Source organism: Phoenix dactylifera, chromosome 17, assembly GCF_051530095.1.
Source record: "Phoenix dactylifera cultivar Ajwa chromosome 17, Ajwa_hap1_PhDact_Kaust_v1.1, whole genome shotgun sequence".
NCBI classification, from domain to species: Eukaryota; Viridiplantae; Streptophyta; class Magnoliopsida; order Arecales; family Arecaceae; genus Phoenix; species Phoenix dactylifera.
Window position 1 is genome coordinate 14,886,132 of NC_143206.1, and position 60,948 is coordinate 14,947,079.

The 60,948-nt window shown below is 38.1% G+C and overlaps 4 protein-coding genes, 1 long non-coding RNA gene and 1 other non-coding gene across 11 annotated transcripts; 3 read left to right on the plus strand and 3 right to left on the minus strand.

The window, feature by feature from the left end:
- Positions 1–11,999: 11,999 nt before the first annotated feature.
- On the plus strand, positions 12,000–16,299 carry LOC103709714 (putative glycerol-3-phosphate acyltransferase 3). The gene is made up of 2 exons (XM_039132902.3): positions 12,000–12,773; positions 15,317–16,299. Exons 1-2 carry the CDS (start codon positions 12,078–12,080, stop codon positions 16,223–16,225), a joined length of 1,605 nt encoding a protein of 534 aa, XP_038988830.3. The 5' UTR covers positions 12,000–12,077; the 3' UTR covers positions 16,226–16,299.
- Positions 16,300–16,474: 175 nt separating this feature from the next.
- Positions 16,475–33,688, minus strand: PAPS3 (poly(A) polymerase 3). 2 transcript variants are annotated; one of them, XR_016398826.1, is made up of 10 exons: positions 33,149–33,679; positions 32,926–33,003; positions 26,253–26,360; positions 24,408–24,470; positions 24,156–24,317; positions 23,214–23,324; positions 20,498–20,560; positions 20,092–20,391; positions 17,733–18,293; positions 16,475–17,137 (listed from the first exon to the last, which is right to left on the minus strand). XR_016398826.1 is itself a non-coding variant. In XM_008795127.6 (10 exons), exons 1-10 carry the CDS (start codon positions 33,662–33,664, stop codon positions 16,730–16,732), a joined length of 1,974 nt encoding a protein of 657 aa, XP_008793349.5. In that variant the 5' UTR covers positions 33,665–33,688; the 3' UTR covers positions 16,475–16,729. The 2 variants fall into 2 exon arrangements, 1 of the variants encoding a protein (XP_008793349.5); XM_008795127.6 differs by having other exon boundaries at positions 17,733–17,897; positions 33,149–33,688.
- Positions 33,689–39,023: 5,335 nt separating this feature from the next.
- TRNAG-UCC (transfer RNA glycine (anticodon UCC)) lies at positions 39,024–39,095 on the minus strand. Its single transcript has one exon. It is a non-coding gene; the product is annotated as a tRNA-Gly (tRNA).
- A 38-nt stretch (positions 39,096–39,133) lies between these two features.
- On the plus strand, positions 39,134–43,243 carry LOC103709670 (uncharacterized). 3 transcript variants are annotated; one of them, XR_015974279.2, is made up of 4 exons: positions 39,134–39,457; positions 41,872–41,948; positions 42,457–42,688; positions 42,812–43,243. It is a non-coding gene; the product is annotated as an uncharacterized LOC103709670 (long non-coding RNA). The 3 variants fall into 3 exon arrangements; XR_005514530.3 differs by having other exon boundaries at positions 42,574–42,688; XR_604482.6 differs by having other exon boundaries at positions 39,136–39,457; positions 42,504–42,688.
- A 1,048-nt stretch (positions 43,244–44,291) lies between these two features.
- LOC103709671 (protein REDUCED WALL ACETYLATION 1-like) lies at positions 44,292–53,877 on the minus strand. 2 transcript variants are annotated; one of them, XM_008795130.6, is made up of 16 exons: positions 53,595–53,877; positions 52,942–53,033; positions 52,490–52,630; positions 52,326–52,382; positions 52,165–52,237; positions 49,637–49,795; positions 47,786–47,935; positions 47,405–47,660; positions 47,184–47,305; positions 45,852–45,938; positions 45,662–45,750; positions 45,506–45,568; positions 45,309–45,365; positions 45,074–45,170; positions 44,826–44,984; positions 44,292–44,701 (listed from the first exon to the last, which is right to left on the minus strand). In XM_008795130.6, exons 1-16 carry the CDS (start codon positions 53,625–53,627, stop codon positions 44,696–44,698), a joined length of 1,641 nt encoding a protein of 546 aa, XP_008793352.3. In that variant the 5' UTR covers positions 53,628–53,877; the 3' UTR covers positions 44,292–44,695. The 2 variants fall into 2 exon arrangements, with proteins under 2 accessions (XP_008793352.3, XP_088569295.2); XM_088713169.2 differs by lacking the exon at positions 44,292–44,701 and having other exon boundaries at positions 44,785–44,984; positions 53,595–53,823.
- Positions 53,878–57,318: 3,441 nt separating this feature from the next.
- On the plus strand, positions 57,319–60,703 carry LOC103709672 (Pentatricopeptide repeat (PPR) superfamily protein). 2 transcript variants are annotated; one of them, XR_604484.4, is made up of 3 exons: positions 57,319–57,397; positions 57,512–60,170; positions 60,336–60,703. XR_604484.4 is itself a non-coding variant. In XM_008795134.4 (2 exons), the coding sequence occupies exon 2, from the start codon at positions 58,077–58,079 to the stop codon at positions 60,084–60,086; it is 2,010 nt and encodes a 669-aa protein (XP_008793356.1). In that variant the 5' UTR covers positions 57,319–57,397; positions 57,512–58,076; the 3' UTR covers positions 60,087–60,703. The 2 variants fall into 2 exon arrangements, 1 of the variants encoding a protein (XP_008793356.1); XM_008795134.4 differs by having other exon boundaries at positions 57,512–60,703.
- The last annotated feature ends 245 nt before the right edge of the window (positions 60,704–60,948 follow it).

Below are 60,948 nucleotides of genomic sequence, written 5' to 3' on the forward strand. Positions count from 1 at the left end.
CACTCCAAGTAGGACTCATGATCAAGTCCAATTAATTAAATCCAATTAATTAAATTAAATTGCAATCCGATTGCAATTATTCCTTCTTCTAGCCACTAACTCTTAACGGGTTTTCATTTATCAATCTAATTGATTATTTGTGATTCCTAATCACATTCAACCATTAGATCGGTCAATACCTCTAATGTGTGTGACCCCATAGGTTCCATTCTGACTGGTAGTGAGATATATTGCGATCTCTATCACAATATCATTGAAAACTCCTTTCAATGGGTTGAAACAATTCCAACTCAACTCACCAGGGATTATCGACCATCGAGATGATCCCTGTGAGTCTCACCATCCACCAGTGACACCTAGCAGTATGTAGTGGCCACCCAGCAGAATAGAATGATGAACCTCTAGGTGCAGTTATCGTATGATACAGTCCTTCTATCGTGGATCCCTACAGATCGGAGGTCATGGAAAACTCGTCAAACTCCGTCGTCTGTCATATGTCTAGATTTATTTGACTTGAGTTCGATAGTGAAAAACTCTTTCTCCACTTTATATTTCTGCCATGGCCAAGGTCTTAGAACTCAGTCTAACAAATCACATAGGATCACTCCTCTTCTATCAAGGTCGATAGATTCCATGTAAGTGCATACCCTACTCCTACAGTGAACTTACTGCAGCCAATCTACACTACAAGGACCCATATGGCTAGAGACCATGTATACGTGTAGTCAAACTACAATAACCTCACTGTGAGTAGCCGAAGCACCGCAGGTCAAAGGACCAGTCATACTACTGCAACATCAAGCAAGTCACTGACGAGTGGATAGACATCCAAGTGACTTCTTGTCTTGGTCACGCTGAGTACCCTTGTTCTCTAACAAGCACCTGCACTATCACTTCAGTGTCCCTACACTGTGGACTCGAGTCTCGTCCATCCAGAAGAAAAGTGATCTGTGCACTGATCGGATCGATCACCGTCCTCGTGATGATCCATTGATCAGGAGCATTTAGAAATTAATCACCAATGATACATGGCTCAAATTCTCAACTCTTGAGAATATGTATCATCATCTTATTAATTTCTTGGACGATTCATAGACACATAAAAAATATGAATAAAAAAGATGCCCATTTATTATTCCATAATAATAAAGTCAAGTACAAATTTATGTCCTAGAAGTAATAATGTGTCCGCCAGATTGGCTTCTAGGGCATACATCTAACAATCTCCCACGTGCACTAAAGCCAATTAGACATATATCTAAGTCCCATCTTCTCAAGGTGGGCTTCTGTCTTCTGCTGATTTAACTGCTTAGTGAGCGGGTCTGCCACGTTGTCCGTGGAGTCTACTCTCTACACCTCGACATATTTCTTCTCGAGGTATTCGCGTATGAGGTGAAAGCGCCGCTCTATGTGCTTGGACTTCTGATGAGACCTTGGCTCCTTAGCAAGAGCTATGGCGCCATTATTATCGCTAGAGTGTGATGGCATTACATCTAGCTCTGCAATGAATTTGTTGAACCAGAAGGCTTCCTTTGCAGCTTCAGAGGCGGCGATATACTCAGCTTCCATGGTAGAATCAGCAATGATCGGTTGTTTGGAACTCTTCCAATTTACCGTACCACCATTGCACAAGAACACATATCCAGATGTAGACTTTCTATCATCAATATCAGTCATAAAGTCTGAATCTGTGTATCCTTCTACCTTTAACTCCGATGCTCCTCCAAAGACCAAGAACAAATCTTTAGTTCTTCTTAAGTACTTAAGAATGTTCTTCACAGCTGTCCAGTGCTCTTCACCTGGATTCGACTGATATCTGCTAGTGACACTCACAGCAAGGGCTATATCAGGTCGTGTACACAGCATGGCATACATGAGGCTTCTTATTGCAGAAGCATAAGAAATCCTGCTCATGCGTTGAATCTCTTCAGATGTGTTGGGGCACATCTTTTTGGAGAGATGAATCCCATGCCTAAGGGGTAATAGACCCCTCTTGGAGTTTTCCATACTGAACCTCTTCAGTACCTCCTCTATGTACATCTTTTGTGATAGGCCAAGCATCCTTTTAGATCTATCCCTATAGACCTTTATCCCCAAAATGTAGGATGCTTCCCCAAGGTCTTTCATGGAGAACTCTTTTGATAACCAGACCTTGACCGAGGTTAGCATAGGAATATCATTTCCTATCAGGAGGATGTCATCCACGTACAGTACGAGGAACACGACAGCACTCCCACTAACCTTCTTGTAAACATACGGTTCCTCTTCGTTCTTGATGAACTCAAACGATTTGATCGCATCATTAAAACGAGTGTTCCAACTCCGAGATGCTTGCTTTAGTCCATAGATGGACCTTTGTAGCTTGCAGACCTTGTGATCACCATCACTGGAAGTGAAACCCAAAGGCTGCTCCATATAGATATCTTCATCAAGATATCCATTCAGGAAAGCAGTTTTCACATCCATCTGCCATATTTCATAATCATGAAATGCTGCAATAGCAAGCAATGTTCGAATGAATTTCAGCATGGCTACAGGTGAAAAGGTCTCCTGATAGTCAATGCCTTCGCGCTGACTATACCCTTTCGCTACTAGCCTTGCCTTATAGGTCTCTACCTTTCCATCCGAACCTATCTTCCTTTTATAGATCCATTTACATCCAATAGGTACTATACCTTCTGGTGGATCTACTAAGGTCCAGACTTGGTTGGAATACATGGAGTCTATCTCTGACTTCATGGCTTCCAGCCATTTCTCGGAATCGATATCAGATATCGCCTCGTCGTAGGTATTGGGATCCTGTACATGTTCCCTATCTTCCATGAGGAACATTTCCTCGGTGTCCTCTACTAGTATACCTAAGTATCTATCGGGAGGATGGGAGACCCTACTAGATCTACGAGGTGGAAGAGGTACTACGTGTACTGGCTCTGTATGAATAGGTTCTATAGGATCCATGACTCGTTGCTTTTCAGAGACTCTCTCTTCAAGCTCAATTTTTCTCCCACTGCCTCTATCAAGGATAAACTGTTTTTCCAGAAAGACGGCATGTCGGCTCACAAACACATTGTGATCCTCTGAGATGTAAAAATTGTATCCTAATGACTCTTTAGGATATCCAATGAAACGAGCACTTATGGTCCTAGGCTCTAACTTGTCCGCCTGTAGTCGCTTGACGTGGGCCGGACATCCCCAAATCTTGAGATGACCAAGACTCGGCTTCTTACCATGCCATATCTCATACGGTGTGGTAGGAACGGATTTAGAGGAAACTCTATTCAATAAATAATTTGCGGATAATAAGGCATCTTCCCAAAGAAACATAGGTAGATCAGTGAAGCTCATCATGGATCGGACCATATCCAATAGAGTCCGATTCCTCCTTTCTGACACCCCGTTGAGTTGAGGTGTACCCGGAGGTGTCCATTGTGAGACTATGCCATTTTTCTTGAGATAATCCCGGAATTCCCCACTAAGGTATTCTCCTCCTCGATCTGATCGAAGAACCTTAAGGGTTTTTCCAGTCTGTTTTTCTACTTCATTTCTGAACTCTTTGAACTTTTCAAAAGACTCAGATTTGTATCTCATAAAATACACATACCCATATCGTGAATAGTCATCGGTAAAGGTAATGAAGTATGAATAACGACCCCTGGCTAGCACATCGAATGGGCCACACACATCAGTGTGTACCAGGGTAAGTATTTCAGTGGTCCTCTCCCCATGTCCTACAAAGGGTAATCTAGCCATTTTTCCTTGAAGACAGGACTTACAAACTGGATATGACTCGGAAGTCAATGGGCCAAGAAGCCCATCTTTCTCCATTTTGTTCATTCTGTCCTCTCCAATATGGCCAAGCCTGAGGTGCCACAAATACTTCTGGTTTATCTCATCTCTGGATCTTTTAGATCTTATGGCATTCACCACTTGCTCAGACATATTCACAGACACATCAATATGCAAGTGATAGAGACTGTCAATCATGAAACCACGTGCAACTAATTTATTTCTAAAATAAATAGAATAACAGTCTTTATCAAATGTCATAACATGACCATCCTGTGCTAAACATGAAACAGAAATCAAATTTCTGCTAGCAGCAGGGACATAATAACAGTCTCTAAGTAATAAACTAAATCCAGATGGTAATCGCAGAGGAGGTGTCCACAGCTACAGCAGCAACTTTTGCCCCGTTGCCAACCCGAAGGGTCACTGCACCTTCCGCCAGCCTCCTACTTTCCTTTAGACCCTGCATAGTAGTGCACAAATGAGCACTAGAACCAGAATCTATAACCCAACTAGAAGTAGAAGAAACCGTAAGGTTAGTTTCAATCACGAGCAAGTCTAGCATACCTTCAGAAGGTGTGTCCCTTTTGTTCTTCAGGCTCTCGAGGTATGAAGGGCAGTTCTTTTTCCAGTGGCCGTCGACATTGCAGTGGAAACATTTTCCCTTGTCATTAGCCTTTTTCTTCTGAACTTCCTTTTTAGGCTTTTTGTCTTTCTTGTGCTTCTTTGCAGACTTCTTTTTCTTCCAAGTAGACTTTCTCTTGGAACCAGAAGTCAGCTCAGCAGCCAGAACAGAGCCCCTTGAACCTTTCAAGGCCCCTTCAACAGTTACCAACATATTCAACAATTCGGTCTTTGTGCATTCAATTTTATTCATATGGTAGTTTACTATAAACTGACCAAATGAATCAGGAAGGGATTGCAGGATCAGATCTATCTGCAGTTCCTTATGCATGGACATACCGAGCTTCTCAAGTTCCTCGAGGTCCTTGATCATAGTCAAACAGTGATCGTGGACAGACTGCCCCTCACGCATCTTTGCCTTGAAGAGCCTCTTGGACACTTCAAAGCGTGCAGTGCGGCTCTGCTCACCATACAACTCTTGCAGATGAGCCAGTATTTCCCTAGCAGTCTTTATGTTCTCATGCTGGCATTGAAGTTCGTTAGTCATGGATGCCATGATGTAGCACTTGACCCTAATGTCGTCATCAGTCCACTTCTGATGCGTCTCACGCTGATCATCAGTAGGACGTGCTGGTAACCTAGGGATATCATTCTCGAGCACATACCCTATTTTCTCACAATTCAGAACAATTTTCAGGTTCCTAAGCCAGTCTTTATAGTTGGTTCCGGTCAGTCTGTTGGTCTCAAGGATTCGGGTCAAAGGGTTTGAAGCTGACATTGTGATCTGTAGAGAGTAAAGATTCTAGTTAGACTTTGTACTTGAACTTAATTTGTTCTAGGGACTTTTAAAACAAATATGCTCCCACTATTTTCTCGAATCCCTCATACTCCCCTGATAGAGAAACAAAAACCCTACGCGACTAGGATTTTTAGTGGGTACTGCGGTCTCACCGATTTACATGCCGCCTCACCTAACAGTTATTGGTGACATATAAATGGATGAGTGTACAACTCTTGTACAATGCTTCTCAAGCAAATTGCAGTGGTACTTGGTCTCTAAGTGATGAAGACCTCACCTAACAGTTATTGGTCCCATTACTTAGTTAAGTCAGACCCACCGTATAACCGCAGAAATAAAGTCGTCATTGGGTCCTCACCTAACAGTTATTGGTGCCCAACCCCACCTTTACCCCGCAACATCTCATGTCTAATAGAGAGGTCCAGTCCTCCGATGCAACTTGCCCACTGTGTCCAGCCGAGACAAATCAACACCGAAAAGACCTTAGCAGCTCTACTACGGTGGAAGACCTATGGACTTAATATTGCATAATCAAGTGTTAGTGTTTGCAACTTGAGTTCTTCATAAGAGGTAATCGAACAATTGGCCAGGTAAGCAGGTGGGAGGCTCCCCTTACTCAGAGAGTAAGGTCCTAATTAAGTAACCACCTTATAGGCTTGCCTAGACACCAATTAGATCAATTAATCTAATATGACTAACTTATGTTGGTTCACCCTCGACTGATTAGGGAGGTTTCGATTTAGGTCTCACTCGATCGCGTATTCACATCTCATGCAAATATAAATCTACCCGCATAAACATAAGCATTAAACATCCAGGCATTTATCAAAAATAAAATTAAATGGTGATGATCATGGATCCAGGATGGGGTCATTTTACAAGCACATGCACGTCAATTGGTTTGATCGTCTTCAACTCTGGACTCGATCTTGATCCTCTAGGTCCAATTGTGATCAACTTCTTGATCCATCTTCAATCAACCCTTGATCTTGATCCGCGCATGTTGAGCTTGTTGATGTACATATCGATCAACCATCGACGTGCAACACACATCACAGATTACATCCCAGATTGCTTTAAAAATTAAATAAAAATAAAAATAAAATTACAACCCTTTTCATTGAGACACGCAGGTCTCTAATACATGAATTTAAGATGCACGCAGGCATCTGAAAATTAAAATTACATGCATCACAGAACATCGCAGAACATTTCAACACATTCAAAGGGTCCATCCATGATCATCACCATACGCATCACATGCATAAAAAATTATTTTCAGATCTGTAATTTAACTGATTATATCATCTCATGACTTGCTGATCATGCATGATTTGATTCTAAACATTTGTAATCACATTATTAATGCTTTAGAATCATTAATCTAAGCATCTAATAATTAGTATGCAGAAAAATCAGCAAGCTGAAAATTCTGCATACATAAATTTCAGCAGGCATAATCCATTAAATTTCAGATCTAAAATACCTTGAAAAATTTAATTCTAATCTTAATCTACATAACCTGGCTCTGATACCACTGTTAGCATCCCTCATATGTCATGAAAATTTCGAAATAATTTTCAGATTGCAGCGGAAAAACATATGCGGGATCCGTTCATCGCATGAACGTATTTTAAAACCATTCGTTTGTAGATAGATTAGAATTAAATTATTTTAAACCATTTTAAAATCATTAAGAAGATCAGATCTTCACCTTGTGCAGGTAGATGGTCTCCGCAAATCTGATTTACGTGGTATTTGATCAAGGCTCAGTGGAAGCCGCACACGCGTCCGGCCTCTACAGATATCCACACGAAGTACTGACTCGATCGAAGCCTTTGGATCTCACCGGGGTGCTACCTCCCTTGCAGAGATGGCTATGGATGGTTGAAGTCCTCTCCTTTGAATCAACCTTTGATTGGCTTGAGAGGAGGAAGAAGAAGGAAGTGCCAAGGAAGAAGAAATGAAGGCTCTCTGCAGCCTTTTTCTTTTCCTTGCGCTAGAACCAAAAGAAGAAAGGGAAGGAGATCACATCACCCTTGATTTCTTCCCTTGTTGCTTGCAGATGGAAGGAGGAATGGGAGAGGAGGTTTGCTGCCGTGAAAGCCAAGGAAAAACATTAAGAATGCTGGCCGAAATCCCCTTCCCTTTTAATTCCTTAAGAGATAAGGATGAGTTCCTATTTTCTAGGAACTCATCTTTATCTCTTCTTTTGGCTAGTTAGGAGGGGCGTACGCCCCTCCTTTTCTCTCCACATTCGGCAGCAAGGAGGGGCATACGCCCCTCCCTCTTATCCCTTTTAATTAGCCACTTAATCATATTAAGTGGCTATTTGGTTTGGGTCCAATGCACGGGTTCAATTCTATTCAAAATAGAATTAGGTGCACTCATTTCCTTTCATTCCAAATCCTAATCCAGTTAGGATTTAATTGAACCATGACTCTATTGAACTCTTCAATCTTAATCCAATTAGGAGTCATGAGATTAATTAGATTAAAATTAAAATTAATTAGGACTTAAGAAAATCCTAATCTAATTAGGACTTGTTCAAATTTCAGCCCTAAGACAATTAGGACTCTAGAAATCCTATTCCAAATAGGATTCTAATTTAGTTTGAAATCCTAATCCAATTAGAACTCCATGATTCCCACTCCAAGTAGGACTCATGATCAAGTCCAATTAATTAAATCCAATTAATTAAATTAAATTGCAATCCGATTGCAATTATTCCTTCTTCTAGCCACTAACTCTTAGCGGGTTTTCATTTATCAATCTAATTGATTATTTGTGATTCCTAATCACATTCAACCATTGGATCGGTCAATACCTCTAATGTGTGTGACCCCATAGGTTCCATTCTGACTGGTAGTGAGATATATTGCGATCTCTATCACAATATCATTGAAAACTCCTTTCAATGGGTTGAAACAATTCCAACTCAACTCACCAGTGATTATCGACCATCGAGATGATCCCTGTGAGTCTCACCATCCACCAGTGACACCTAGCAGTATGTAGTGGCCACCCAGCAGAATAGAATGATGAACCTCTAGGTGCAATTATCGTATGATACAGTCCTTCTATCGTGGATCCCTACAGATCGGAGGTCATGGAAAACTCGTCAAACCCCGTCGTCTGTCATATGTCTAGATTTATTTGACTTGAGTTCGATAGTGAAAAACTCTTTCTCCACTTTATATTTCTGCCCTGGCCAAGGTCTTAGAACTCAGTCTAACAAATCACATAGGATCACTCCTCTTCTATCAAGATCGATAGATTCCATGTAAGTGCATACCCTACTCCTACAGTAAACTTACTGCAGCCAATCTACACTACAAGGACCCATATGGCTAGAGACCATGTATACGTGTAGTCAAACTACAATAACCTCACTGTGAGTAGCCGAAGCACCGCAGGTCAAAGGACCAGTCATACTACTGCAACATCAAGCAAGTCACTGACGAGTGGATAGACATCCAAGTGATTTCTTGTCTTGGTCACGCTCAGTACCCTTGTTCTCTAACAAGCACCTGCACTATCACTTCAGTGTCCCTACACTGTGGACTCGAGTCTCGTCCATCCAGAAGAAAAGTGATCTGTGCACTGATCGGATCGATCACCGTCCTCGTGATGATCCATTGATCAGGAGCATTTAGAAATTAATCACCAATGATACATGGCTCAAATTCTCAACTCTTGAGAATATGTATCATCATCTTATTAATTTCTTGGACGATTCATAGACACATAAAAAATATGAATAAAAAAGATGCCCATTTATTATTCAATAATAATAAAGTCAAGTACAAATTTATGTCCTAGAAGTAATAATGTGTCCGCTAGATTGGCTTCTAGGGCATACATCTAACACCAACATCTTGAAATTCCAGCTGATATGATAAATTAAAGATCAAAAACTATATTTAAGCATTGGGTTTGATATTTATTAGTTAAAATTTCTTCAAAAGTAAAAATGATTGAAAATTTTGGTTGTTGTGGATGCTTCGTATCGGTATATTTTTATAGAGAAGAGCATGAGATCAAATCATTATTGCACTTTGCTAGCAGATTTGGCTTGAGATAAACTTAGGAATTTTCTAAAAAAGAAAGCTTTTGCTAGAGAGACACAGCGCATCCTAGCTCTCTTATTATAAAGGTCCCATAGGGAGATGTGATGTAACCTCTTGCATGCATGCTCTTCTTCTCTCCTCCTTATTCTTGTAAATACCTCTACTAAATTTCAATAAAAAAGGGGGAGGGGGGTATTGTCTCACTTTCTCCATATTTACATTAAAGATAAAAAAAGAATGAGATTTTTACATATATCATACTAGGTTTATATCGATACGTATCAAGTTCTCAATCAAGATGAAAACCTTATTTTTGATTTAGGATGTCTTAAGCATGTAGAACTAGTGGAGAATGCGACCAAATATATAAGTTAAAAGTAGTTACCATCATAATCCTTTTCTTCGTGTATAGATTCTTTTAGACAACTAAAAGGAATTATGAGTTATCTAAAACCTAAATATTTGATTTTGGTTAAACTATGACAACAACATCTTTCATGTTTATTTATCATCATTTTTTTTATTGGAAACATTTTAATTATTTCTACTACTGCTGACCTAGTGTTTGCTAGTTGATTTTTTCTGCTGCTTGCTTGTAATTCCTGAGAACCCTTTCCTTTAGGGTTATGCCAACAAGCTTTTTTTTTTTTTTTTTTTTGATAAAAAGGGGGGAAGGACCAATCCTAAATTTTATTAAGATAAGAAAAAGTACAAAAGAGAACAGAGATAAAAAAAAGAGCGAAAATCCTCCTACCTCCATCCAAAATGAAACTCAAAATTAAAAATTTAAAACTCTCTCTATACAAACATTAAATGTCATTCGAATTTTGAAATGTAAATTTTAAAATTCAGATAATAATATGCCTTGCCGTATGATCACAGCAAAGCACAATTGACTACAGAGAATTCGGTTGCTTCACTTTCCAGATTTTCAGAAGCAATAGATTGTTCGAAATAATTTCAATTGTTTCCATACAATTACGAGTACTGCTATATCTCACAACATAGTGACAAAACTTAGATATATAATTTAATTTGGTGGCTATGGATAAACCACATGCATATCTTGTTTTATGACTTTGACGCTTATTTTAGAGGACAAGTATCTTATAGTAAACTTCCATTAAAAAAATGATCAAAATGCTTTGTTCAAGGTACTTACTTGGACCTTTTTCCATCCCCCAACCCTCAAGGTACTTCGTGCAAGAGTAGCTTTACCAAAACGACATGAGGTGCCCGTTTACCCAATAGCTGTAACAATCTTCAAGAGGGGCTTTGCATGTTTTTTTTTTCAAAATGGCTTATAATTTCATAAAACTCTAACATGAGTATAGTTTGCCAGATCAAATGAAAGTAAATAGGACAATGGGTATGGAATACATATTAAGCTTGTCTGAATAACCTCTTCAGAATGCCGAGCAACATAAGAGGTAACCCAATCTGCTGTACTGTTTGCCTTCCGATACACATGTGCTATCTGGCACGAGGTCAACTCTCTTACCAATCTGCAGGTGCCCCGTATCAACGGATGGGTATCCCCGTACCTGTTCGCTCTTCAAATTCAATCAATCACCATGGAGGAATCATCCTCTAGAAATAGTCTGTCGGCCCTCAGCACCTGTCTCACATACAGAATACTCTCTCAAGCTGCCTGTAGTTCCGCTCCCGCTGCGGTTAGACCTGATGTGCTCCAACCTCTGGCTGCAATAAATATGCCACCATGGTCAGACCTTAGCTTTGTATGTTTTCACATACGTCTTGTGCCAACCCATTGGACTTGACCTCTTCCTTAATTTTGCCCACCAACCTATGGCCTAATATACACCTAACTTCATGTTGAGTGGACCCATGGGGGATGGGCTTTCAAGCTGTTGATTCGTGCACGGCATGCGATATTTTCCCTTTAATTAAACACGTATCACCCACCAACGCAACCATTCTTTAGCCGTGGTCGTCCCATCCAAAACAGTGGAAGGATGGTCCACCATTAATGGTGGACTTCAGTGCATCCACGTTAGGTTGGTGTCATTTTGGGCTCTAAATTCGGTGTCTTTTACTTATAGTAATCTGTTGGACTTTTTTAGTCATGAGGGGGTCGGATGACCGCCCGCGTATGGAGGAGCATTTCGTGCCCATAAGTTAGCCAACGCGGTGGGATTGGCCTCCATCATCTCACCCGTTCCAAATCCGACCGAGATCTTGAGGTGGATTAATCTAATACCCCTACTTCCTCAATTATTTACAAATGCGCCATCGTAATCTCGCGCCGCGTATTATATCCCGCTTGCGCCATCCGTTTGACCTTGTAAGCCGGCCCACAAAGTTCACATATCCGAGATCACTCTTGGGTTTCGTGGGCCCACAATATCTACATGACTCATGCAACCCAATACGAGGATGGCTTGTGGGGCGCACAAAGGATCCATGGCCATAAAATAAGGAGGTCAAGTGATGCCTGCAACCAATCACAGCCGCTCATTTCTATAAATCTCACTCATCAAACGTTTATCTAAGTGCATCGCTGCATAAGCAAATGGCTGTGATTGGTGGTATGGAGGGCAACTTGGATGTAATTTCACGCAGACATCAGCTTGGAATAGCTCAACGTAATACTTTGACCACAGGCCCAGGAGGCCTAGTCAAACCAGGCATGCCATTTTGGTTATTTAAACAAAAACAAAGGGCAACATATGTCGTAACCATTTATATATCCACAACGGCAGCCTTTGGCTCCTCTCCATAAACTAACTCGAGTCGAGAGGGAGAGAGAGTGAGAAAGAGAGAGGGAGAGAGTGAGAATGGCATCAAAGGCTTTCTCCAAGTCCTTGCTTTCCTTCTACTGCTTCCTACGCCGAAGGCTCTACAACCCACTCTTCCTCCACCGAAGAACTCCCCATGGATCCCACCTAAATAAGTTTCGGAAGAGCCTCCCCAACAGGGAGCAGCTCTTGGACCGAACGCTAGTGTTTGATGTGGAGGGAGGCCTCTTGAGGTCCTCCTCCACCTTCCCTTACTTCATGCTTGTGGCCTTGGAGGCTGGAGGCTTCTTGAGGGGCCTTCTCCTCTTGGTTTTATACCCTTTACTTTGTTGTTTGAGCCATGGGGTGGGGCTCAGGGTGATGGTAATGGTGTGCTTCTTTGGGATAAGGAAGGAGGGGTTGAGGGTTGGAAGAGCAGTGCTGCCCAAGTTCTTCTTGGAGGATTTGGGCTTGGAGGGTTTTGAAGTCTTGAGGAGGGCTAGAAGGAGGGTTTGTTATACAAGAATGCCAAGGGTCATGGTGGAAGGGTTTCTGAAAGACTACTTGGGGGTGGAAGTGGTGGTTGGAAGGGAGCTGAAGGAGTTTGGTGGGTATTGCACCGGACTAATGGAGGAAGAGGGCGAGATGGAGATGGAAACGAAGGTATTGTTTGGTGAAGAAGATACGGGTGGAGGTTCCTTCGGGATTGGAAGTTGCACCAACTCTTCTCGGCACTGCCTTTTCTCTCATTGCAAGGTGAGTCGAAATGTCTCCTACTTTTTCATACAAAAACCTATGTTCATGTTGCATATATTTATTTTCTCTATGGTTATAACTTACGGTACAAAAGTTTAGGCTATTCTAGCATGCAGCCATTCACATAGGGTGTGAATATAAGTAAGAAAACCATGACATTGATCGTCACTATAGCGATATAAAAGGACAATTTCTTTTTTATCAAGTGGTCATAGAGAGGAGTGTAGGTCGAGGGACCAGTAAAGCCATGTGGCTCTTTTATTTGTGATACTTTTTTCATTTCAAGACACTATGGCAATACGTCCAGATTTTCTACCATCCATAACCATGAAATAATATCAAGCCCAAACGCGTGCTTGGCGCGCGATACCATCTATTTTTCAAGCTCTAGGATAAATACATAGGAAGCATCTCGATCGAAATCCTTTTTTTTTCCCTTCTGAAAACCAAAAGAAGCAAATCTATGTAATTTAAAGAATAAAAATTTTAAATTTTCAGATTTCATTATGCATGCAACGTATTTTTTAGCACAAAGAACATGATTCTTATATGCACGATTGCAAATTTGCAATCCATTCAATAAGTAATTTGTAGTAAGAAAAAGCAACAAGGCCCGGCCTTGGTTTTTTTTTTTTTTTTTTGGAGAATATAACCAAGGCCCGACCTTATTATTCGTTTGGAGAAAAAAGCCCACCCAATCATCAGCCACCTCTCCTGCACCGCTGGCATGCCAGCTGCACAAAGCAGGGGCAAAGCTCGCGCGAATCTCGCGACCCCGTGAGTGGCACGAACCAATTCCCTCATGCCACGTGGAAAACCCACCAAAAAACATCACTGTCATCAGTCGTTACGGGAAACAAGTTCTCCACTTTTCAGTACCACCTGCGTCTCATGTCCTCGATCTCATGCAAGGTTTCTGACACGATTTTTGTCTATAAGCACAACGCGATGAGGATACGTACGATGCATTAGTTGGCACCCAAACGCATCCATGCATGCTCATGAAATGTGCGCCAATATGCACTTACACATATATCACAGGCTACATGTAAAAAAAAAAAAAAATTATTGATTGAGTCAGATCCACCGACTCAATAATATATCAGTCCAACGACAAACCAGCATACACAAAAATAAACAAAAAAAAAATAGCAGTACAATTATATTTATGCATCTTAGTTTGTGATTGGGATGGATCTGATCCAACTACAAATTTCACCGCATGCAAACACTAGACTCTGCCAACGAGTATAAGCACTAGGTTGGACTCATCCTTAGAAATGGGTCCATTAGTCATCAAATCTCAAGGTTCATGTTGATGGATTTTGAGTGTCTTTCGCCTGAAATATAAATGAAGCCATACGAAATTATCCTTATTGTCTTATTCAAACACCAACGACAGCCAATTCCAACTACAAATTTCACCGCATGCAAACGCTAGACTCTGCCAATGAGTACAAGCACTAGGTTGGACTCATCCTTAGAAATGGGTCCATTAGTCATCAAATCTGAAGGTTCATGATGATGGATTCTGAGTGTCTTTTGTCTGAAATATAAATGAAGCCATAGGAAATTATCCTTATTGCCTTATTCAAACACCAACGACAAACAATTCCAACTCTACTTGCACTGATTAATTAGACGTTAGACATTTTTAATTGAAGATATAGAGAGATAGAAAGAGTTATAGAACATGTAAGCAGTCCCGGTGGGTAAAAGAAAAGGTTTCCCCAAGGAGACTGCGAGTGCAAGTACCAATCAAGGTATCTATGGCTGCAATACTTTGAACTGCTAGATTATGACGGATGTTAGGATAGACACAATAGGGTAAGTTTGTTGGGACTTGGGAGGGAATTTCAGATGGATGAAAGGCACCACGGCCATGAAATGGTGTTCTTTCATACTGTATGCTTTGTTACAAGAGAGAGAGAGATGATGATGATGATGATGGTGTTCTTTGCAAGGGGCATGGTTGTCGTTCACGCTGCAGAATACATGCTTTTGATGTATATCACGTCTAAGTTAAATTCCTCAAGGGAAAACTAGAGGTGATCAGGTCTTGTCGAGGTCAATAATCTTAGTCATAATTTCCTCACCGTAATTTTTTTTTCTTTTAGTGAAAATAATATTTCATATAGCTCTTACGTAAGTACAGCTAGCCACATCAACAGAAGAAAAATAAAACAAAGCATAAAGGACATCAGTATTCCTAGTCCAGATAACCTCTCCAGAATGCCGAGCAACGAAGGAGGCAACCCAACCCGCAGCTCTGTTCACCTCCCGATATATATATATGCTGCATGAAAGGAACCAATCTTTCTAAGCAGTCTGCGAGTCTCCCAAATCAGCGGATGGCCATCTCCATATTTATCCACTCTCCATATCCGTATCCAGCCAATCACTGTAGAAGAGATTCTTATTTTATTGCCTTTCTCAATAACCATGTCAGTGACAAACATATAACGCAAAGCATGTTAAGGGAAGTCCACCAGTGCCGCGAGGGAAGAAGACTAACAATTTCCCATGCTGCTCTCTCGTTGCAGGAAGTCCACCTGGTGACCGAAGCTGAGAAGAGGACCTGGCATGCCTTGCCAAGAGAACAATACCCAAAGCCCTTGGTGTTCCATGATGGCAGAGTGGCCTTCAGGCCAACCCCAATGAACACGCTTCTCATGTTCCTCTGGCTGCCACTTGGTGTCCCCCTATCCATCTTTAGATCCTCAATCTTCTTGCTTCTGCCCTACAGAATATCCATTCCCATTGGAGCCTTCTCCGGGATGAAGTCCAGGCTCGCAACTCCCCAGACCTTGGGCACCGAACGCCAGCCCCACGCTCGTGGTCACCTCTATGTCTGCAACCACCGGACCCTCCTCGACCCAATCTACATCTCCGCCGCGCTCCGCAAGCCCGTGACTGCTGTCACCTACAGCATCAGCCCCATCTCCGAAGCTTTATCCCCGATCAGAACCGTAAGGCTGACGCGTAACAAAGAGGAAGACGGGAGAAGAATGGCGAGGCTCTTGAACCAAGGAGACCTTGTGGTGTGCCCCGAAGGGACCACCTGTAGGGAACCATATCTTCTAAGGTTCAGTCCACTGTTTGCAGAGTTAACGGACACGGTTATTCCAGTGGCACTCGTCACCAGAGCGAGCATGTTTTATGGCACCACAGCGGCTGGTTTCAAGTTCTTGGATCCCTTCTACTTCCTTGCAAATCCATGCCCGGAGTATGACGTCGAGTTCCTGGGGAATGTATCCACGACGCATTCCATTGCTGGAAAGAGTTGCAGCAGCCACGGCGTAGCCAACCATGTCCAGCGCAAGATTGGAGATGCGCTGGGCTTCGAGTGCACGACACTCACCAGGAAGGACAAGTACCTGATGCTTGCTGGCAACGAAGGGATCGTAAACACAGCCAAAAAGACGGTGATGCAGAACCTCAGGATCATCTGAGAATGATGCTAGGCCACTTACAACAGACTGTAGCTGACGTATTTTGGTTTGGATAAAGATCATAGCTTGTATTACTGCTTGGTGCTCTACTACAACATAGCCTCCTTGATCTGAAAGAGGAGAAAAATAGAAGATTTGATAATACACCATTAGGATTCTTGCAAAAACAAGCAACCAACAGTTACAAACCTAGTATAAGTGTGTGACATCGACACGGTTCTCTCAATAACACCAATCATGAACATGAAATTACTGGTTCAAAGAGAAGACATACTTTGGCTGTGAAAAAAGTACGTCATTATTAATTTAAACATTACAAATCATAAGCATTCACAGGTTAATACCAGTGAAAAGAAAAAACCAATTGCCCCTTATATGTGCGCTCTTTTACACCCCAAAACTGGTGATCCCACCCACATGAATAGCTGAGATGTCTCGCAAATGCATCTGAAACCAAACACAACCCCACGAAAAATGACAAGGCATCCACCACCAAAACAGTGACTATAACTGGTCATCTATCCAACCGCAGCTCTGGTACCCTCTATCAGACGCCGCATAACCCACAAAATATTGTGGGAGATGCTGCGAGTAAACTGGCTTTCTCAGATGGTTGGAATCCAAAATTCTCCAGCATGTCTTTGATCCCTTTGAGCCCCCAGAGTCGATCTGTACACATTTAGGAAGCTGCATGGACTCAACAATAGACAATTCCAGTTTACAGCGGGTACTCTTGTCACCATCAAGATCCTTGTTGACACTTCTCATGAAATCCTCTTTAACTGAGTCAGCGTCGATAAAAACAGTCTCATTAGGTAACAGGCCCCAGTAGAACACTCTGTTAGGCTCAGCCACATCATGATCCACATATTCTGTGGGGTTCGGGTCGCAGAATCCTTGTACCATCTCTAGCTGCATAGTTGCAAAGCTTCAGCCAAGTTTCAATACTAAAAGAAAGCAAAGAGCAACTAATAACTGCATTAGTTCTTATTTTCTATGACAGATTTCAACACAACTGGAATAGATGTGGAAAAGCTTGAAATATCACCAATGCTGGCCCTAGATAGAAATTTTTTATGAATGAAGATCCATAATATTGACACCAGACTATCAGGATTAGGCTTCATGGTTATGGTTCGAACACAGAAATGGCAGGTTCCGCATATTACCTGTTAAAATTTGTGGAGGGCAAATGAATAGTTTGTGGAAAGCCCTATAAATTATGACAGCTAGGACTTTTACTACAACAGAATACAAGTAGCATGGATGGTTATAAGCAACACGCACATACATATACAGATTATACATCTGGAAAAAAAAAATCTTAGGAATGAATTGATTTTGCAAGCTTATGCTGGGCAAGTATGGACAATGAAAAGCAAAATCTGTAGATAACTGAAAAAAGGAGAAAAAATTTCAGGTTTTATCATAAATTTGCTCAATCCACACAGCCATTGACAAGCAACAATTGCATGCGGTAAATGGAAGAAAAAGTGGAGCAGATAACCTTGAGAAGGAGACTGCGGAAGCGCGACTTCACCCATCCTACCCAGTCACATAATTCATCACCATCAGGAGCAGCAAGGAAAATTCGAACAAAATGATCATACTTTTTTGTGTAAGGATATGCTTCAAAGAGACAACTCCAGCCAAAATTCACCCTCCCCACATCCTGCGATTGAGAACAGATACCCACCAAAGTGATAAAGAAAGTACATTTTAAAAAAAAAAGTCATTATCAGGACTATCAACTCTTTGGCCATCATTGACTATTAGGGCATCTCTCTCTCTCTCATACAGGCTTAAGATTGGAAAAGGTTTTAAATGCTTACCATCACTTAGAAAATTTTAATATCTTTGCACTGATCACATTAAGGTTTACCCCACTAAGCAGGTAACTGTGAAATACACAAAGTTTCACAGATATATATGGTATTTAGCATGTGTTTATAATTTCAATAATGTAGCAGCCATACTGGAAAAGAACTATCTTGGCATTCTTACTCAACTAGTTGGGAAACAAAAACTTATTGCAAGAACAGATCATGCGATACTCCGAGGCAAGTACCTATAAAAATCAATATGAGGTTTCCAAAAATGAAGAAATACCAAATCTCATGAGGTCAACAACTTATAGCCAGTTAGTAAATTTCATCACTTCAAATGAATATCCATGTAGCACATCAGATAGTCCAATTCACAAGACATTAATGAACAATTGAAAGATGCTGAGTAACTAGCAAGCAGCAAACATATGGGAAAACACTTGTCAACAGAAATGATTCCCTAATTGGTCCAATACAGAACAAACTTAGATGCGCTGATTAAATTTATTTTGGTATGCGAAGTATAAACGCTTACGCATAACTGAATCCTTTTTTTCCTCTCAACAACAGAACAACGATTAGTCACATATTTGTAAATGCATAAAGACAGTAATGTAGCAGGACCTACTAACATGGCATGGAACTCGGATCTAAGCAGGACTATTGTATTAGTTCACAAGGATGACCATAAGACCACTAATATTTTAATCTTTAAAATTTTTTGTAGTTTGTCACATTTACAACTAAAATCCTACCAGCACTTAAGCAGAATTCCTTAAAGTAGAGTGGCGGTCTCTCTAGATAAAACAAGACATAAGCTGCAACAGATTAATAAATGTTGAAAAGAAAAGTGAAGGTTTTTAGCACTAAAGGGCTGATAACGAAGTCATGTACTCATGTTGGTTCCATAAAGCAGAAAATCTGTGTTTGATTTAGATGTTTACCAGAGAGTCAATGGTAAACTGATAGCAGGCATTAATAATATACTTTCTCATTTTTTTCCAGTTTACCATATATAAGGATTACATAACTACATAAAAGGGGAGAGCTTCTTGGTAAATCCAATAAAAAAGACACATACGCACAAATCAAGCGTTAAAAAGTGGAAGGAAGAAAAATGATTCATAAAGGATAGGGAGAGAAATTGAGATAGAAAAGAAAGATATGTAGAGACTGGATTTTGTTCAGTTTTTACAGGAAAAATAATCAAAATAATAATGTGGAATGCGAGTTTGATGGCATATAAAACAACATGCATAAAAAATTAGAGTGACAAATTGAAGATCTAAGCGAAGAAAGGAGAAATCAAAGGATGCATCAGAGGTAATGAAAGGCAAATTGAAAACACTTTGTACTTGAATATACATACATACATACATACATACATACATACATATATATATATATATATATATATATATATATATATATATATATATATATAACAAGACTAAAACAGAGCACAATTAAAAGTATAGAGAAGAATGAGAGAAAGGAAAGATGGTAGAGAACAGTAAAAAAAAAAAAGAAAAAGGAAAAGGAACAATTTGATTAGATAGTTCTCCAAGTGTATGAGCACGCATTTGTGTGGGCAAGAGAAAGAGAGGGAGAGAAGGGGGGAGAGCATCCACGTGCCAGATAGTGCAAGTACTGATGTGTTCATTGTATGAGCTTTAAGATACAAACAAAAATTTCAGAAACTATAATGAAAAGCATAACCATTTAGCAGCTGAAGCATAAATTTAGAGGATGACACCTAAAGGAAACTCTTATAGTTTAACTAAGAGCATCTAAGATTTTAACCACAGCATGAACTGGAAGCCAGTTTCCACTCCCCATGCTCAAGGTGTAAGTCTCATTTTCAAAAAAAAATCCATATCATTTAAATTTATTATCGTGAGCAGTCATGCCAACCTATCATACTTCCAAGTGCCTTTGATCAGAAGCAATCAAACACATCTCCAATAAAACGACCAGATAGTTTGAAGGAAATAGCAGTATATATGGCATTATTTTAAACATTGAAAAATAGAGGTCCACCTTGGCCATATTAAATCCCCGCTGAAACTCCTCCATGATTCTGCGAAAGGTGGATCTCGTAATATTAGAATTGCAAAACTCAAATGGCCAACAAGGCATCATTATAGGCATGAGCAGGCGTAAATCAGGAGACTTGAATGGTATAGATCGGTCTTGCAACATCACTGGCATAGGCCAAGTCCAGTGCAAAAATGTGTCAAAGAAAATAGCTATGAGAACATTCAAGCTGGCATTCGGATGCCTCTGACAAACAAAAGCTGCAAGGACTGCCAAATGAATTCCTCCAAAGAAGCCAAGTAACTGCAAATAATATGAGAACCCAAGCATTTTGCTTCAGCATATACAAAGGCCTATTAAGATCGAGTAACTAGAATATTTAACCAACATAAGCATCCAAACCACGGACATGAGAATAAACTCCACGCCTTCTAGCCCACAATTTAATGCACCGCAACATCGACTGGAAGTTCTGCATGGGAAATAAAATGAGAATGGAATTCAGAAGCAGAAATACATATAGCACAAATCAAGTGTTGACTACTTTCAACTGTTTCTGTTTCTTAGAGACAAGGATACACAATAGTCGAACATCTGTTCAATAATACATAAATATTCTCGCCTCTGATGAGCTTCCGCCTTATAACGCCATGTACAAGGAACAAAAAATGCAAAATCTCAACCAGCAAACTTGCACAAAAGCACATGTTGTGCAATGATAAGAAACTTAAAGATGGAAATAAAATTAGTTCCCCACAATGCCAACAATGTAACTTGCTAGCAATCATCACATCAATCCCAAAGAACAGGTTTATAACTCAAAATGCAGAAAAAAACACAGAATGATAAGTTCAACTTGTAAACTCAAATGAGGTACAGTCACGTGAATATATATTGGCCTCTTGAAATTACTCAAGGTAGGGAGGCCACAAAAAGTTGTTCAATCAGTTTACCACCAATATTCCAATGCAACATTGCCCAAATTCTGCACAAGCTAAATATACCCATAAAAAGGCACTGGACTGCAAATAAAGATACCAGGTACTGTGCTGGTGTTCTGTGGCTACTCATCGTGACACCAATGTAGTAAATACACTTTGCCGAGAAAATTAGAAAAATAATATCCAATTATGCATTATGTGCAACTATAAGCCTCTCCTTCTACTTGCGATCTATAGGCTGACACCAATGTAGTAAACACTTCGCTGAGAAAATAAGAAAAATAATATCCAATTACACATTATGTGCAACTATAAGCCTCTCCTTCTACTTGCGATCTATAGGCTACTAATATGCATGTTGCAAAAACTGTAGACAATGTAAGTTGCATCATAATATCATATCAACAATTATTTCGAGATATGTGCATCATGCCTGCCCCATATCCAAAGATAGATGTGCTTTGGGGAAATAACCTTTCTGAAAATTTTTATTTCAAACCACAAAAGGGAGATTTTTTTTTGTTACAGACAGGTTATGCACCAGCAAACTGTTTAATATCTAAGAAAGAGAAGCTTTAAGTTTAAGAAATGGATATTATACATACAAATCATTTTCAACTTTTGTATTCTTAATGAAAGTTATAACAGACAACAAAATGAATTATTATAACTTTTAAGAGACTACAGGTGCACAAAACTGACAATTGGTAACAATGCAAAAATAAGTCCAAGATAACTTGCTACATCCCCATTTTCAATTTTAGTCATGCTCTGGTATCTTTTCAGAATTTTTTACTCATAACATTAAAAATTAATGACATGTGCATCATAATTTATTGAAATCCCTCAAAAAATTCTTCATTAAACATTATTTATTGAACAGCAGATCCAGTTATGTAAGGAAAAGTTTTTTTAATATTGGCTTTTTATAGAAATTACTCAATGTTTCACTAAGAAATCACCATAAACTATTAGCTAGAAGCCATTAAAAATACCCCTACAACAACAACACTGTCGTGAGGAAATGGAAACGCCAACCAATTAATACCACTGAATTTGATAGAACTAAATGCAATACCATATATGCTAATTGGGAGAGAGTCAAGAAACCATTTTGACACCTAGCAAGATCAGAAGAATTCCAAACAAATTAAAATGCACTTACTGATGGAAAGAAAGACTACGCTCTTGATAGTGATTTTACAGCAACGCAATACTGTACATTGACAGTACTATAAACAGTACTAGATCTACAGTGAAAGGACCTCTATTGGGGGGAAACTGAAGGTCGATGAAGAAGAAAGACAGAAAGCATCCCACTGGATAAAACATAAAATACAGCCAACATAGATAGTTGGAAAAGAGCAATTTACTAGAAGCTTGGAAAGGAAGGATACACTGGGAGTTTCCAAAATTTCAACAAGGTGTTGAAGCAGACGAATAATGAATCACAATATTTGTCATTCACAGGAGGCTTGTAAAGAACATAAGGATACATTGGCAGCTTACAAAATTTGCAGTAAACAGGAATGTGCCCCACAAACACTAGGAAACAAATAGTATCACACAAAATAAAAGGGACTTAGAAAAAATAGTATCAAAGATGCATGATTCAGGCCAAAAGGAGTGAAAATCCTCCAGGTCAGTTAACTTACATTATCAAAGATGGACTAATTTAGCATTTTTCTTTATATAAATTAACAGAAATTAAGCAGTTTAGGCCTTTCAGTGGCCAGAACTGTTATTTAAGATGCCAGCCAATTTACAGCCACACTGACAAACAACTTGCAGCACTTTCTTTGATTAACAACCTCATATTGTCAATTTGTCTCATCATCCAGCAAGACCAGTATTCAATCAATAGTGTATGCAGACTTGGAGTTGCACTGATAACATTTGATATTTAACTCAGCAATAACATTTGATATTTTACTTGATGAGCTGCAACAAAGCATCAGGAACAAGCCCAAGCCATTGCCATTTTTCAAAGCGCAAGAAATCAAAATGCTTGAGAAGACAACCACTTCAACAGTAGAAGCATATCAAAATATGTGCAATTAAACCCAACTTCCAAAAAAATACAGTTTCAACAAAAGAAATTTGACTAACTATTAAAAAAAGATGAAAAGAGATGCAGATAACATCACAGAAAACTTTTCCAGAAAATTATTACCATAGAGATACCTTCAAATTTGGCACTAGTTGAAGGATGCGTGTATTGACACGCACTCCAGATAGACTTCTCCAACTGGTTTCATCAGCTACCACTAAGGACTCATCAAAAATATCCACATCCTGAAATTTTTTTGGGCAAAATAATGAGTTCAGATTGTAGGAAAACAAAACAGAGCTTCATTTTGAAGGTCTTACATTTTGATATTCAGTTTTTACGATTCAATTTAATACTGATAAGAACACAGCTCAATCTGTCTAAGCTGTCATTTATTGTATGCCACAAGGTCTGCGGCAAGTATACATGATTTGATAATTTGTCATGAAGATGAACCCACATCTCAATCCACAAGCTGTCATTTATTGCATGCCACAAGGACTATAGCAAGTACATGATTTGATAATTTATATTTATTTTGAATAAGAAACACAAATGAACTTTTTGGTTCTCACACCAATTGATGTATACTAATCTTTGTAAAGTTAATCTTTGAAGAAGTAGTGGTAGTATTACACACTACACAGCTTACAAGAAAATTAAATTTATCTTTTACATAAAGCTACATGACAAATTAATTTTTTGGCAAGGATCAAAGCTTGCATCATAAAAAGCTATTGTACCATGACGATTTCAAAAACTTATGCTTTGTAGCACTGCTAACGTAGTAACCAATACACTGAATTTCTTTGTAGCACATATAGGAAATTACTAAATCCTTTATTGCCAAAGGAAAAAGAATATGAACGAGCATAACATAGACAATTTCTGATATACAACCAAAAGGCACTATGAATCATATACACCATAGAATACGAATAATTTCAACAAATACAATAAAATTATAAGAATGATAGACAAAAAAGGATCTAGACAGTTATCCAAGGAACCATCAACTAAAGAAAACATAAACAATATATCACAAAAAATTATGAGGCAACGCATGAGACACTCACTTGAGGGACAGAGGTTGCTTGAAGCTGGGCATATGGAAAATCAATTGAAATCCCATTGAATTTAAAGCGCATTAGTGGAACCTTGGCACTCTTGACGCAGTGAATTTCCGACACTTCTCGCCTGCTTTGGAGCATATTCTGTAGAACGATGAAAAAGTCCTCCTACAAAATAAATGCACACGCATTTCAAACGTAACATTGCTTTTCAGATAATTTCATGAGCAACAAGCAGATGGGCGAAGAGGAACTCACTTCCATTGTTGCAAAATAAGGACCAACACATAAAGCATCGATATCAGATTCAGATCCATGAACCTGACACAACACAAAATATTTTAGTTTGGCAATCCTAATTCATTAGAGACAAGAATCTAGCATGTGTAAACATTAAATAAGAAATAAATATGAGCTTCTGCAAATATAGTCAATAGCTGCAAAAGAATCTGAGGCAAACTGATTCCTGGCCCTTGGTTCAACCGCCATTTTCTGAATAATCCTTGGCCAAGTTTCATTTAATGGTTAAAGCTAACACGGCTTTTGTACACACTATTGACAGGCCCCAAACCAAAAAAAAAAAAAGGCCATCAAAACCAAGGGCCAGAACGAAATGGCAGGTCAACAGGGACTTCTTGGGAAGTGAAGAACAAACTGAAGGGCAGGAATCAATTTCACCAACAAAATAGCTGGTACAAATGTATGTCATGATTTAGAAACAAAAATTGAATATTAGTTATAACCAACAAACATGTTTATATCTAAGTGAGAAATATTTCAATCGGCACAAGGTTCATAAACAACAAGTGACTAATTGAAATAAAAAAATAAATAAAGTTGGTATTGGATTGAACCAAATATGATGAATTAAACCATTTCAACACTAGAGATTACCAAAAAAAAATCATTTATTACTAGACATTTCAAAAAAATATCATTCTGTGTCCATTCACCAATTACAAAAGGTTTCAATGGTCAAGTTTAAGATCAAATGCCCTACATCTCTAAGGAAAAGTACAGCCATACCTGAGACAATCATCAATTCAAAAGATTAACACACCAAGGGTCCAAGCACACTCATGACATGCATCACATGGAACAAATAGTAATGATCAGATTATGGCATGGACCAACTAATCCAACAAGGCAATCTTTTTAATACCTTTTTTTTGTTGAATGCCTCTCATGGGGTTTGTAATCATTACTAAAAAGCCGTAAGTTGTCAACATATCACACTAAGAAAATGGACTCCCCAACTGAACCAATATATGTATATACATACCAAGGTTCACCGTATCGGTACCGGATCCCATACCAGTGCCACACTATCATGGTGTCGGCACGGTACGGTGCGTGGTGCCACCGGTACCGGTACCAGACCGATACAGTACGGTACACCGGTACCGTCTGGTACGGTACAGTACAGCATATCATGATACATGCACATTAATGCACATGCACAAACACCCACAGATGCATGCACACAGCTGACAGAGATTGATGGAATACTTTATCAGCAGATAATAAACCGGTAAACATTCCATCATGGCAAACATGGGGCAGTTAAGGTGCACAAATCTATCAAAATGACATGATATTTGCTGCACATTTGGAAACAAAGTAAAACTTAAGAAGACACCACACATCCATAGTATAGAAAAGCTGCTTCTGACACGAACAGAAAGAAATAGTTAGTTTTGCCTCAAAAATGATAGAACAAGGACTGAATTCTCAAAACAAACTGTCAAAGGCAAGACATGAACCTCCAATTACTCATCCTAAATGGATGAAATCACAAAATTCCTTACAACAAAGACTACCAGAACTAGCTTTTTTACAGGCTTAGAAACAACTGGCAATTATAATAGAAAACTATTAGAATACGGGTGCAGAAAGTCTGCTGTGAAACAAAACAAGAAGATAATAGAACAATAATCTCCAAGGCATTGCTGGTTGCTAAATATTATTGCATCAAAAGGAAAAACAGATACAGAAATCATTATCATCCATATGAAATTTAGGATACAGATGACTTCTTATAAGAATAAAAATGGAGTGATTTCTGGTTTGTTACAGCAAAATGTCAAGATAAAAATTACTTACTCCCAGACCATATGAACCATATGCCAAAATTGTTGCACTTGTGCTGGCAACGACGTCCTTGTGGAGGCGACGTTGCCAAGCCACCTTCTTTATCCATGTCAAAACTATCTGCATAATTATAACCATAGTTATACATCATTTGCAACATAATGGCTAAAAATACACATAAGGATGCTGATGAAAAAGATAAAAATAGTGCCTAGACAGAGATTGCTGATTTATAACACACAATATGGCATATAAACATTACTAAAAAAATGAAACATTATTTACCTTCATAAATAATCATGCTGATATATTAGTCATCCATTATATCAAAAAATAAGTTATTCAATATATCAAAAAAAACTTAATTTATATAAAAAGAAGTGAGATTTATTTTATTTTAATTGTACAATTGTTGTGTAGGAGTAGAGAAATTGTGTTGACCAAGTGATGCAGCCACTATAACAGTGGATTACTTAGAGGAGGAAATGCACAAGAAAGGCTAGACTCTGACATAATTGACCTCCTAGATACATGATTCTACACAGTATTTACTAAACTAGTGTAAATTTTAATTAATCATTGTAATACTGCTCATGACAACTTTCCAAAATCAGCATTCAAATTCCAATAATCCTGCTAATTGATGGAGACCATCAGCCCAAATTTCTTCCCAAATTCCATTATTCCGAGGGACAATGGAAATTCAAAAGTGCAAAGTTGTCATTCTAGAAATTTTTTTATTAATTTTGTAGGTCAAATAAATCCCTTAGGATTTCACAGGCATTTTAACATTGATTGTACTTTCTATTTTCGAGAAATTTAAGAGATTTGTAGCTTTTCTATTTCTGGTAAAGAAGTTTAGGGTTAGTCTGAGGAGATTTGTACTTAATTTCTCATTCATCATATGTTTTATGGATTAGTTTTTTCCACCCCTTCCAATATCGTCTCTGTACTTCTTTCTCTTCGACACGCAATCTCTGTTAGGGCTGCATCATCAAAGCTACAATTTGTCTATCACCTACTCCTGATGTATTGCAACTAAATGTTGTCAAAAGTATTTAAAAATACAATGGAAGAACAAGGCTTAAAAATGCAGCTAGACAAACAAAACGTTCTAACGATATATAGATATCTCCAACATATCCTCACAGAAACAACTATAAGTGTTAGACCAACAATACAAGCTCAACAGTATCTTCTTTTGATGATGATGTATAAATTTCTAGCAATAACTTAATGTATAGAAAATTTCAATACAAGAATTATAAGGCACGGTCAAGAATATCAAGTACTAAATTCCACATGAGGTGGCAACTAGAAAGCATGAGCATATGTAACAGCGTTCCCAAAACACACATAAGCGGGGAAGGACCAAAGTGAACTCAAATCATAGCCCATGTTAGGACAGGCTTGACTCCTACATGCATATGGCAAGTTGCTTATATTTGCAGGCCCATTAGAAACTAGGTCAAACTTAAGACAGCAATGGCCAATTGCACTCAATTACTGGTGCTAGTGTTTTACTAGCTGGGTAATAAAAGCTATGTCCATTATCTTATAAAGAGAATTCCCCGCCGTTACAACTTATGTTCCAGTGAAGGGAAATCCCCATCATTGATTTACCCAAGGTTTGAAATGTCAACTGACAACGATCTGACCAGTCCAAGATTGACCAAAATTTTTGGTTTCAGATAATTTCAACCAGTTCTGGCTAGTTTTCATAGGTTTTAGCACAGTTTCAGTAGTTCAACCGAAACCAACCATACCCACTAATTTTTATTTATTCTGGTTTAACAAGTTAATATGGTTAAAGTTTCTAAAATTGACTAATACTATTGAAATATACATTCATATAAGGCCTTGATTATCAAATTTGTGCTATTCTTGTTGAACTTTGCCATTGTGATGGGCGATATACATATTGAAATAATAAAATAAATTATTTTCCTAATTATATGGGTTTCTTGCTTGCTTAGATGGATTATTTAAGAGAAATAGTATGAAACATGCTTATATGATTTTTCTTTTCTTTTTTGCTTAGATGGGTTCTTAACATGGGAAAATATTCCTAGATGAGTGTTCTCTTGCTTAGATGGAGATTGATTTTTTCTTGCTCAAATGAGATTAAACGTAGAAATAGAATGAAATATATCTAGATGAGTTTTTCCTTAATTAGATGAATTATTGAAATGAAAAAGAATGAAATATATATAGGGAAAAATTAGTAAAAATACCAAAACACGAGTAAATAAGGGGAACCTTAAAAAAAATAGAGACAATGTAAGTAATGTATAAAAGTTAGGGAAACTGTAGGAAAAAAATTTCATTATATGGTGACTCGAAAATTTAGTATCCTAAAACTACCCAAACTACCAAGCTATGATCCTACGTAACTCAAATCCCAAAAAAATAATATAAAATAAATTATCTAGATTTTATTATTTTTCTATTTTTGGGGGATCTTTCTAACATTTTTGACTAAGACTCCAAAACTCGGAGCAAAATTGTTGAAACTGCCAAAACCACCAAAATTGCCAAAACTGAAACTCTACTTAGATGAACAAAACCGAGTTTTAAAACCAAGGATCTGTCGACCATTTCTAAGGACTACAAATTGTTCAGCTTAGGGCAACCAATGAGAAAAAAGTCTAAGATGACCAAAATATGGGAGTTCTGTATGCAACAATCTAATGGAAGTGCTTCAAACATCACACTAGTAAGATCCAACATGAGATGAATATAATATCAAAACATGTATAAGCTCATAGTTTAGAGTACGTAACTCATAAATCTTTCCTACAGTATGGAGAATATTCAAGGTGCTGATTTAAAGCCAACCATTGAGCAAATCTAGAGAATAGCAAATGATTGCAAGACTAACCTTATGATAACATTGCTGCTCTCATTAGTACAAACATCTATTATAAAATTCCATTCTACCTTATTATTCAGCTTTTCAAGAATTCTCTATAGCCCAAGTAATCCATGTTGCCACCATCAACTGAAAGCTCATAAGTTGCTCCTTTGCATGTAAAAATTTTCCAAAAAGACATTTTGACGCCTTCAGTTTCTCTTCTGAACATAGCCAAAAATTTTCAAACTTTCCCACTATGGTGATTCTTTACAACCATATTCCCTCTCCCTGATGACCTATACATCTTTGAAAGACTTGTGTTTTATCAACTTACCTTTAATCTATAACATATGACAAAACGAGAGTTTCAAATTTCAAAATATTCTTTATAGATTCTGTACGTCAAATTTATCGTTCAAAGAGCCCCTGAAGAAAGAGTACTTAGGAAACTTCACTAAAAGCATATATCTTCAAAGAGTATAAAGGTAAAAATGCCTTAAAAACGTGTTCACTTTGAAAAAACTCCCGCCATGCTACATTACCGATCATTCTCTTCCATTGTTTATACCATTGATGCACTTGTAGAAACGTAGCAATTGTTCAGAATGGCAGGCCTCACTAGATAAATTCCCTTTCCTTTGGGCAGATTGATGCTACATGTGACCTCCTCAAGCCATAAAGCCATTTGCCATGAAGGTGGGCCCATGAAGATTGGGACAAATAAACCCACAGAAATGAGCCAATCTCATAAGCACAAAAGTTAGACCAGGAGAAAACTTGAGCCCTTATTCGTCATTATATCCCACCATGTCCTTACCTTTTTCATTTGTAAATTTATTTTATATATGATGGTCATCACTGTCGCACAACTTACCAATTAAATATTTCCCTATTTGGCAAACTCAACGATTATTGGAATCCATGTAATGAGTAAATCGATCAAGTTCTAAATGCAGATATTTCGAAACAATGGCAAACTCTTAAACCATTATTAGAATTACAATCATTGCATAGTCAGCCGCTAATTAAATATTTTTTGACATCAATAGCTGATGATCTAACAATCTTTATCAGGTGCAATAATGTAAAATACCAAAAAATAATAAATAATACCACAATATGCTCAAGACTCACGTTGATTTAATGGAGATTTGACATAACTAAATGCTCATCTTCTCCATGTTTATATTTTTGTTGTTATCACAAGATGATGCGTAAATACTGATCATTATTTGAATGCTAAATATATATTACATACAAGAAGGACCAAAAAGTGAAATACCAGAAATTCTAAATATTATTGTCATCATTCTTTAAACCATGCTATTGACCAATCAAATCAATTTCCATTTCTTGTCAATATATCAAGCTTGGATGTCTATGTGATGCACAACCATCAGTCATGTTTGGAAAGGGGAAAAGAACAATGCATACATAGTAAGTTCTCCCTCCTAAGTCTCTCTCAATGTTTATGATCAAGAGTCTTAACCCCGCTAGTTAGTTTATTTTAGTTTTATACACTGCTTTTTTATCATAAATATATTTTAATAATTTATATATAATTTCATATGTTTTATCTTGCATAACATGTTTTCTTCAATGTGCAATGCATGTGTCATTTTGATACTAACCTTTTATGGATATGATAAGAGAAGGGTAAGAGTCAGAACTTTTTGGCTTTGTGATCACTTTAACATCATGTAACAAAAAGGTTATTGAATGAGATCATAAAACCAATTGAATGTCATTCAAGAAGCACTTTGGAAGTTCACCAAAAAATCATTCATTGAGAGACATTTTCCCTTAATACCAAATTTCGTGGGGAGGGGGGGGGGGGGGGTGGGGGGGGCGCTAGATTGAGTTGGGTTAGACTAGAGCCAAGTCGAAACCAGGTCAAAAAACTCTCAACCCTTACCCGACGCATTTATAATCGAGTTGGAACATGTAAACCCATACTCAACCCATTTATTCTATATAAACTCGTACCCACGTACCAACCCATTTATTCTATATAAACTCGTACCCACCTACCAACCCATTTAAGTTTTCACTCATACATATGGCTAAGAAATAAAACAAAACATGTTATGCAAAGATCACGTATGACAAAGTCAAATTTAACTTCAAATATATCATTATAATAACAATGAACTTAGTATGTAAGTCAAACTAATTAAAGACAAAACTAGCAAAAATGCAATCCTGCATCCCAAAATCTCATGACCCAATACGTCCATCATTCTCTCTAACCTTCTTTTGTAGTGATTGGTTCCCAATTAAATCACCACGAGTGAGCCATTGAGTTTTGGGGCTAAACCCAAACCCCCCATTTATAATTGGGTTAATCTTGAGTAGACCTGGAGTGGACCCAACTTGAAATAAAAAAATAAAAAAAAACTAGCATGAACTCATTTATCATGGGTGAATTCATGTTGGTTGGTAACAAAGGTCAGATTTTGCCACCCCTAAATAATGCACTGATATTATACCACAGGCAAAGATCTTGTGCGAGGGAAATGAAGGGCTCAAATATTATGGATAAGGTACTAATGATATATAGATTTAGTATATTGCTATAAATATCATTGATATATAGGCTTAACACATTGCAGTTGACATCATTCTTACCCAAAAAGATTGAAAAAACAGAGTATCTGATGAAAAAAACAGTTGTGCACAAATAGTAGGAACTAGTATCTATTAATGTATTGAATTATTCAGTTAGCGGATAACCCATAGGTAAGATAAAAAAATGTTCGAAATCTCTGGGAGAATTTATTGATCAATAATACAATTAAATATCTAATACTGTTTAAAGATCCTTCTAAGCCTTGCAGAATCAAGCATACTTGTAAAGTTACATCCTCTGATGATTTTTCGCTTTGAAATGTAAGGTTACGACATCTCACAATATATACATTTTGGCAATGATGTCAAATTATATTCCACAAGAACCAACCCAACTGGCCAAAATCAAGAATTACTGCAACATCTTGACTAAAACGAAAATGCTGTGATTACAACTGCTGAATTGGGTTTCCTATTAAGCAGCAGCAGCAGCAGCGGGAAATCTTTTATATTAACTAAATTGTAGAAAACACATCTAACTTTATTGAATGCCCATGCAAGCTTTTTCCATGCGCCACACCTCCCCCAGATGTCCATCGCTCGGTGTGCATTCAGTGTGCCTGTGTTGGCGATGGGTGTTTCTAAAACATGTTCAGATTCATTCATGGAAGAATGAAAACCAGCCCACATGTGCCATAGGACTTCCATCATCTGTTCGAAATTGACATGTCCAAGAGATGCCAGCAATTGCAATGAATCCGAACTTCAAGGAATTTCAAATCTTGCCCTGCATCATCAACATGAACTGCTCTCCTCAACGTGTGGATATGCTCTAAAAGTTAGATCCTTTTTAAATTTTCCATTTTCTGCACCTGTCCACCCTGTTCGTCAACAGCTATCCAATATTCCATAATTGATCCAATTAAAATATAAGTTAGATTATGAGCATGCAATCACTCCCCAATTCAATTATATTCCCTTTTCACCTTTATAAACCTACAAATTGTCTCATAGATTAATTTTCATCAGTCACAGCCATCTAACATAAGATCTTCTCTCGTGGCAAACAAAAGGGAAACATCATATTCCAATAGTAAGAACACATAAAACAGCTGCGACATCTTTATTATTTTCTAATTGCCACTTTTAACAGAGTAAAAGAAAGAAAGAAAGAAAGGGAAAAAGAAAAAGAAAAAAACAACAACAACAGTATACATAGAGATAGAGAGAGTAAATTGTGGGCAATAATCTAAACTCATAGACCTGCTTAAGCTGATCGATCACATCTCTCCTCTTCATCTCCTCTTCCTGAGTCGGCACCAGCCCCTCCTTATCCATGAACTATAATCGGGAATCCAAACAACGAACAATAACACAAAATCAATTGATACAAGAAAAGAAAAGGAAATCAAGAAAATCAAACGGAAACGTTTATTAAGAAAACACACGAAAAAGAAAGAAAGAAAGAAACAGAGTCGATGAACACCTGAAGGAGGGCTTGAGTCCTTTGCTGGTCCATCTGGATCAAGACGGCAGGATTCAGGCGCACGGGCGAGGCGACGACCGCCGGACCGGCAGGAACCAAGACAGGGTACGGAGGGGCAGCGGCGACCGGCACGGCGAAGAATCTGACGGGAGGAGGCGGCGGCAGGGGCGGAGGTGGCGGGGGGAGGATTAGGGTTCCGGGGTCGATCAGAGGGGGAGCGGGCGCGGGCACGACGGTCCTCCTCTGGGTCCGGTAAGCATATGCCATACACCGCCGGAGGGTAAGGGAGGTGACGGACGGTCGGATCGGCCGATCGGGAGGGGGCGGTCGGAGACCCGAAATGGAACGGGGAGGCTCGCGGGAAAAGGAAACTGGATACTGTGTGGGGGTGTTTAAGAGCCGGAAAGGAAAGAGAGAACGACGAGTCGAGGGCGGGGGGTTTATACTGGCGACGGTCACACGAGCTGGTCCAGGGCTATGCCCAATTACGGAAACGCCACTGTTATTTGAATTCATGTGCGTTGAGCTGGTGGAAGACGGGCGGCGGATTTGAAGAAGTTTCCAGAAGGATTAATAAATGAGATGGGTTGAAAGGCCTTGGGCCTTAGCCTGTAAAGAATATTTTATGCAGTACATTTAGGCCCGAGATTCTATTTTTTTAAAAAAAAATTATGCAGGATATTTAGTGCCTAAATAATTTTTTAAAAAAATTTATTTTGGCACTCTCTCATGTTAGGACTAGCTTAATTTAGTACACCTCGAGTTTTCAAAAAAGAGGGAGGAAGGAACACCCATTACTCTCTACTCCTTTTACAATTGATTGTCCTGCTCAATATAATGCTGCAGCTACGAGGGGGAAGGAGAGAGAGAAAAAGATGTAGGAAAGAAATTTGGCATAGAAGAGGAAGAAGAGCTGGAGATCTAGCTTGAAGAGGAATCAAAGATTGGGCTTGAATGGCTGTTTCAATAAAGAAAAGGTACATATACCCAAGCTCGAACTTCCTTCTAGTTGGAACCCAATAAATAGCATCATTAGAAAATGCTACTAAAATAAGGGTATTCTAGTTCTAAAAATCTCATCCGCCCGTCACACGATAGAATCTTGTAAGCTCAAGTAAACAAAGAAGGATAACAGAATTATATTGAATAACTTAACTAACTTTATGTATTATTTCGAAACTTTTAAAATTTAAGGAATACTAAGTGAAAATAGTGTAGGATGTTTAAGTAATTTTCTCTTTAGAGAATCTCCTTGATTGGCAAAAGTACAAGTTTACGGAAAAAAATATATCAGAAATAAAGGTACACTTCTAAGTATTTGTGTTATGAATGTAGAAATAGAGTTAGGGGCATAAACAAGTTGAGCTTAAGCAAGCCTAAAGCCTAAATTTAATCAACATTGAGTTAATTTTCAGCTTGAAAGTTGACATCAAGCACGCGTTTACTACAATTTTAAGCTCGATTCGAGTTTACTTTAGAACCAAGCCTAATTAATCAACTTAAAAATTCTAAATTGAGCCAGAAACCATTTCAAGATTTCTTCAAATGTGACTTAGCTATTAATAGATTTAAAAAAATGAATAAAAATTCAAATTTGAAATGGTACAAATAACGTGAATCTTTACATTTGAGTCGCAATCTAAACTTTCATATATGTATGTATTTACGTATGTATGTACGAATATACTACATACGAAATGTACGTGTGAATATATATTTGGAAAGAAAAAATAAAATTTCTGCAAAAAAATATATTCTAAAATTAAGTTTATCAACAAATATATGACCTAAATTCAACCAATTTATCAATATGTAATTTATATAAAAAATCTATATAATGGACAGGTCCGCCAATCCTAACTCTATGACTATGCGTTATCATAGAAAATGATGCATTATCATAGAAAATGTACCACTCTATATATAGCTACCAGGCCATCCTAATTGAGTTACACGTGTCCTGGTGTGATAAGTGAAATCAATATCTTGGATCCTGTTTGAGCCCATTGATCTGAACCACTACCGAATTCAAGTTGTCTTCACCCAATATGAGGGCGCATGACCCACACATACATAAGATGCTGTAAAGGGGGAAAAGTCGCCCTTAAACTTCAAAAGGAGAATCAGGTACAGCCCAAACCAGTGGTGTCCCCAGTCATTAGAACCAACTCTGGATTTGAACTAACTTTGAAATAAGAAATTTAGCAAACACTTTGCCTGCTATTAGCGTAATCAAGTGCTTAATTCCAGCCTTAGCAACTTAATAGACAAAGTAAATCCTAACCTACCACCTGATGTAGACTGTGCTTCATGAATCAGCGTTCAGGTCACAAGAATTTTTGAGATTTAATGTTGCATAAATTGACTCGTTAATCCTATGATGTGTACTTCTGTTGGAAGAAAGGCTTCTAGTACCATGAGATAGGATTTAATGGCAAGTCTAACTCCGTTTGAAAGAGATGGATTCAAAGCAACAAGCCTGTTCATTACTTAGTCACTACATGTAAGCTATCAACAAAGCAAATGAAACATAAAAAAAACAAGCCATAGGCTCTCCAAGCTGTTATAAAAAAGGAATAAGAAAGAAAGGAAACCAAACACAGACAAAATATTTTCTCACCAAATTCTCCAACATAAGAAGTTTTCACCACTTCGACACTATAGCCTCAAATGCTACAACCACAGAAGACAAAGAAGAGACACACGGTCGCCGCTAAAGCGAGCGTCTCAAACGCCACCACGAAGGCCCACAGGATGTCGTCGATGAACGAAAAGCCGATCCCCGGCCACCGGGACACCGTGCCGGCCCAACTTGGGGCGAGACCGGAGAGGTCGAACGACGGCCACCGGAAGATGGAGCTTGGCGTGCTCCAATTAGAGTTGGAGATGCTGTCTACAATCCACCGGAGTATTGATTGAGGTGATGAAGCGCCTCCCATCTCCCGCTGTCGCCGTCCTCTACTGGTCTTGGAGCTGATATTTGTGGTCGAAGGTTGGTTCGGTGAATATAGTGGGTGTTAATATCTCGCTTGGGGTCACCGGCTCGTATTACGAAGAGTGTGTCTTCACTACGAAGTTTTGTCGAGTTATTGCTTTCAGGGAGTCCTCTTTCATTTTCAAGCACATCAATCGCTATTATCTTCTTTTTTTGACTTCTTGCTAGGATTTTTGTAATAGATATGAGCATCCAGCAAAATATTTAAAAGGAGCAAGGCATTCAAGGCATCCAATTTAAGTGGATGCAGATCATATATTGGCATCATAAAATTGGTGATAGTAATTGATGTGGCCCAAATCTAACCAACCAACCATAGATTGATAGCATGGGCCAGTTTTAGTTGGAGTAATATAAATGGACACTTCCAGATAGAAAATGTAAGGCCCAATAGTCCCACATCAGAAAGACTCGTTCCAGAGCCTGAGCATATGAGGCGGGTGTCTCCTAATCCTGCAGACGCGTTTTGGGTGGAAAACAAAATCGGGGAGGGGTGAAGGACGCTTGCGTGAAGCCCCAGAACCGGACAATATCTGGCAGGGGAGCCCCGTGTTCTCCCCTCATGTGGCTCCCACGTGGGCACTGGGTGCCTCACGTGCCCCGAGGAGGCGAGGGCGTGACATTTGGTATCAGAGCCGAGGACAGCTCTTGTCCGATGGTGGAAAGGGTGTAAGGCCCAATAGTCCCACATCGGAAAGACTCGTTCCAGAGCCTGGGCATATGAGGCGGGTGTCTCCTAATCCTGCAGACGCGTTTTGGGTGAAAAACAAAATCGAGAAGAGGTGGAGGACGCTTGCATGAAGCCCCGGAACCGGACAATATCTGGCAGGGGAGCCCCGTGTTCCCCCCTCATGTGGCCCCCACGTGGGCACTGGGTGCCTCACGTGCCCCGAGGAGGCGGGGGCGTGACATTTGGTATCAGAGCCGAGGACGGCTCTTATCCGATGGTAGAAAGGGTGTAAGGCCCAATAGTCCCACATCGGAAAGACTCATTCCAGAGCCTGGGCATATGAGGCGGGTGTCTCCTAATCCTGCAGACGCGTTTTGGGTGGAAAACAAAATCGGGGAGGGGTGAAGGACGCTTGCGTGAAGCCCCAGAACCGGACAATATCTGGCAGGGGAGTCCCGTGTTCCCTCCTCATGTGGCCCTCACGTGGGCACTGGGTGCCTCACGTGCCCCGAGGAGGCAGGGGCGTGACAGAAAAAGCTTAAAAATAGTTCTCCACCTAACTTAAAACTCTCAAAATATCATATATGCATCTCGTGTTATTCTACATAATGCTCTACTCTCTTTTCTTCTATTCCCCAGATCTCTTGTTTTCTTTTTTTTGCGTGCAGACAAGCACTTTGCCTTCTATCATAGTGGATTGATCAGCATTTTCCACATCTCCAAATCATTAGACCGTATTTTGACAACAACAATAATAATATGAGTTAAAAGATGACACGAGTAAGTGCTTAAATTTTTTTTTATTTTTTTTGGTCTTATTTTGTTTGGGTTACTCTTATGTTTTACTTTTCTCATTATATTGTATTCTGATCTTATTTGCTTGTGAAATATGGGTGGACTGCTCCCTTTTCACTTTCTTTCAGAAAAATGTTTGAAATTATGTATAGCATTCATCGGCAAAGCAGGATTTGAATTGTATTTCAGAAACACATACATTTCATATCGTAGAGCAATGATCTATATTTGGTATAAAGTTTTTGGATGTGCCTTTTCTTTTCGGGATGGTGAACTCTATCCAATAGAGTGAGGAGGTTGCACACATCTCTACCATTTTAATGCAAATATTTTTTTAGAAACAAGCATATGTCCCACCAACATTGTTTTTTTTAAAAAAAGTTTGCCCACATCTCCACTGTTTGATGCATGCTAACCACGCGATTGATAAAGCCTATGAGTCCATTATTACTTATGTTGAGATAATTCTCTTATAAACTATTCCGAGAGGATATATTTTTCTACCAAAATATAGATTAAAAAAAGCATAAGTAGAGAATCTTACAATGATCTCTACAATTTGTTAAGGCTTACCATGTTTTTTATATAGCAATGCTACAGGGCTCCTGCTATATTCATATGAACAATTTGTTTCTTATAAAATAAAAAGGGATCAACATAGCTTGTAAGATTTACTGTCTGATATGGTAGGTGAGATGTTTATGGAGTTGCTAAATCAGCAATTATAAGTCTAATGGATTTTATATCTTAAAATGGACTGATCAAAATAAAATGTTTTCAAACTAAAAATTTTGACTAGGTGTATCGTATAATCTAAAAAAAATAAGATAATATAATTACTATAGAAACCAAGATCTAATTTTGTAAATAAATTTTATTTTAGTATTATTATCTTGAAATTTCTAATCTCTTTGAATGAGAAAATGAAAGTAAAATAAAACTTGCATGATAGTTTGAATCATCTTTTGTGAGAGTAAATTAGCTTAGAGCATTGCTTTCAAATTCATTATTTTACTTTTAGAGATTCAAGGTGATCGTGCTGAAAAAAATTCTTATTTCTCTATAATCAAATCATAAGGAGAATATTGTTGTTGATAATGTGCAAATATTATAGGATGAGATTCATATGCAAACTTGATTGATTAATGATAATGATGATAGTAATAATATAAACCAACCATAGTTAAGCATACGGGAAAGTATTATTCTAGATCCTATAATTACCATGTATTTGGTAGGTGTAAAAAGAGTAAAGAATTTTTTACATATATGCCCTCTAAAATATATAAAATTGTATTAATACTCTCGTCTTTTAAATATTAAAAATATAAAAAAACCAATTATAACGTTTTTTAAATAAAATTTATATATATTTTTTTAATAAAATAACAAAAACAAAGCCATCCTAAAAAACTTGCGTCTGCCGGGAGTCGAACCCGGATCTATTGCTTGGAAGGCAATTATCCTAACCGTTGGACTACAGACGCTGACGTTCTTGGTGGTGTTTATTCATATTAATATTATTGTCGATGAATTATGAGGGTTTCCGGGGATTGAACCCTGGCATGTCGACGGAGAGAAGCGGAAGGTGAGCCTCGTCGTCGTGGTGGACGAGACCTCCGTCTTGGCGAAGCTGGTCAAGGCTAATGGAGCCTTCTCCCAGATGGCCTCCGCCTTTCTGGTGATCAACCGGTGAACTGGTCGCCCCTACTATAAGATGTACTCCGAGATCTTGGAGAATAGGAAGACCATCCCGGTCTGGGAGCAAAAGGGGGAGTTCTTGCAGGCGCTCCAGGCCAACCAGACGCTGATCCTCGTCGGAGAGAGCGGCAGCGGGAAGACCACCCAGGTTAGTGTCTATGGAAAAAAAGTTAAAGTTTTTTCCCCACCCATCTTTTTATTGCCAGTTCTATCATGACGTTAAGGATTTTGTGCAAAGAACTCCTTTTTATTTCGTGATAGTAATGTTGGAGGGCTAGAGTTGCGTTGTGGTTGGGTCTTGGAAGGTTTTATCTTTACTGTTTCTGCTTGAAAACTTTTTGCCACTGGAAGTTCTCAAGGCACTGCCAGGCCCTGCTTTCCTGTAAAGGAAAAGGAACGATTTGAGCTGTTGGTAACTTTCGAAGCGGGGGAATGAGGGACTTTGTTGGATATTGATATTTGAATCCTGATTTTCATTTTATGTTTTCAAAATGATTCATATAAGGATTTATTTTCTCGGTATAAGTAATTCTCTGGATTGCACAGGAGATATTTCACTATAAGTGTATTATTTTGTCTTAAGTTCCATCATCAGCGTTGGTATTGTAGGTAGATAATGTGGTGTAATTGTTTTAATGTTTGTGCAGTCCATGGTTTAAATGTTCTAAACACTGTTAAGTGATAGATCCTAAATGGAAAAAAAGGATAGTTGAAGACTTACTGATGCATCTGGGAAACTTCTTGCTTGAAATGACATTGTACATGTGGGGAAGATAGAGTGCAATAGACTCGAAAAGAAGAAATTTGGATTGTCTTCATGCTGGAATAGATGTAATCACATTTTTAACTCCAGATTCGGTGGTTGTTGGGCGAAAAATTACTGAATAATCAAGGAATAAATCAAGTAACTTTGGCACATATCCAGATCCCAACGCGAGCTTCTAGCGAAGCTTATACATCTAAATATATTGTCATAATGTCTGAGCATTTGGAACTTACAAAAAGGTTGCATATGTGTGTTCTAATTAAGTAAGTTGGTCTTTGGTCTTTATCCATGTCTAATAATTGTAAATAAGCCTCTTTTCATGAAAAATCTCATCTAACTGGGATATGCTATTTGTAAAAGTGCATGAGGGATAAGGATTGTCCAACACTGAAAGTGCCCTGCACCCCCCCCCCCCCCCCCCCCCCAACCCAAAACAGAAAAAAAAATATCTCGTAGCTATCAACTGACCCCCTCTTTTGTTGCAATTGGAGAAAGGAGGGGAAGTTAATTTCTTGTACATAAACATCAGGGACTCAAATGTTACTACAGGGTTTTATTACAAGTTAGTGTTGATTCACAGCTTCTACTAAGACATGTAAGGAGGTCAACTTCTTGTACAAGTAGTATGCTGAAGTTCAGGGAAAAAAGTTAGAAAAGAAAACTTTCTAACGCCCTGTTCGAAGCATGCTGCTACCCTCTTCCGCACGTACCATCGCTCTTTAATAAAAGTTGTGCTGCATAAAATATTTTCTTCCAATCCTTGGAATCTTACTCTTGCTTTACCTTTACTTGAAATGATTAAGAAATTGATTGGTGCACCTCTTCTAGGGCTTAGGTTGTGTGACTGGTTGGCCCAAACCTTGGGACTGGTCTACAGAGTCTGCTAAAATGCCTACATAAGTAGGTTGAGAATTACATGATCCAAGAACACAATAATCTGTAACTTAATTCAAGGAAACCCTCTCCATATCTCTTCCTGACAATCAAAACATGACAATACCATTAAGCAAGAGAGGAGAGGGAAAGAGAGAAGAGGTGACTTTATTGGTGGTGAGACAGTGTGAACCCATAGCATTGGCCATGGCGGCTTGTGGCTATGGCCAGAGGGTCAAGTTTAGCTATTGCCTCTCCTTTTTCTTTTTCTATAGAATCAATCCTTGTGAGAAGCAATTATTGCTGTTGTGGCCATTGTTATGCTAAGGAAGAAATGGATTCTTTGGATTTTTTTTTTGGGGGGTGGGGGAGGGGGTGGGGGAAGCACCATGATCTCCTACATTCTTGTGTCCCATTATTGACATTTTAGCAAATGGCATAGATTGGTGCAATCACCTTAAATAACTATATGGATCTAGTGGATGGACATTTTTTATATGCAGCCTATTTTCATTATAGGTGTTGGAGAAAAAATTATAATATATAAAACAACATTGGTTTCACTAATTTTTGTATTAAAATCATATAGGTGATTTTATATTTGAGAGCAAGTACAGAATTACACTGTACCTTTGATTGATTAAGAGTTATAGATTTTATCTGTGCTTTCCTAAGACATGGTAGCAAGTTTTCTTAATTATGCATTTAGTTAAATCTTATCTATCAAATTGGTTCAATATCTTACTTTCTGTCACCTTTTCTAGTGGCCAGGACCAGAATTAGGTGGAGAGACTTAGTGTTAGGACGCTGCTATGCCTATTTGTGCTTTTAAGTTTCTGTGAATATTTGATGATTTAATGATTTCTGTTAATATGTATCGGTTCCTTTGTGAGTTGGATATAAGAAAATTTATAACAATGCAGGTTAAGATTCTTTTTCACTTGTTAGATGGAAAGATCTTTAGAGACAAATGGCTGGACAACATAACAATTTTAATCTTGTAAGTATATCATTATCTTTGTCCAATGTTGCTTTTAAATTATCATTTAGTAGTGATAAAGACTTTAGTGCATGAAGATGCCCTTCATCCCCTCAACTATTTTACATCTATTTGGTTTTTAACAAGGACCTGCATGTTGCATAGCGGCAGTTTCTTAAGGGGTTTAGGCTTGCAAATGCTGGACCAATGACTCATATATATTATGTAGATGATTCTCTTTTTTCCAATTCTTTTAAGGTTAGAAAGATTGTGAATGTAAAGTCATATGGGGTATGTTTCAACTATTTGTGATGATTAAAGATTTTTTTTACTTGTGGAGTCGATAATATGCTACTTTTCTTACTATTAAAATGTATGCAAAGTTATCATTTTTATTTTGTTTTTTGAATGCTTAAGGTCAGGCACCATTTTCTTTTTTGCCATTTAGAATTCTTGATTCCCTCACACAATATGATGTACATAACATTTATGGACCTTGGGTTCGGGGAATGGTGATTGTTTGCTATAGCATCGTTGGTCTAAATTACCGATGCAAGGAATGATGTGGTTGAACAGATTCCCAATCTGTTTTGGAGGCTGATTACTTAGGCAAGTTCCCAATGGTTGCTTGTACCCAACCTTGCAGAGTTGCTTTAATCTGTCTCCTGTCGAGTTGCTCAGGAGATGGATGCAACAGTTGGTGAAGAAGTTCGTTACAACATCCGTTTTGAAGATTGCAGTAGCCATAAAACTATTCTGAAGTAAGCTTCCACCGTCCTTGGTACATCATCAAAAACAATGATCTGGATCCTTTGTTATTTTGTGAATACTTTCCTTTTTATGATTCCTTTTTTTTTCCTATTCTGTGGCCATATTATTGTCAGGTCCATCAATCTCAAGTTTGTTCATCTTTTGTCCAAGCTGGTGTCAGGTACTCGACCCGGTATGCTTTTTAAGAGAAGCAACGGCTGATCCACTCATTGAAAGCAAAAGATCAAACACAGCTCAAATTGTACCTAATTGACTAATGTAGCTATCTTTTACGATGTTTAAATTTGGAAAGCTAATGGGTTGAAATTTGTATGATTTGCTATTTTTTGATTGGTTCCTTGATAATATTTTGTTTAGGCATGACAATAAAGGGCAAAATGATTTCAAAGAGGGAGAGCAAGACCAACACAACAAGATTTGTAGCTTGTAATTGCTGTCATGATTGGCATTCCATCAAACATGAATTCTTGTTTAGTGGAGTCCACAGATACTCGAAATCTTCTTTCTTCTTTATGAAGACAAGGTCGCTCTTACTCCTCTTTGGACATCGCAGATGTTTTTAGTGTGGAAGAATGCTGATGGCTCCTTGTTGCAAATGTGGGTGCAAGTCAAGATGGGCCTCATATAGCGGATCCATTGTGTCTTGTTTTCTCGTGCTGCACATATTGCAGCTTGCTGATGGTGAACTGCCTATATGTCTAAACTTTAAGAAACCATTCATGAATCTATGATTTATGTGCTACGGTAAAACGTAAGGAGCCTTGGAACTTTTAATGTTTAATTTTAAGGTAGAAGGCTGTTATGTGTTTCTTTTGCCCTAATGATGCACAACTAAGTTTACTACCTCGCTGTGGGCTACTTGTATCATAACAGAAACGTGTGGGGCAGATGAGTTGGAATTAATGAGAATTAATGATTGTTGCATCACTTTGGATTGCCCGTGGAAAAATTAACCATACTTGATAATTTGTTAATATACAATTTATTTGATTTGCGTAATTTTTTTTCTTCATTGAAATATTTTTGGAAAAACTGGTATGTAAGTATATAATGCATGGGAAAAATTATTTTTACATATTTAATTAATAATAAAAAATAGTATATTTTTAAATGATTTATATTTAGCTTAACATTTATTTTTTGAAATTAATTATATATAATATTCATTATATTCTTAATAAAAAAATTACTCTAATTTATCTAAAACTTAAAAATATTTTTGAAAAAATTATTTTTCTATCTTTTTTCATTAAAAACTTCAACCAAATATTATTTTTTTTATTTTTTATTATACCATACATTCCTTTCTCCTCTTTCTGCGAACCACGTGAGCCCATAATATAATAACTAAAGCAATTTTATACAGGAAAGCTCCTGAAGAAAATTATTGGAAGTTGGAAGACCAGGTTTCAAGAAATACTTTTTTCCTGTTTAAGGGTCCCAGTATGACCGGACTCTTGCCAGTTTACGAGTGTGCGAGTTCCATCGACTGTCTGCTTCTCAGTAGCGCAACACAATGATCCACATAAAAGCTGAAATCTTCATGCAGCCTAAAAACATAGGCAAAAGCAACACAAAGTGGTGGAGAGGCCATTGAGAACACTGTTGCATACGAATAAAGTCACGGCGGCTGTCCCAGTCATTCAAACGCTCGCTATATTCAAGACAACGGAACTTTAACAATCCCCACCACAATTCTCGGAGGATTTTTAAGCTATACTTTACAAATTTTAAAGCGTGTAAGCTTATTGCACCACAACCCGGACCCATAAAAGAGACTACAAGGGTACTCACTCCCGCAGAATGAACACACACACGAGCACCTCATTAGGCTGCCAATTCCAGCACCTACTTTTCTATATAATTAATCTAGCAGCTCCATATGATACTTGACCAGCCTGTGTTCCGCTGCCCACTTTCACAAGGACATCGAAAGTACCATTTCATCCGAACGTGCTACGTCTAACAGAGTTCTTGACTCCACCAACTATAAATACTCATACCTGCATGTGATTAGAAGAAGGTAAAAAAATGTAAAGGAGCGCTCGACAAAAATAAAGTCTAATCTGCGAAAGTTTAATCAAGATTTCTTTTTTTTCATAAATATTAACAGCGAAAATATCATACCAGCATCCTTGGAACGTTTAGGAAAACGGAGGACAAGGAATATAGGATGACTGAAATGGCAGCTCCTGCAATCACGTTATTCATGAGGCGCTTGTTGTCTCTACCTGGCACAAAAGCCGTCTTCAGTGTGCTTGTCAATTCAAATAGTCTGTGCGAAACCTGCACAAGAAGAGACGGTCACACTTTCTGCTCATTCTTGACTTGAATTAAACATTTCCTGCACCGTGTTCATATTATTATTCACAGACCGCTATATATATGGCAGTTGTGAGCATGAAATTCAGCAATGGGTAGTTCGGTATGAGCGAAAACAGATATCGAGGTTGTCCATTAGGCACTCCTGACCTGCAAAATCAAAAGCAAATTTGCAGCGGGAAAGGAAAAAAGCTTCAATCAGTTGATGATCCATGAGAAAGCTAGCATACATGGACTTGCTCAAGCCCTTTGGGGAACTGCTCAACCAAGTAGGATAATTGGGCATACCTAAGCCAGATGTGGATCTGGGATATGTAGGTCTCTAATGTTATCTTTCCAAGCCACCTGATTAATTGATGACAAGGTTAATTAGGAACATGCATAGGACAAATTTCCAAAATGTAAAGGTTGCAAAGAGCTGGTCCAAATATGTTCATCCAGAAGCACAGGCTACAATTTACTGAAATATGGCAAATGTAACTTACGCAAGGAGGGTCAGAGAGCAGCTCCGAAACTGTTGTGTGAAGTTCCTCAAGCAGATGTAGACACTATATACAAGGGTAAGAAAAAAAATGCATCAGAAACTAGCATCAAGTGTTAGCAATCAAAAAATGCACGATACATAAGAGATAGGTGCATACGTTATTGGGATCCATGATGTATAAGGATGATACTTATTGTATGTAATCTTGTCCAGCTTGTAAATATACTCATACCATAGATACCCAATCTGAATTAGATAAGAAAACTTGAGAGTTGAGACCAAAAAATAAAAGGTTGGACACATTAACTCATGAAAAACACAAATGCATAATAATTTATGAAAGCTACCGCCAGTGAAACTGTCACAGCACATGTCTTGACTGATATTCTTGTCCTTGTTTCAGCTTCTTCAAGTTTCTCCATCCACCTCTCAACCTGTAGCAGCAAGCACACTAAAAGTTTGGCTAAGATGCCACAAAGAAAGAAGATATAACTGAGCAGATAAATATAATATGAAAACAGAGGATCGATTGGGGAACATGTCAAACCCTTTGATTAATTTCACGATATATAATCCACCTATTAACTCACATAAATAATGAGAGAGCAAAAAAACTGGAAACACTATTTCAACTTTTATTTTTTGGCAGCCAGACTAAATAGATGAGAATAGTATGAAATAACCACCACTTCTAGTATTGTCAACTTTTTTTTTGGCAAAATCTTATTTGGTTTGGCTATATGGGGTTGGGTGGATGTTTGGGGGCATCAAGGAGAACATGCTTATACAATCCAAAGGAGTCGAAGAGCAAAGAATGATCCGGTCACCCAGGCTGCATCTTTAAGGCCTCAGCACAACTACCCTGAGCTTTGATGCGAAAATACTTAAGACACTAGTTTGAAACCAACTTGGACACCAACCTATATTGATGGCCAGGTCACAGAAACTGCAGGTTGACTGCAATTTTACTTACAGATCAGATCCTCCCACCTTTATCTTCCACCAATGTACCCTAAGCAAGTCTCTTTTTCTCCAGTAGAACACCTCAGATCTTTGATCTTATGGAAACTCAGCCACAGATCCGGTTTTAAGGCTCAGGCCTGACTGCCTCAACTAGAAGTCTAGAACATGAACAAGAGGAAGAGAGTTTGGTCAACGGCAAAGATGCTCCACTCTCCCAGTCTGGCCTTTTTTCTCTCTGTAAGTTTGTGTGGTGTGTAAGGTTATAATTCCAGAGTCACTGGCAATTTAGAATTGAATCAGGTGGATCTGAACAACCAGATCTCTGATTCATTTGATTCAAATGGTTAAAACACTTGGATCAATGGTTCAGATGTACTTTACAGAAAAGTAGATTTGGGTATAACCTGACATGCAATAAGCTTTATCATAACAGGTTGAATGGGTAGACTAGGCTGACCTGCCCAGCTTTTATAACACTGCTGGAGCAAGTTCTGCAGTGAATGTTAGTCCCATTAGAGAATAGATCTAATAAATGATTCATACCCTGGAGTGATATGCCTAAAACTTATTTGCAAGTTATTTTGTCTAATTTATAAATTCAAAAAGAATGAAGAAACACATACACAGCAAATCAGACACATTTTAAACAGAAACAACCATTGGCTACTAAAATATTTGTTTGACAATAAGAAATTCATAAGTGCACTAAAACTTACAGTTGGGTGATAATAGGCATATATCATTCCCACAATCCAAATATAGCGATCAAGCCCCGATCGGAAGTGCCATTCATGCAAACGAGGATATTTCAGTTTTGAAGGATCTGGATCGCTGTAACCTGGATATGAGTGGCTTAAGAACCTTATTCATCTTTTAGAAGAAACAAGCGGAGAAAGTCAAAAGACCAGGAAAAAAAAAAACTTTAGAGAGTACTGACCTAAAAGGAATGTTAGTGGGCTCCAAACTATATCAAAGACTTTCGGAACCTCCCAGATCAGAATAACAACCAAAAAGCAGGCAGCTATTTTTACTGCAATCACTGATCCGAGCTCATTGTATTTGTTTAGAATTCCAAGTGCCCCATAAACCATAATGGTGAAAAGAGTGTGCATGGGGCAGATGTAATACAGCATGTACTCATTATTAAGGACAATGCAGCAAAATGCCACAAAGAAATTAAGGCGCCACATCATCTGTTGAACATAGTTAGAAATTGTTAGCAGCATTCTATTCTAATAAGAAAGGAAATAACCAACTACAGTACCAGGCCCCATCACCAATGCAAGGGGGAAAAAAGTTAAAGTTTGACATATGTCACCTGCGCAAATCGTGCCAGGCTGAAATCTTTTCGGACATAATAATATGAGAAATTCCCAAAACCAGTCATCCACACATATGCGGCAATAAAAACACGAATTGCATTATATATCTCTTTTGCATTGAAGTAGTGATACATCAAAAACAGTACCTGAAAAGGAAAGGATGGTTACATTCAACTCATATATCTAACAACTAAGGCGGATAAGTCATATCTGGCAGGCTAGTTCAGTTCAGAGAGCTAGAAATTTAGACAAAGTTGTACATTATGGTTCTAGTAATTAGCTCTATTAGAAGAAAAACAAACAGTGATTAACGGGTGGACCTTGAAATTATCTTAGACATTTTCTGCTGTAAGAAAATGGAGACATCAAAAGGCCCTCCAAGATGAAGAATTCATGCATTGATGCATCTCTAACATCTAGATGTTTCTAATGTATTGATTAGAGTTGTAAACATTTGGTGTCAGAGCCAGCCCCATGTAAGGAGTTCAAATCATGGAAGGGAAGACTTATGGAAAGGGCTACTGGGAAAAGAAAGGCTAGAGTGAGAGCCACCTGTGGCCAGGGCAGCCTATTGACCAAAGTGCAACCTCCATACAGAAAGGACCACTTGCTTATCCTCAACTGAAGGTCTTCACTTGGAAAAGACTACTCAAACCAGAGAGGCAGTCTACTATGTACTTGCTTAAGTCTCCAACCTAACACATATCTAACGCCTAGGAATTTTTGGTATATCAGTTAGAGTAATGATTGTGTTCATTGAAGTCTCGCATGGTCCACGACATGGGATAGTCAATATCAGATATGTATCAGCCTAGAAACAGCCCTTTCGTAATTGGAGGAGGTCAACCGAGGCTAAAACAAAGACTAGATAGCATCGGTTTGACCAGGCCATAAACTAAATGACTTGTCTTACATCATGGCAGAAATTTTTTTAATTATCTTTTGAGCTGACTTGGCCTAGGTAGGTATAAATAACTCAATTCCATACTCTGACTTGACTGGCTCTTAAATCAGGTCCAGAGTATGCTTGATTTAGGTTTAATGCCTCTGCCTGCAACTCTTCCAGCAACTGCTGCTGGCAACATCACAGAGCCAATAGAACAGATTTATAAGTTATTTATTTCACATATAGCCTGTTTGCAAGTCGTGTTGTGTCTCCAAGAATATAAAGAATATTCTGCACATATCACACTAAAGTTTAGAAAGGACTGTGCAAAGTTGTAAGGTAATGGAACAAAGTTTATCAACATAACAGGGACGAAATCATTCAAATACTGATTACCAAAAAAATAAATAAATAAACAAGCAACTAAAATTGCCTGAATTACACATCAGATTGCTGAATAGCTTTCACATTTTGAAACAATAAAAAACTAAATATTCATGAGGAAGAAACAGTGGGGTGGTAGCCATAAAAATTTGTTTGTCTCTTGCATTTTCTAATAATAAAGGGAATGGAATGGAAGCGCAAAGCTTGCACAAGTATAGAAAAGCCATGAAATGCATTAGTAAAATGCTTTTCGCCATTCCTGCAAGCTTTTTCATATTTCCTGTTTCCCAGAGCAAAACCCTCGTTTGAGCTACTGGAGCATGTGCATGAGAACATCAGGTGCATTTTAAAAGCTCATTTCCTGCCTTTATTGCACAAACAGCTACATGCTTCCATTTTTTTTTTAAAAAAAAGCAGACTATGAAATAAACCTCTTCTCAGACATGAGATGGATTATAAAATCAACTGGCAGGATAAATTTGAATGGAGGCATCAACTTTCAAAATGAATATCCTGGTACAATTGGCAAAAAGTTAAGTTCATCGTGCAAGACAATCGTCAATAGAGAGAAACTGACCTGCATCCATCCCTTCCATTCCTCAGTCTGATGTCTATTTAGATAAAGTATGGGTTTTCCAGAGAATGGCGACTTATCTTGGTGGATTTTAAAAGAGGTCATTGCTGAGACTATGATGAGAAGAAAGTAAAGAAAAAGAAAAAGATCTCGGCTGTAACTCTGCAAACAGGAAAAATGTTAAAAAATGAACATTGTTAGCAAATCTATAACAAATTTTACAACTATATCACAAAACCACAATTCACTGCTGTAATTTTTTCCCAGATTTGTAGTTAAATAAGAAAAAATCAATAAATCAGTCAATAACATGCTCCATTTCAGATGAACTTATCAAAGAATTAGTTAACAATTCAAGAAAATTGGGGTAAAATATATAAACTAATAGAATAGGATGGATCATTATCTCTCAACACTACAAGGCAAAAGGAGAGAAAAAACAAAGCCTAATTCTGAAAAACTAAATATTCCACGATCTTGATACCCGGGCAATCTCAAACATGAATCCTTCCCCACTCCAAGATAAAAAAATTCCAAGTTTGATGCTCTCCAAAAAAGAAAAGAAGAGAAAACATTCCAAGTCGGAACCCTGGTAACTGCTTATATCTCTTTCACTGCCTTTCTCCATGTTCTTTCCGCTCTCCTCTTTTTTCCCCTCAAGTGCATCGCACATGTCTTTTGCTTGTTACAAAGGAGGTTTTAATGGTAGTGAAGTGCCCTTTTTATGGTGTTTGGTGAAATATTTGAAGTAAAAGGATACAAAGCCACCTGTCCATAAATCATACCAGAGTCGTTCTGGATCCAACTGCATTCCGGCGCAGGGGACTAGCCATGTAACATTGCAACTTGTTTGTTATTCTAACATGAGAACTATGGTTACTCTATTCGGTTCAAGCCTGCCAGAAGTAGAGTATAGACCTACTCAGGTTTTCTCTGCTTAATCTGGGCCCAAATAAGAGTTTTTGAGGGACTACAGTTTGTTTATTTGAACATCTCCAAGCTTTATCTAAAAAGATTAAAACACTTATTAAGGAGTTTTTGGATCGAATAATGTAGTAATGAAGTTATTGCAAAAATAATAGTCTATTAACTTTTAAGGGTAAAAATTTTAGCCTAGCAGTTGTCACCTCTGTAACTGCCTATGTATTTGCAATTCGAGGAAATAACTTCAAATCGCACATTATGCCCAAGAGCAATTTCTCCTATAAATAACTATTTAATGGGAGGATTTGTCTTCTTTTGTAGCAATTTTTGCTAGCTAAAGATGAAACCTAACCTTTAATAGGGCAAAACTAAGGTTGAATTTAATCTTTAATAAGCCATCAACCATGTTGCTGTTCATGCAGATATAAAAAGTTTAAGCTAGCCCATCAAGATTGTTAAAAATGTTAAAGTGGCTCTGATCCAATAACAATTCATGATATTTAACTGACCTTGTGAAAAAATGTGAACAGCAACATCTTACTATGCATTTTACTAAATACCGTATCACATTAGTTTGTTAAGGTGGTGTTTTGCACAAGATGTTGCTTGTTAGTGACAAGAAACCAACATAGTTGGCAACTAGTTACCTTAGTTCATTTAGTAGGCATGCAATCATGAAATCATGCAGATGGTTGCTCTGTTTTCTTGATGCCTCTTTTTTCTTTCCAAGTAATTCAGATACAGTGGTGAACAGGTCTCTCTGAACAAGGCCACTCATGGACGAGATTTGTCTTTTGTGTTGCCTCGCAACAAATTGTATCCACCCATGTAAAGCATCATACCCGTGCACTACTTTCCCTTGGGCATGAGACCATACAAAAGTGGATGAGATGGCTTCAAAAATGTAGTGCAGACAGCAAATTTGATGCCCACATAAAGATTTTACATGCACATCTGCAGGGTAAAGGTACACATATAGCTTCTCTATTTTCTCTAGATGTAATATGATGCCTTTGTTTTCTTTTACTTTCAATAGAAGTAGCCATTACCAAGATATAAGTCCATTTTTTAGGTTGGCACACAATTTTCAATTGAATGCATTTCCATATATCAGATAGTGCCTTTCTTTTTGCAATCTGAAATCTTTCCAGGACTAGAAAATGTGCCACTTTAGGTTATGTCAATACTTCATGCATGGGGATATGTATTCATGTGTGGGATGCTTAACACTAAAGGACAATGCCAACCAATTGCTATCAGAATAAGCAACTATAGATTGGGTTTATAAGATTTCAAGTGCTCTTCTAAGGGAAAATTAATTCATATTACATTATTAGAATGAATTAATAGCATTTAAATTTGAGAACCCTGAAATAACACATCATATGCTGTCTTATTTAAAATATGGGCATTAATAATGAAAAATGACAAGATCAGAAGGAATAGGTAAAGAGCAGCATCGGTAGACAAAGGCTTTTGCATCCTTTACGCAGATCATAATGATCATTCTAAAAACAAAATAGAAAATACAAAGATATCCAAATTTCATATATTACTCTTGCGAATTAGAACATATGGTTTCTGTTGATTAGGAGCTAAAACAGCACCTTTTTTGACTCTCCAAGAAGATTTGTCCGATCACATATGAAAAAATAGACCAAATAAGCTCCAAATTCGGAACTGAAAAATTATGAGAATAAATCAGTCACAACAATCTCCAACTTGATAAGTGTTTATGCCTTCAACATAACATAAAAGCTTCACTTACATCGCCCTCAACGTTAACCGATGCTCTAGCAAGAATGCCTCATCCATCAGACAAAATCTGAACAGCTCCAGGATGCATAAACAAATGTGGTCAGGGTTTGCCATGACACACAACACAGTTCCTTGGTTGCAGTAGTGAGAAGTAAAGAAAAATTTATGACCTACCTTAAAAGGGGCGATGTGGCAGACACTTGGAGTGCTTTCGGATATGCTGCTTGAAGACCACCCTCTAGTAATGAAGCTCGATCATCTTCCCTATTTGGCTCATTGTCTAACACAACCAAATTGATGTCTGAATGTCTGCCACTATAAAAAGGAAAAAAAATCAAGAGATGCGCCATTTAAGCTGATAGCAGATATAACATATCAGGACATGCCATTTAAACTTTTTCCAAGTTTACTTTTGCCTCATCATAATACAAGAAACGGTACTACCTTATCAGCATAAGATGAATTGTTATTCGAGAGGAAGAGCTAATTAAATATTGGATAATAGCTGGTGATGCTACAGAACCGCATTTAAATGGAACTAGATCAAGAATCACAATCTCAGAGAGTTGAACAATCTTCACTAAGGTAACGTAAACTATAATCCATGTCAATAGAATATAACTCACACTTTTGGAGAAGCCGAACTTTTCCTGTATTCCAGTAATTCTGAATATATCCATGCCACGAAAACAGGGATGAATCCAAGCAGAAACGATACCTGCCCCATAAACAAAGCTAACTTATGTCAAAAGAAAATGGCTCTTTCAGTGAACTACCACTACATTCAACAAGCAGACTAGAAAGGCGGTCCCGAATTGTCAATTAAATTAAAAAAAAAATATCTATTGCCATACTTAAAATCCGAGAAAAAACAAAGCATTGTCGAATATCCCAAAAGGGGCGCGCGCGGGGGCGCGGGGGGGGGGCTTCAGAAAACAAATCCTAAACACGCACTAACTCATCAGAAAGTCGCCTTTTTTCCTCCCCAGTTCAGCTGAAACCCTAAATACCTCACTAACTGTTTAAACAACCAAAAATTTCGCTTTAGACTGCCAAGTGTCATCAAACGAGCAACTAATACTCGCATTCCGTGCACTGGTCTCGTTCCAAAACCCTAGAAATCCCAAGAATCCTTTTCTAACTAATATCTAATGGACTCACAAGGAATGTAGGCTGGAAATCAAAATAAAAATTATCGAAACGATGTTCACGGCCAAAATTTCCAAGTAAATCGGAGATTCGAAGCAAGGACGAGTTAGATCTCCTGGAGTTCGCGTACCTGGCCGGGTGCGATCGGTCCTGCGATCTCCATTAACGATGGTCCCGGAGATTAGCTTGCAATCCTACAACGAGATGCGGTCCAAATCCACGAGCATTCCCAAGATCGCTCCTCGGATAACCAGATCCGAGGGGGGAGAGGGGGGGACCCTAGCTTCTTGGAGAAGAGTGACGAAAGAGAAAAACAAACGAAAAATAGAAAAAAAAATGGTCCGAAAAATAATTAAGCGCGTTCTCGGCTGGTGTTTGGATTTAAAGGAGTTGGCTCAGCGGCGGCCAGGATGGCTGCGAGAAGAACACTTGAAAAGAGACCAGAAAAATATTAACCCACTCACTAGTAAAGGGTCCTGGTAGTGGGGCCCGCGAGAAGTTATGAGTAGAGTCTGGTGTGCTTCTACGAGTAGGGTTTTTTTTCGGTGCCGTTAGATGCTTGGTTAGGCGAATGCAGACTAGGCAACCACTAACCAGCGGCGGTACGGAGGAGGAGGTCGGTGGCGTGGAGAGATTTACAGAAATGCCACTGTCGGCTTACGGTTGTGTGTGCCGTCTGTGGTAGGTAGATTAACCGGAACCGACATATAAGACGTAGGAAGAAAGTAAAGTTGGAGCCGGTTTGAGGAAGAAGGGTGCAAAATACGTTGCACTGTACATTTGTATACGTTGGCATCGGTGTGCGCCATTATTTCTCGTTCTTTTGTATTATTTTGCCTCTTTTCTACATTATTAGTCTATTGTCAGAACTCGCTTTTTAAAAAATAATAACTGCTCCTTGCAATCTTTTTTTTAAAAAATAAAAAATATTATTTTATTTAAATGAAGGTGGAAAATAATGGCTATTAATTAGGCTTCGTTTGGTAGAGTTTTTGAGGGGTCAAAAAGCACTTTCTGACTCTCCAAAAGTAATTTTAGATGAACTAGAAGTGCTTGGTAAAAAAATTGGAAAGCTGTTTTAGTTTTGCTAGAGCTTCTCTGAAAAAGTACTTTTAGGCTCCGTCAGAAAGCTAATTTTTTTTTTTGGATCAAAATACTAATGAATCTAATAATTACACAAAATAATAATATTAATATATAATGATAATAATTATAATATTTTATATCTTTATTATTGTATTATACTATAAATAAAATATTATATTACATTATATATAATACATTAAATATATTATGTTATATAATATCAAATTATATTATATTATTATGCTATAGTATACAATATTATATCACTATATTATAATAATATTATATTATATTTATAGTAATATTATACTATATTATATATTTATGTATTAATCTATATTATATTTTATTACGTTATGTTGTATAATACTATGCAATGTTCTTTAGGAATCTAGGATCGTTTTATCATACCAAAAATAGTTTTTTATAAAAGTCCTACTTCAAAAAGTTCTACCGCCAACAACTCTGCCAAACGGGCCTTAATCAACCATCTATAAATAATCTTCTGCAAGTGAGTATAGAGCATGAGTATAGAGCATGAGCGATGCATACGAGGGGATGCATGGATGACTATGACCATATGAAATAGAAATTTATCTAATAAATACATTCACACTTTTATTTGTAGCTGGTGCGTTCTTTTTGTTTTTTTTTTTTTTTCTTCTTTTAGTGCGTTCTTTTTGTTTTTTTTTTCTTCTTTTAGAAGTGCTGAACTAACGGGATTCATTTGTATGAAAAAAGTAGTATAGACAGACGTGCGGTGTTTTTACGTGGAGAAGGACTTGGGTGTTGCGAATGAATTTGCATTATAGTAGAATATGTGCACTAGAAAAAGAGCAAACCTTTTAAGCAAAAAAAAAAGGAGCAAATCTTGATTTTTCTAAACTCCATTCCCTCCAGCATCTCCTTCAACTCACCCGTGCTTAGCATCATGGGAACCTTAATGGGTGCTGTGATAATTAGTTCACATATTCTTGTGATCTTTTAGGGTTCGTTCGGTTCGCGAAAAGTATTTTTCCTCCTAGGAATAAGATTTCTGAAAAGCAGATTTCTAAAAAGAGAATGCCTATGAAAGTACTTTTGGCATGTTTGGTATACCATGGGAAAGTGACAAATTTCTAAAGTGCTTATGTTTGGTTGACTATCCACTTTTCTGAGAAAGTTATGTATAATTTCTATTATACCCTTAATAAAAATTAGGTCTTTAATGCCTCTTTAATGTTGAAGGGTCTTTTTAGGAAAAAATATAGAGTGATTCCGGCTTCATGAGAAAGTAACTTTTCCATGTTTCTCATGGGAAAGACTTTCCCATAAAATGTGGGAATCATATTCTCATGGGAATATAACTTTCCCTGCTCTCTTCTTTGAAAACTCCAACCAAATAAGAGGCATCTCATTACTTTTCCGTTGACCACATTTTTCCTCCTTTTTCTGCGAACCAAACGAACCCTTATTCTAGGTTATTAGCAAACTTTATAGTTGTTAGAACATGTAACAGCATCAATTGCAAGGCAACCTAGGTTTGTTTGAGTGTGCAGCTCATTCATTTGCTTGTATAGATTAATGGTGTGTAGAGAAAAAATTCTATTAATCGAAAAAACCTAAATCATACAGGAGTTAAGATCCTCTACAATTTGTTGCAGAGCTAGAGAGATGAGAGATCTACATAACTGATATTCCTGTATTGCAAGATGGTTGAAGATTGAGTAGAGCTAGAAGAATGTATGTTGTGCAATCCAATCACTTCCTCCATCACTGAGCAATTTACAATAAATAGATGATGAGTGATTGAGAATGGACCGCTTTAATTTAAACGTGAATGGAAGAGGTCCCAACTCATCATGCAACTGCAAAAAAATTGAAATATTGGATATCATCGTAGCGAAATAATATTTTACTATCTAAAATTGTTTATGATTGCAAAATTTTTTCCGTAGTCATTATATCTTGCAAAAATTTTCTCTGTGATTGCAAACATTGTTTGTTTAAAATTTATCTAGGCATATCAGATTTGGACATCCAAACAAATCCTAAAATATTAGTTATCCTTGTTAGAGCATCACATTTCTTTCCCAATTGAAATCTTAGATTTTAATTATTATTCGACACATATAGAAATATTTTTTTCATTTTTATCCTCTCAGCCAATATAGATTATTAAATACAAAAATATCAGCCAATATAATAAAAACAGCTGATCGGAATTTTTCATATATATATATATATATATATATATATATATATATATACATATAAATTTTAAAATTTAATATGCAAGGGAAGGTGCTAATTTTGAATTTATCATGACAACCGTGTCGGAGACTCCGATATTTTGAAAATATCAAGAATACGAATCGTAGCAGCAGAAAGAGATCCACGCCTTTGATCCGTAGGACCTGCGTGTACGGAGGTTGCAACTTTTGCGCGAAAGAAGGATTCATATTCCTTCGCACCCATCCATCATCGGACCGCGCAATGGCTGTTTTGAGATCCGTGCAAGCAGATGGCTAAACTATTTGAAGTGCTTTGAGAGCTGTACGGGGCGAAATCGAACGGTCTACATCGCCAAAGAAGATCAATCGTTCTTCCGGGTGAAAGATACAACCCGAACCCGTCGAGAACCGCTTTTAGCTGTGGGACTAACCTAGGTCTACGAACCGGAGCCTCCACCCGATCGCACGATCTCTCGTGTATACGTGCGTAAAATTGCGCACGGGCGAGCAGAGCTTTATCCGCCGACGGCGAGCAGCGGCGGGGGGAGGGGGGGGGGGGGGGGGGGGGGGGGGGGGTGGGGAGGGGGTTTTCAGAGAGAATCCCCCCTGGCTCTTCAGCGCTTCCAATCCGAAGGTACGCGAAAAAAAAAATTTCCAGTTGAATTTTCTACTTCCAATCCCGAATTTTGATTCTATCGAGTTTCGGATGATCTCGAATTTTTCTAATCTTTAACTAAATATGTTTTAGGGCTCGCAAAATCCCACTGCCGAACTCGAATTGGGGCTTTCCACTTCGTCTGGTTGCTGTTAGATGAGCGTCTAGAAGCGTTATTTTGAGAATCATAAGGAGCTCTAGGTTTGCTCGTTTTGCTTTCAAATGAGCATCAAGAAAAAGGAAAAGAAGAAGGGAAAAAACTTCTTTCTTTTGATCAGAAAAAGGCCATTCCTTTTTATTAGTTTTTTGATGCTAATACAAATGTCGGAATTGGATAAGATCGTCTCATTATAGTTCTTACTCTATAAACCGAGCATAGAATTTGAAAGTGGGTGTTAGTGTTAAAGCACTTGGGCTGTTGGTTTGTAGATTTTCATATCTGATTATTATTAAGTATTAAGATGAAGCAGGGTCTCGCACACTTTAATTTGGATATTTTTATTGAAAAGAAGGTGATGGATTTCAGATGAGGCATGCTGGCAATGATCATGTTATAGTAACATGGTGCTGGAGAACTTGATGTTTTTTTCTATATTGAGTTTGTACTTGATAACAAAGTGAGCAATAAAAAATAGTATCTGTTCGAGTTCCTTTAATCATGTATTTGAAGGAGGGTTGCTCATTATTGTTGAAGGTCCGAAAACCTGTGGTGCCGATGGCACTCACGTTGAATTTGATATCTGATCACAAACAAGTAAAGGACATGAGTGCTCCAAGATTGAGAGAGATTGATGTTGTGAATAGAATACGGCATGAGAGAGACATTACAGTTGCGCTACAATATTTCAAATCTGTGGCTGAATCGGAAGTTTTCGGGCACACGGAGCTGACATATCAAGCCATGATAGAGAAACTAGGGATGGAAAATCAGATGGATGCCGTTCAGTACCTTTTGCAGCAGATGAAGCTGGAAGGACTACCTTGTTCTGAAGACATCGTCGTAGGTGTCATAAATTCTTATGCTCGAATTGGCTCCACAGAGCAAGCCCTGAAGACATTTTACCGGATCCAGGATCTTGGTTGTAGGCCAACGGTGAGAATTTATAACCATCTTTTGGATGCTTTGCTTCGAGAGAACAGGTTTAACATGATCAATCCTATCTATAGCAACATGAAGAAAGATGGTATAGAGCCCAATATGTTCACCTACAATATACTTGTCAAAGCTTTGTGCCAGAATGATCGGGTGGATGCTTCCTATAAACTTCTCATTGAAATGTCGAATAAGGGGCATTGGCCCGACAATGTGAGCTACACGACAATAGTGTCTGCTCTCTGTAGGTTTGGGAAGCTAAAGGAAGCGAGGGATCTTTTGCTGAGAATAAGCCCTACTGTGTCTACTTATAATGCTTTGATAAATGGCATGTGTGGTGAATTTAGAATGGGAGAGGTATTTTCTTTGCTAGAAGAAATGGTTAATAGGGGTATCAGCCCTAATGTAATTACTTACACTACAATAGTTAATGCACTTTGCAAGGCAGGCGACTTGAAGCTGTCTCTTGCTGTTTTGGCACAAATGTTGGTAAGAGGATGCAGTCCTAATATCGTCACTTTTACATCATTGATGAAAGGGTTTTTTGAAGAAGGCAGAGTGCCTGAAGCTCTTGATTTGTGGAACTGGATGATTCAGCAGAGGTGTATGCCCAATGTTGTTGCATTTAATATTCTTGTCCATGGTCATTGCTTTAATGGAGATCTAAAGAAAGCACTAGACGTCTTGGATGGGATGGAAAAAAATGGCTGTCCTCCAAATGTCAAGACCTATAGTAGTCTTATTGATGGTTTCTCAAAAGTAGGAGACCTGGAAAGTGCTATTTCAATCTGGAACAAGATGATGAGCAGTGGTTGCAAACCTAATGTTGTCGTGTATACTTGCCTGGTGGATGCTTTTTGCAGGAAGTCCATGTTCGATCATGCTCATCGTCTTATTGAGAATATGCTCTCTGAAAATTGTCCTCCAAATACAGTGACATTTAACACATTGATAAAAGGTCTGTGCGACACTGGAAGAGTAGGCTGGGCCATGAGTATATTAGACGAGATGAGAAGGCATGGTTGTCAACCAAACATCAGGACATACAATGAGTTGCTTGATGGTCTTTGCAGAGGAGGACAGTTTATGCAAGCCCTCCAATTAGTGAATGAGATATTGGAAAGTGGGGCTGAGTTGAATTTAGTAACTTACAACACTATGATACATGGCCTCTGCCAGGTGGGTAGGATCAAGGAGGCTTTACTATTTAAAGGAAAGATGATAGTTCAGGGGATTCAACCTGATTCAGTCACTATTAATTCAATCATCCATGCTTACTGTAAGGAAGGTGAAATTAGGATTGCTGCTCAACTTTTAGGTGGAATGGCTGCAGAAAATTGTTGCCGTGATGTAATCACATATACTACTCTAATTTCTGGTCTTTGCAGTCAACAGAGACAAGAAGATGCTACAGTGTATCTTCTGAAGATGTTAAATGAAGGCATTGCTCCAAACATTGCCACTTGGAATGTTTTGGTGCGTGCTGTTTTTGTGAAGTTGGGGAATTCCAGGGCAATTCAGTCAGTGGATAATGTTCTGGGTAAATGCGAAGACTATAGGAGTATGGATAACTGATGGTTCATCATGGATCACTGAAGATATGAACTTTCAAGATGAGAATTTGCTGATGGAAAGTTTCTGATCTGCCGAATATTTCAGGTAGTTCCTAATGCATTTTGGTTCAGATTACAGCTATTGCTATTGGCATGACTTGATCATGATCTGTCACAGTTTCAAAGCACTGCAATACCCAAGATCACAGACTTGAAAATCCTTTTACTTGAAGTTTGTGATTGACTAAAGATTTCATGGTACTCTCCACAGGTGCAGGGTCGTTCGAGCTTTTGATACATGATAGGACCAAAAAGAGAGAATTCTATGGCAAGAGGTGGTGTGCACTAACCAGCAAGGAATCCTGTACTTTATTTAAATAATGGATTTTAAACCGTGTCTCCTGTTGAGAAGAATCTTATCGACTGAAAGCAGTTTTTTCTGCAGCAGTTTGGCTGGTGTTGCCAACCAACATATTTTGACTGGGCTGTTGGTCCTGTCGAGAGAGTGGCTCAATCGAGAGGTGGTAGTAAAACTGTAAAATATTTGATGATATTTATCTTTTAATTTTCAACCTGGAATGGTTTAGAATAATGAGTTGTCAATGAAAAGCAATTGAATTTATAGGTCGATTCCTGTAATTCCACTTTGGTGTTCTGCCATGGACAACATGAGATACGCCTTTTCTGTCCAGTGGTTCAGATGAGCCTGTTGTAGGTCAGAAGTGAAGCATGACAAGCTGAGTGATGAACTCATGCAATTAGTTCATTCATTAAAATGAAAAATCTTTTATTTACAATACCTATGGATTGGATTTTCCTCAAAAAAGGTTACATTGGATTGAAAATGGCATATTTGGTTGTTCTCTTTCTCAGTGGTAAAATGT

What these genes read in the sequence shown, in the direction of transcription:
- LOC103709714 (XM_039132902.3), top strand. Translation starts at nt 12,078, where the DNA reads ATGGCATCAAAGGCTTTCTCCAAGTCCTTGCTTTCCTTCTACTGCTTC. An exon ending in GCCTTTTCTCTCATTGCAAG is followed by an intron (nt 12,774 to 15,316) that starts GTGAGTCGAAAT and finishes CTCTCGTTGCAG; the next exon opens with GAAGTCCACCTGGTGACCGA.
- PAPS3 (XM_008795127.6), bottom strand. Translation starts at nt 33,664, where the DNA reads ATGAATTCAAATAACAGTGGCGTTTCCGTAATTGGGCATAGCCCTGGA. An exon ending in GGACTCAAGCCCTCCTTCAG is followed by an intron (nt 33,004 to 33,148) that starts GTGTTCATCGAC and finishes TCCCGATTATAG; the next exon opens with TTCATGGATAAGGAGGGGCT. An exon ending in TCCGCAGTCTCCTTCTCAAG is followed by an intron (nt 17,138 to 17,732) that starts GTTATCTGCTCC and finishes GCAACTATGCAG; the next exon opens with CTAGAGATGGTACAAGGATT.
- LOC103709671 (XM_008795130.6), bottom strand. Translation starts at nt 53,627, where the DNA reads ATGGAGATCGCAGGACCGATCGCACCCGGCCAG. An exon ending in GACCGATCGCACCCGGCCAG is followed by an intron (nt 53,034 to 53,594) that starts GTACGCGAACTC and finishes TTTATGGGGCAG; the next exon opens with GTATCGTTTCTGCTTGGATT. An exon ending in CCCACTAACATTCCTTTTAG is followed by an intron (nt 47,306 to 47,404) that starts GTCAGTACTCTC and finishes ACTCATATCCAG; the next exon opens with GTTACAGCGATCCAGATCCT.
- LOC103709672 (XM_008795134.4), top strand. Translation starts at nt 58,077, where the DNA reads ATGTATTTGAAGGAGGGTTGCTCATTATTGTTGAAGGTCCGAAAACCT.